Source organism: Fringilla coelebs, assembly GCF_963513975.1.
Source record: "Fringilla coelebs genome assembly, chromosome: 1".
NCBI classification, from domain to species: domain Eukaryota; kingdom Metazoa; phylum Chordata; class Aves; order Passeriformes; family Fringillidae; genus Fringilla; species Fringilla coelebs.
This window is the reverse complement of record NC_140028.1, coordinates 91,962,781-92,023,728: the sequence shown is the minus strand read 5'-3', so window position 1 is coordinate 92,023,728 and position 60,948 is coordinate 91,962,781. Positions and strand designations below refer to the sequence as shown.

At 42.2% G+C, this 60,948-nt stretch overlaps 1 protein-coding gene across 1 annotated transcript; it reads left to right on the top strand.

Annotated features, from left to right (window-relative positions):
* The first annotated feature begins 207 nt into the window (after positions 1-207).
* On the top strand, positions 208-56,646 carry MBOAT1 (membrane bound glycerophospholipid O-acyltransferase 1). The gene is made up of 13 exons (XM_084208035.1): positions 208-330; positions 23,525-23,670; positions 24,184-24,261; positions 27,537-27,632; positions 37,806-37,861; positions 40,051-40,105; positions 42,809-42,992; positions 44,616-44,808; positions 47,522-47,625; positions 50,327-50,391; positions 51,725-51,857; positions 53,012-53,163; positions 54,886-56,646. Exons 1-13 carry the CDS (start codon positions 241-243, stop codon positions 55,016-55,018), a joined length of 1,485 nt encoding a protein of 494 aa, XP_084064161.1. The 5' UTR covers positions 208-240; the 3' UTR covers positions 55,019-56,646.
* The last annotated feature ends 4,302 nt before the right edge of the window (positions 56,647-60,948 follow it).

The following is a 60,948-nucleotide window of genomic DNA, read 5'->3' as shown; positions in this document are numbered from 1 at the left end:
CGCACCGCGCCTGCCGGGACACGGCACCGCGCCCGCGGGCGGCGGCAAGCGGCAGATGCGGCCCCGGGGATGGCGAGGGCTCCCGCTCCCCGCCCCGGAGCCCGCCCCGCCCCGGCCGTCGGCGGCGGCCCCGCCCCGCGGAGGGCCCCGGGGCGGGCGCGGCGCGGAGCGGGAGCGGCGGCGGCGGGAGGTGCGCGCAGGTGGCGGCGGGGCCGTGCGCGGCCGGAGGGGGGATGCGGCATGGCCGAGCCGCCCGGAGCCCCGCACCGCACCACCGGCTCCACCCTGCTGCACCCGCTGAGCGCGCTGCTGGGCATCCCGCTGGACCAGGTGAGAAGGCGAGAATGCCGCGGGCCCGGACGGCATCCTCAGCGCGGATCCCCGGCCGGCAGGGATCGTGCCGTGTCTGCCCGAGGGCCTCGGGAGCGGCGCGGAGAGCCCGCGGTAGGAGCGGGTTTGGGCGGGGGTCGGGCTGCTGTCACCGGGGAAGCGTTTCGTTTTTCCCGGCAATGCCTGGGGCTTCTCCTGCTCTCGCAAGAAGTCGCTGCTGGATGCTGCTGGATGCTGTCAGTCACGGCGCCGGGCTGACTGGAGCAGAGTTTGGAATGCTTCAGGAGCTCGGGTGCTGGTCCAGCCCTGGGAACCGCGTGGGGAGATGCGGGGTGCTCTGTAGGGAATCCTTACTTTCAGGCACTGCTTTCGTGGCTACGGGACTGTAGAAGGGAAGCTCAGAAGCCGCTTCCAGCCTAGTCCAAGTGCCTGATGGAATCGCGAAGTGCATATATGGAGATAGGCAGAACACACGGACGCACAAGTGGTCTTCTGGGCGGGCAAGTTTGCGTTAAATACTTAACAGCATCAAAGATTTTTGGCTGTGGTGGTGCTTTCTAATTGTTTATAGTCTCCTAGTTAACTTTATCCCTAACAGGCAGAAAAACGTTGCTCTCCCCTACCCCCTGCCTTTTATTGTCCCTCAAGCCTGCATGCACCTGCTGCCTTCCTGCATTCTTTCAGCCACAAGGAAGTTAAGTCTGGAAGTTTGTGCTGACCAGAAAAAGACTCCACCAAGCTACTAGGAAGCTGACCTGTGCTCTAAGAAACCAGGGCAGCAGAGGTGTGCATGGTAAAATATCAACAGAAGATTGAGATTTATTTGCTTTCTTCTGTTTGCAGAGTGAGTGGTGCTATGTGTCATTTTTTACTACTGTTTGTTTTTAAAGCTGAGTAAGGAATATGTCATTTTGTAGATTAAACTCCTTCATCTAACCATGCCAGTTTTCCCTTTTTTTTGACAGAAAACAGGTTTTGATGCAAGAAGAGAGATATGTTGCTCAACACTAAAACAGTCAAACAATAAAGGCCTATAATTATCTGTGAGCCATTAGATTAGGAGAAGGCACATGAATAGTGATAGCTTCTTTTTCAAGATATTTCATGCCATGATTGATGAATGCAGGAGCACCAAAGAAGCCAGGAGTAGCAAACATTTACTGTTCCAGCTTGTTTGTGGTGCCACAGTGCACGTACCGAGTTAGGCTGACTCAGTTCCCAAACAATGAAGTCTTGACAGACTGCAGTTTTTCTTTCTAAGCTTTCAAAATCTTGCCCTTCCATTCAGCTGAGGTGATACAAAGATGGTGCTGTCTGTGGAGAAGATTCTTCTCGTGCTCTTCTGGGCCTGAGGATGTTTCACTGCATGTGGTTTATGTGCTGTGTTTGTCCCTGGGCTCTGGTCTCATGGGTGCTGGTGCTGGGCACTTCTGTGTTTGCAGGTTTGTGTCTCAAGCCCGCAGCAGAAAGCAGGGACCTTGTGCTTTGGGCTCAGCAGTGTGGCTGGGCTGTGTCAGTGTGGGTGCAGGCGTGGCTGCTGTCCCTGCCATGACCCTGCTGCCCCAAGTGGCAGTGATGGGCCAGGAGGAACCCCCCTTTTCTGGGGTTCCTCACAGAACTGCAGCATAGCTGCAATGAAATAGACCTTTCCTCACCTGAAAATCCCCCTATGTAATTGTCCCTGTGAGATTATGCCATTGACACTTTTTTAAAATTTCCCCCACTCCTCTTGCCCCGCTGCAGCATGCTGCTCCATGCCAAGCATCAGGGACTTCAGCTGTCCTGGAACAGGATATACATACCCACATTGTGGGTATGCATGGAAGCACTATGCCACCACTGTTCCCTCAAATCACATGAGTCTCAACTCTGACCTGCAGTGCTAAGGACCTCAGAAGCAAAATAAAATCTTTTTTACATGACTCTTCTGCCAGGTGGATTGCTTCCCTTTCTCATAAGAATGAGAGAGTGTACTGCTGAGGCGGGGAGAAGTTCAGTCACTTGCTCCTCTGCACAGAATGGAGCTCTGTATATGAAAGACAACTTTGCCAGACCTGAATCCCACGTGGAGCAGGGACTGGTTTTACAGGAGCCCCTTACTGCAGTGCTGACGGGCTCTCTGTGCCTTCTGCTCAGCGCCCAGGCTGCAGCACGGGAGGTATCTCTGGTTTGTCACTCTGGGTCTGCATCGTTGTGCTCAGCCTGCTGGATGGTGACAGCCCCAGGCTCCCTCTGCTCCATGCAGCTGGCAGTTCCCCATGGCTGGCCCTGGACCTTCAAAAATGCCAGGACATGCCTGGAGAGCAAGAGGTAAAGGTGGAGTTTAGACCCTCCAGGTCACTGTGATATGTGAAAAGCATATGTGTCTGTGCTAAATGAACAGAGGGCTTGTCCAGAGATGGTTTTCCATGAGAACTGTGCCATGAGGGAGATTTCACTCTATGTAAAAGACCATAAAAAATGCTGAGCTGAAGGTCTGAGAAATGAAAGTTGTAATCATTATTCTTTCATGGCTGGGGCAGAAAAACTGTGGTAATGGTACTTGGAAAATGTTTAGTCATCTCAGAAGCAGCTGTTGTGTCACTCAATATGGGAAGCATGTATGACTATGAAAATGTCATTTTCCACATTGGTGGTTTTCTTAAGTAAAAAACTGTGGCTTGGTTTAAAAGCAACCAGGAATTGCAGAGGATGGAGCTCCTCTCTGCACTGTGTACCTGGCAGACTGCTCACATTGTGTTTAGGGGACACACTGCACAAGGACATAAAGGTGTTTTCTGCTTTAGATGCTAAAGCAATCCTGATGTGTCAGCATGTATTTGAATGTCTCTTCAATGGGTGATTGATCTTTGAATTTAGCATTGAAATATTATTTTTTAAGAAGAGCTATATGTGGTAACAAGATTAATGATCTTGAAAGAGGATGAAAAGACTCTCTCTGTTCAATTAATTCTCCTATCTCAGGAAAGCAGACTTTGAAGTTTAGCTGACTTGTGTTCTAAAAATACCTGTCTAGGTCAATGATATACCTTCAGCAGCATTTGCAAAAGAGTTTTGGGGTGGTTTTTTTCCCATATCATGTATTCCCCAAATCATTGATGCTGGAATATCATCCCTCCAGTTTGCTTATACAATGGCTTTTGGAAAATTATACACTTTTTTGTTATACATGCCCAAAATCACCAATTTCAGCATATAGTCCTTTACCATAAATCAGTGAGATATGGGAAGTTAAACATCAAACTTTTAATACTGCAATTTATATAAACAAAGCTCATGCATGTAAAATACTGTGAAGAAATAAATATACTATTTCCAGCCACATTTAAAGTAAATTTAATGGCACTGTTTATTCACATGTAGTTTTACCATGCCTTCCTAAGCTCTAGGCATCTCTAGAAGTAATTCAAGCTTAGAGGGTTCAGATACATGATTAAAAAGTTTCACTTCCCAAGGTTATTTTGTAGTACCCTTCATATGCCAGGTTACCTATTGCTTTAGAAGTAGCAACCCTAGTGCAAATGGTCAACTGCTGTATCACAAACCTTACATTTTAACAGGCCTTGTGACCCTGACCTATGTCAGATAGTGCCAAGGTTGTTAACTTTGAGGGGAGTAAGTTCAGAGAAAATTCCCTCAAAAACTGAGCATCTGCTCATGTTTGTATGAGAGGGCTGGTAATTTTGGTGTTTTCATTGATGAGGCCAGCCATGTTTCCCCAAAGAGGAAAAAAAAAAAGTCCACTTGAACTTAATTTTGGCTTTGTCTGCTGGTGGGAATGAAAAATTTTTAATTTTAATTCTTTCATTGTTGGTCATTTGCATATTTATATTTTGGCAGCAGTTTAAATAAAAAAAACTAACTGTGGAGGGATTCTGGGACATGCTTCTGAATCTTGGGATAGTTGGAGTATGAAAAATGTCTTTTCACCATTCCTTAAGTTTGAAAAACTCTCTGCACAAAGCATGCTGGTGAACTGGTTTTTAAAGGAGAAAGAAGAAAAGAGTATATGTATCTTTTTGGACTTTTTCAAAATCAACATATATTCTGATCCCAAAGTCAGGAATGGTTTTGTTAACTTTTTTTCTTACAATTTTTCTTTTTTTTTTCTTTTTTCTGTCTGACTTTAGTTTTACTTCTCTGCTTTCTGATTTGACTAGTCAGAAGATCTGTTAGTCCCAAGCCTCTTTGCATGACTTTTCTTAGCCAGTTTTTGGGCAGTGAACTAACTTTCTAGAAACTTAACAGACTTTAGTCTGTGAACTTTGAGGATCCTTTAATGGTTGTCAATAGAGACATTATAAAATGTAATGCTGGGAAAGAAAGGTAATTTGTCACAGACCAAAGCGAGATAACTGAAGATGGAAGTTCATTAAAGATTTAAGTGGGGTTAGCATCAGGCTTTTAACTGAAAAAAGTTGCTCTGAAGCTCTGGAAAAAACTGTGATGATTGGTATGAACTATGCTGCATTGCAATTTCCTAGTGTCATCATTTTACAATTGAAAATTCTACATTTCCATTTTGAATTGCAGCAGTATTTGTTACATTAAATCCCTCCCTGCCTAACATACTTGACCGCACAAAAAAAAAAAAAAGCCATGTAAATCTTGGTTATTTGAGAAGCAAAAAGAAAAAATGAATTTTGAATTCAACACATTTATAGAGAAATATTACTTACATTGCCAAAACCAACTTTAATTTTGAGCTTTTCTGACTTTTGAATACTTAGGTTTTATAAAACAATTTTCCTTGAAAGAAGCCATTAGCTTGTTATTATAATGCCATGAAGGAGAAGGCACGATGGAAAGAGCAGAGGAAGAATCTTGCTGACCCTCGTTTGGGTCCCCAGTCAAACAGGTGCTTGTGAGCAGGGCAGTTCCTAGTGCATTTGCAGTAAATCCAGTCTCTTGTTTCAGTCACTTGTGCAAGGTCCAGGAGTCTGTATCCTCCTGGGACAGAGGTGTGATACTTTCTTCCAAAGTTTAAGGCCGTCTCCAAAGCATTTTTCTTTTCTCTTCAGGTCAGCTATCACTAGCAATTGCAATCAATACACCTTCTTCTGTGCTTTGGAAACGTGTGCTGCCTTTTCCAACATGTTCTCACTGTGTTTGGCACTGTAGTCTTGAACCTTATGGCTGATGTCTTGATAGTACGAGTGTAAATATTTCCACATCCCTCATGCCTTGAAAACAAAGCCTGTCCTATTAAGTTTTTTAATTTGGCAAGGGACAGAAGTGCAACTGGAATCAGCTGCTTACGATTTTCCCCCTTTTAAGCACTTTCCTTCTCATCTGTGTTAAACAAGGTCTGGAAAAATAAACCTTGAAGGGCTGCATGAAGCTCCCTGAAACCTTCTCTGCGCATTAATCGCGCCAGCGCTGATTTAGTGCTGCTCTGCAGCTATTTGGAGAAAATCTAAAGTAGTGATGAAGACTCTTGGGCTCCAGCCTAGGGGTCTAGGCACTGAGCACAGAGCTGGCTCTGTGTTTTCGGGGGAGCCCCTGATGCTTAGGGATTTGCTGTGCGTTTGCCAGCCTGGCACGGTGTTTAATCCTCTGGCTGCTCCTTGGCTCCTGTTACAGTTCCCAAGGATGGGCAGTGCTGGAGGCAGGCTTGCCAAACTGCAAAGTGCTGCTGCTAGTCCCTGGGCAGGGCAGGCTGCAGCACTGGGCTTGGCATTGCCGCAGGAATCCAGCCTTCTGTACTTGGCCAAAAGCAAGGAACAGGTAACATGATTTTTAAAATGTGTCAATGGGCCATATTTTACCTTGGAGTGAAAAAAAAAAAATCCTTCTCTATGTTACTTAGTAGTTACAGATAACTTTGAGGGTACCAAACCTCATCTCCTGGATGCTTGGATAGTCTAGTGAGGGTCATTAAGGAGATCTTCCAGAAACTCAGGCCCGCTCTTAAAAGTACAGCCAGATGCAAAAATTTCTACAGTTACTTCACTAATAGTGGTGAGAGTGTTTATGTTAAAATAGAGTTTGGACCAGGAGTGTGCTTTGGGAAGGAATCCCTTGACTGTCCCCACTGGGCACACTTTGGACACAAAGTGGCCCTGGAGCTTCTACACAGGGTTCCTTTCTGAGGATGGAAGCCGGAGGGTGAAGCCAGAGGGTGCTCCCCAGGGACCTGCAGTGCCTCAGCTGTTGAGGGGCACCCAGCGCTTGAGTCCAGCTCCTCTGACCTGAGACCCTGCAGACAATTATGATGAGGCACCTCACCCTCCGCTGCTTTGCTCTTCAGAGCCCTTTTTGCTCCACCTCAGCACGTGCAGAGATGGACAAGGTGGAATTCTCTGACCTTCCTCTGGTGGCTCCTTCAGTGTGCAGCGCTGGTCAGGCTTGTTTGGTCACTGCTGAATAGGTGGAATCCAGCCCGTTCTGCGCAGCGCTCCGCCAGGCTGTCCCTGCCAACAGAGAGAGACACAGCCAAGGGAAAGCCTTTGGGTGGTCCTTTCCCAGAGCAAGATTGCATCAGTCTCCCTTCTGATGACCTTGATTGGGAATGTTTATTTTCATCCATCCTTTTTCCCCCCCCAGCTTAAAGCATTTTAAACAGTTTTGCAAAAACCACAGGTGAGCACAGATGCACAACCAAAAGCACACATTCTGACATAAATGTTTTTTTTAGACTTTTTTGATGGGGTCTACTTACAGTATGTTGCATCCTTAATGGAGTTGAGTGGAAATATTTTTTCTCTTGTGTTTTTTGCTTCCCTCATGATAAGAAAATTCCAGGCTTTAAAAAACCATTCTTAATAGTGTGAGGAGAAAAACCCTTGTAAACATATTTTTGAATAAAATATGTTGAATAATTTACAAATTTCCAAAGAATTTGTTCTCAATCATTCCTCTAACTGTTAGTAAAATACCCAAATAGAAGGCAATTTTAAAAACCAAAATCCAAAGTATTAACAAGACAGCTTATTAACTAGACAGCTTTTCCAGCCAGGAATTATTTTTATTTTTTTCTTCCACGGGAAATGGTGCTCATTGTTCTGAAAACTTTTAATAAAATTCATCAATCGGTCTGTAGCATGAGTGTTTGCCATGCTATCTTGTCTGAGGCAGAACAAATACTAAACTGAAGACCAATTCTTCATTCCCCTCTTTCTGCTTGCTTTCTCCTTGTAAGATTTGGTGTTTACCTGGTGACAGACTGGCTGGATAACGGGAGTTTTGCCAGTGCCCTCATGTCACTCCCTGCAGTGTCGTGGGTGGGAAGCTGTCTCAAAGCATGTGAGCTGCCTACCTGGATGACTTAAGCAGAAAGCAAATAGACCTGAGTGTATCTGGCTGCTAAATCCCAGACAAAGACCTGGCAACCCTATGGAATAGCAAGTTTTAAATTTTTGATCAGTGAGAGATTATATTCTGTGGTCTTCAAGTTCAGTGAGTGTGCCAGGTTGGGGACATCAGGGATGGAAAAGGGAGGCAAGAAAATACTCTTTTAAATAATTTCTTTGGATTACTATAAAATACTATAAATAGTAGCAGAATACTATAAAAACTAAATAACAATTTCAGGCCAAGAAACAGACTTCAGATGCTGACTGTCATGAACTGGGTGAGTGTTTGCTGCTCCCATAGGCCCTGGTCTTGTGACAAAGCTCTAATTGGACTTCAGCAATTTCTTCATTCGTGGTTTCTTGTTCAAGTGCATTTTGGCCCTGGTATGTGGGTAGGGCAGGAATGGGGAAGGCAAAAAGACAAGGCAAAACCTGAAACAGTTGAGGAGCCCCTGCTTTCAATATTTCTTGAATAACTTCTGAGCTTGATTTCAGGCTCATGTATTGGTTGTAAGTAAAACTTTTTATTTTTAAAGGACACTGAGTCGAAAAGTTTTAATTTTTAACTCTTACATCTGGCTTAAATGGCATTATAAACTGGTGAAGGTAGGGTTTTTTTCCTTTTACCAGTGTGAGGTAGTGTTAAGGAGAGTACAGCAGTGACTGTTCGTCTCCCTTGCACACACACAGAGGGCAGGTTCAAATCCCTGACTCCTAGGGTTTGCACTAAGTATTTATACCAGCAAATTCCAGCTCATAGATAACCAATTCATCTGTTTTAGAGAGAGTTTTATAATGACTCTGTTCAGTCACAAGTGGAGTTTAAGTAGTTTGACATTTACACTTCTCATGTGTCAGGGTTTCTCAGGATATTTTGCCAGCTATGCTGTATTGAAGGTGGAAACAAAGTGTAGACAAATGGAGACAGTGACTGAGAAGTTAAAGTTCATTTTTTAAAAATTAAATGCAGTTTTTGATGGCAGCATTAGGCATCTACAGTGAGTTGTAGGCACTGTGAGGACCCACAGTTGTTTTTGCCTCAGTGTGTATGCTTGTGTAATTCTCTTGAGGCAAAAAATTGTGGTCTGTAGTTGCCACAGCAACAATAACAGTGCACTCAGAGTATGGGTGGGTTTCCCCTACTTTGTACAAGAATGCTGAAAGTGTAGGCATATTGCTGTGAGACACTGTGAAATATGATAGACTCCTGAGAGAGAAAACACTTGTTTCTTGTTCAGAGAATATAATTTAAATTTTGTGTTACCTTTATTGCCACTTCTCTGATAGGGTGTTATTTCCCAATTTGCAAACCTAACATCACAGAGAGGAAAATGGGCTCAGCAGTTTGGAAAAAGAAAGTTTCAGAGGTGTTCTGCTGATGCTGATCAGTAAATAAGATGGGGATTAGAACAAAGAATGCTCAGGGCAGAGTGACATAACTATATTTCTGTTCCATTGTGGTCAGTTTTGTCAATGAAAAGATGACCAGAGCTGTTCTTTGCCATGAACCAGGATGAAAACTGGAACTAGATAAAAGAGAAAAAAATACAGGATAAGCTTATTTTCTTAAACCTGCTATAGCAAAGTGAAGGAACAGAGAGGTTTGCTTTAGAGATGTGTTTTTTAAGAGGGATCGTGGTGATAGTGTTTGTGAGCAGCATGAAAGAAATTGATCTAGGCCTTAGAGTATAATGGAATATGTGGAGAGATCATTTGGCTTCAACCCTTATTCCAGGGAACTTCCACAAGGACAGGTTACTCAGAGCCCCAGGTGCCTTGAGCACCTCCAGGGACGGGGAGATCACAGCCTTTCTGGTCAAGGGACGAAGGGACTTATTCCCTTCTGTCTCCCAGCGTTTCTTCACGTTCAGAGGGACATGTGATAGGCTGCAGATTCCACAGTGATTAAAATTAGAGTGTTTTCATGTGGTCCAGACCTGGCTGTGAAACCCTTCCACAGGAGGCTGCAAAGGCCAAGAACTTGGCCAGAGCCAGAGCGGACTTGGACGTTCACATGAAAGACATGAGTTTCTGGGGTAAGCATAGCTTAAAAGAAAAACCTTTTGGAGGAACCTGTTCTTTTGCTGGCTCCTTTCAGGGCTTGTTCCCTCTGCAGGCGCTGGTTTCTGTCAGCCCTGCCTCTGGTGCTGCTGATGCCTTTAGGATCCCGAATCACTGCTGACGGTCCAAAGCATGGCTACTTCCATTATGGGTGGGTGGCTCTGCTAGAGCCATCATCCCCTCCCAGACCTTGACTCATGCTGGATTCATTACTTGAGTTTCTTCACATGGTGATAATACAGCAGGAAGCACCAGATCTCTGCAGGGAAGATTAGCCAACACCCAGGAGAGGTCACTTCTCTCACATCCCACTTTCAGCAGCCCCAGCTGCAGCTGTCCTTCTGTTTATTAGTTTATATAAAAAGTAACTGTCTCCTTATACGATTTGAAATGTATTCCCCTGTTGGGTTATCCTCTATCCTCTTACTTTTCTGTTCTGATTTTTAACTGCTGGGGGATTTTTGCCCGTGTGCTGAGCACTTCCCCTCTGTTCAGTTCATGCTGCACATCTTTAATGCTGCATTTGATAGTTTTGTGATCTGCATATATTCTTCGAGTAGATGATGTCAGCAGGTGTCTGGTGAAGTCTGCCTTCATCCTTTGATAGGGTTCTGACATCCTGATCTGTAGTCTGTTATCTACCTGTTTATCAGTCAGACATTTTTATGTGCACCATTACCACAGTTGACTAAGGGTCTCAGTCTCTCAGTCTTCTGGTTTATTTTTTGTTTTTTTGCCTAGATAGAGTTGAATTAGTGTTTAAATGATTGTCAGGAGAAAATAGATTCTGTATCTGCCTTCTCTCTCTCCTTTTCCTGCAGCACTTCAGTTTTTGAGCATAGTCACTAACAAGGATGACACACCTGCCCAGTTTTAGAAGGCCCTAAATGGCAAGTGTGCCTGTTTGCTGTGTCTAGGATCGTGCTTTTGCTATGGCTTGGAGAATTTCTGTCTACGAGACAGTGGCCTGGTTTATTTACTGACAGGTGGAACTAGTGGCTTGTAGCCTGGAAAAGCTTCAGGTGGGCTTTGGGGACCCAAAGGGGTCGCTGGTCACCTCCAGCTCCTGAATCTCCTCTCCCTCATCCCATATAAACTCCGTGCTGCTCATTGCTCGGGTGCCTCCCAGCATCAGAGGAACTGAAACACTCCCCACATCTGAATCTGCACCTTAGTGCTACAGCAGCAGTGGGAAGAACACCATGTGCTTTTTGAGATAGCAAAGTTTGCTAAAAATCAGACCTGAAATGCTTTCTCCAAGTGCCTCTGAGATATCCAGATGTTAGTGGTATAAAACCTTGCGGTAGGGAGGTGGAAATACATTTTGTAAGCCAGCTGGGCAGACCGTGCAATGCCCTAGTTCTTTCAAAGCATGTTTTTTTAGGCTTTATGTGTAAAGCACTTGCTTGAAAGGGAAATTATAATTGTTTATGCAACTTAAAGGATTGTTGAATTCCTTTTCCCTGGCTATGTTCAAAGTCTTATGGTATTTTGAGAAGAGTTCACTTGGAGTTTTTGGAATTTTGTTGTTGTGCTTTGCTTCTTGGATAATAAGTTGCCTGTCACTGCGCAGTAGGAGCATCACTGCAATAATTTTAAAATGTAAGGACATTCTTCTCTTTTTTCCCTAACTGTTGAAGAGGAAAAAGTGAAACTTATTCCTGTTGCCTAGGAAAAGCAAGTTAAGTTTCTGCTATTGCTGACTCATAAGCATGGCAAGAATACAAAAATATCATGATTAGGCAAAGGTGAGTGAGTTCTTCCCTCCTCATATTGCAGTTGTCTTTGGAAAATATCAGTGTTATAAACCAAAGCTCTGCTGCACTGCATGCAAATAGAACTACAGAGCTCCAGTGGGGGGATATGCAAAGAAGGCTTTAATGAGGCAAGGAAATGAAACCTTTTTTTTCTCAAATATAGTATAGTGTAAATAAAATTAAATTATAGCAAAAGCCAAAGATCTCTTTTTTTGTTTGTTTGTTTGCATTTCTTTATTCACCAACTGACGCTTGATCATGCTGTGTGTTTTCCTGTTAGTTTTTGTTTTGCTTTGGTTGCTAAGTTTGAAAACTAGGAAATGTGGGCTTTTTTGGTTTTCGTTATTTGTTTGTTTAATTTGAGGGGCAACCCCTCAGATTCCTCCAGAGCATGCCTTTTTTGAAAGGTACTGGTGATTTCCAAATATGTTAGTTTAGTGGTGGCTGAGATGTTTGACTTGTGCCAAGTCCTGAGCACTTGTCATCTCCAAGTTACTTGTTTTCAGTAGTGTCTAAAGCTGAGTGCCTAAAATTAGACATGCTCCCAACTTCAGCTTTCAGAGATATTTGCTGTGGATGTAAGATGCTTGTAACAGGCATAACTAGACAGCTGGGGTTATGTTCTTGTCTTTTTGCATGGTTCACAATCCAAAATAAATGACCATGGAGCAAGTATGATGCAAATTCTGAGCAGAAATGAGGAAGGAGAAAAAAAGCCACAACAGGATATTGTCACTGTGCACATTTTGTTGGTGTCTTCTCTTCCTGCCACGGTTCTGAAGGGATTAAAAATAAGCCTGCAGCCCACATAAATGAAGGTTGGATAAACATGTCATATATTGAAAAACACAGGGCAATAATTTTACTTTTAAACTGCAGATCAATAGGAAGGACCACTATTTTGTGGTTGTGAAAGTGAATATCTGGAGCTGGCAGTTAACAGAGGTTTGCAGATTCTACATGGTCACTGTAATAACAAAGGAATTAAGTGAAGGTAATTGTGTTTGAATTAGGAAAAAAAAGGCAGCACATACACAGCTCTTTGGAAATAGGCTAAAAATCAAGAAAATAGTTACCTAGAAAAACTGCTGGCCAGCAGAATCAAGTGCCTTGGGGGAAATGTGTGACTCAGCAAGCTGCTGGAAAATATAAAGTTTTCATTGTTTTGAGAAGCAAAAAGAGTGAGTTTTACTATCTCTTATGTTTGCAAATATAATTGTCTAAATATAAACAGAGTTTCCCAATTAAATGGTTCTGACTAAGGTTTACTGCCAAAAAATGTGGTTGTGCATACATTTCCTGCCCTTGTGCCATGCTTCTTTTTTTCCCCATGTGAGGAACCTCTCTAACATGCATCTGGTTGAGCTGACTGAAAATTAATTCTAAAGAAAAAAAAAATTCTCTGCAGATTCACTGCATATTTTCCCTGGCCCTTAGTGCTGGATTCCCAAAAGTTTTGTGTGTCCTCTTCTGCCCGTGGGAGGTAGCTGGGAATACTTTCTGTACCTCTCTTACAAATTCTGTTGACTGCATTACTGGAGAGGCTATGGTCTCCCTTTATTTGGCTAGGTTGGGGCATAAGACAGCAGCATAGATCTTCACCTTTCCATGTTGATGTACCCCAATATTCTGTTTCTATGCCTGTCTGAAGCATTTGCTTTGTTCCTCACTCCCTCTGCAAGTGCTGTTCCTGTGTATTTCTGGGACAGAAAACTGCCTGGGCAAGGAAGAGGACAAGCAGAAGTGAAGTTTGTAGCACCTGCTTGGGGAAGCAGGAAACTGAATGTGTTTGACTACACCCATTGTGTGGGAGCATTGTTACCCTAAAACTCTTCCACACATATCTAGCAGTAGATATGCTAGCTTGCTTTTCTCCTGACTGGCACAGGGGTTTTTTTTTAGTTCTTTTGGTTTTAGGTTTGTGTTTTGTTTTGTTTTATCCCAGTTCTGTTTCAGGCACTTGAAATTAGTGTAGAATACCAGATCCTGGAATATGAAACCTTTTTATGGTGTCTTTAAGTGTTAAACCAAAAATTGAAGCGTGAGAAACTACTTGTCATTTTTGAAAACTTCATTTCTTACAACTAAATGAAGTCCAGTTTCACAATCCAGGGATTTCTTCTTGCTTCTGGTAAAGTTATTGTGTGTAGTGTAAATGCTGTTTTTAAGTCTGCACTATACATTTCTGCACCTGAACATACTCATCTAGAGTACTTTTACAGTAGAAGTACTGTTCTGGAGTTATGCTTCAGAATTTGATGAATTCCAACCTAGAATTCCCTTTTTTCCTCATTGAAATGAAAAGAAATTTCGATGGACAAGCTCTGCTATCGAGATGAGTGTAAGGACAGATAAAATCTATCTTTCCTCTAGCAAAGTCCATGCATAAACTTTTTAAGCACATCCTAATATGCTAATTTTACAGCGCCCTTGTTTTAATTTCCTATGAACACAACTTGGTATTTAAATACAGGATGTTCCAGATTTTCTGTGTTTAAGAGCCTAATAAAGGTTTACATAATACCATTGCAATGTCTGAAAAGTTTAGTCTTTGATCAAGCCACTAATTCCAAGGATAATGTGCTTAAATTTAGCACAGTGCTGACAGTTTCTACAGTGGGGAAAAGAACCAACTTTCTTTTGGCATAAAATAACCTGTCAAGTTGGCACTTTTTCCCCCTTACTGATATTTGTTTCTTTCTGTTGTGTGCACTTACTGGGACATCACTGGGATAATGAGAACAAAACTGCTCTGTTTGTGTTGATTTGTTTTTTTAAAGACCACTGACATTTTTCTATAGAAAAGGAACTGAAAATAGAATTGCACAGACATTGCAGCAGCAAGAATGGGGCAAGTTATTTTAGATGTGCCAGTTCCCATTCTACTGACGGATTGCACATTAAGCCTACTGTTTTATTTTTAAATTGATGAATATGTGCAGGCTCAAGGCTTTCATCTGGCCTGAAAGTTAAGTGTGTTTCTGAATTGGGACTTTACAAACACTGCTATAAGGATCCTGCCATTCCTGTGTTCAGGCAAGCCCCGTTGGTATTTGGGGAAGATAATTTACATTAAAGTCACAGAAGGGTGGTTGAGTAGAGAAACATTTGTCTGTATTCCTTCTTTGTGTTTTGAATAAATCAGCTGTGTACTTATCAGTTACACAGACAAAATGAAAAGGTGCTTGGCTTACTGTGTTTTGTTCTAAGTATTTAAAAACTAAACATTTAAACGTGGTGGGAGATAAATCAGGTCTGTGTTGATGCTTTTCTTAGTGCTGCTTCTTTATTTACTCAAGAATGCAGATGTAGAAACTGGGTTGAAACCTCAGGATTGGTGCTTGAGGCTGGTGAACTTGAGCTGAATCATGTCTAATGAGACCTGTCTTGGTCCTCCTTCCTTTTTGGTGCTGTGGTGTCCATCCATTGTTCGTGGTGGATGAAGACACGGTGTTGTGGATTGGGAGCTCAGCAGTGCTCTTGAGAGGTGGTGTGGAAATACCTGTTTGGGATTTGGGGCATTCCTCACATCTGAAAAGACCAGCTGGGGTCAGTATCTGTTACCCAAGAATTCCTTTGTGAGAAAAAGGTGGGGAAGTGGTGTATTTAATGATTATGGAAGCCAAGGATCCAAGCTCCAGATGGGTGCTGAGCCCTGCAGGTGGCTTAGAAAGAGAGGGGGGAAGCAGTGCTGTGGTGTTCTCTCCCTGGGAACTTCTTAGCATTCTAGGGACTTTCAGAGAAGGCTTTGCAGGGACTCAGGTGTCTGCTTTGCTGTATCTTACTCTCCTGGAGTAGTTGTCTTCCTTGTTTCTGTTAGTTTTCACTTAAGCATCTCTCTCCTAACTTTACATATGTTTAAATGGAGCCTTCTGAGCATACCTGACAGAAGAGCTGGAGTGATGGAGTAATGTGGTGATAGAGGGTAGATGATACAAGATGCCATCTTTCCTACCAAAAGTACTTGATCCAAGTGACTCTTTTGTGAAGAAGCAAGGCTGGTAGTTCTGATATTGGGGTTTTTTGCTTGCTAATTTCGTTGTGGGTTTTTTTTGGTTTTTTTTTTTTTTTTTGGTGAGCCAAACTTCTTGTTTGGATAACAGCACTTCAGTCCTCTTTTCCTTTTCTTATTAAAATACCCTCTATACTCTGACCTCCTAGCTGTAGTTCTGCTTTTAGACATGTCTGACACATAATACTGTAAAATACTCCACCTGCACAGAAGTATGTAAAATGATTCTTTCAAAGTAGTTTTGGACCTACAGGTACTGTAATTAGTGTGCTGCCTCACTGCCGAGCAGTCTGAAGAAGCAAGACAGATCTTCTAATAACCTGGAGGCATTCTGGTTTAAAAGAACCACCAGAATGACTTAAGGCTCCAGATTGTTTGATTTTCCTGCTGTTCTTATTACAGGTAGGAATTAGTACTGGCTATCTTAGATACCTGGGAATTTCATCATTTGGCATCACTTGCTGAGAGAGCAGTAATTATTGAGGTACAGGTAGTGGCAGAACATTGCTGCACATAAATGATCATTGCTTAAACATCTGTTCAACACAGAGAGTCATTACAGCTCAATGTGAGAGCTGTTGACAGCGAGCTAAAGCTGGTTTTGGATCAGACCCACATATTAAATTTACCAAAGGTAAGTGTTTGGGAGTGTGACTTAGCACTATGATGTAGATTTGACTTCTCAAGCTTATTTTTGACTTAAATGTTTTTCTTTTAAAATTTTTGATGACTCAGGGTTTAATCTATAACTATATTTTGTGTCCTGCTAGTGATTATTCTGCTAGTGGTTTCACAGAGGTAATCCAGAAAGAACATCTGTTTCAAGTTTACAGTCTAAATCATGGAAGGATATTTGACCCTGTAAGTAGGGAAACAGAATTTACCCAGGAAAACAGCACAACAAGCCAAAAGACTGTCAGTTTTGTATATTCTACTTCACCAAGTCCATTTTCTGCATGCAAATGCACAAAAACTGCCAAGGCTTAGTGCTGCTTCTGAAGAGGACAATCTTAAGTTAGTCATGCCTATACACTTTTTTCTCTCTCTCTCCCAAAAATTCTATTTTCAAGCTTTTGCTTCTGCCCCACCCCAAATCTGCTATAGGACTCCTACAACACCAAGCCAGAGAAATAAGTTGTTTCTGTGTAGCACTGGAGATGTGAACCTCAGCAGTGGAATCAGTGTTTCCCCAATGTAAGTTAATTTTTCTCCTCTCTGATCCATGCTGATTGCAGTCTGCAGTGCCTGGCTAGGAACAGAAAATCCAGCATCCTGCAAGTGACAGTTCTGCTTCCTTTACCAATAAATGCCTCTTTGTGCTGGCTCCCAGTGCTCTGATTTCTGTGCAAAGCAATACCACTGTGGGCAGTAAGGGGAACTGCATGGACCATGTTACACAAATCCTTTTCCTTCATGGAAGCCTAGGTCAGAATTCTAGCAGTGGGAAACTTGACATGGTCTCTATGGTATTGCCCTCCTTTTTGGAGGTGCTTGTCCTCTCCCTGTGTAGATCTAAATTGTCTTTGCAGAGGATATTTGTCCTTATGGTTCATAAAAATAGTCTGGAAGATCAAAATATTTTGAGAAATTTAAGCAAGTATCAGATATCTTTGAGATCTGATTAAAGACCATTCCATCTCTCATTCTTAACACACCCCTTCTAAATATCACACTTTTGATGTTATGAAATGCTCTAATAACAGCAGGTCTGTTTTTCAACATCAAAGTAGAAATGTCTCCTGCAAAGTGAACTTAAACATGTTGTTTGCCAGGTGTCTTTGGTTATATGTGCAAAATAATCTTTTAAACGTGGAAAACAAATTACTGCATTTCTGTAGTTCTTGCTTTATTCTTTGGAAGAAAGGCATCACCCTGGAAGATGGGGCTGATCTCTGGTAGACTGGAATGCTTTATTACGGCATTCCCTTTCCAAAATACTACCCAAGCACTGTTGTCCTCCACAGACAGTGGTTTGAATTGAGTTGCTATTGCTGGCAGAAGTTTCTGTTAACAAGGTTCTTTATGCTTTTCCAAATACTGAAAAGAGCGGTTTGGTCGTCTGTGGTAAGTCTGCAAATAGAGGAGAAAGTCCAATTTACCAGATAAAAACCTTGTAGCAATCTCCTAAAGTAGTTCTCAGTGTCTCATTAGTACATGGCAACAGAGTATCTTGACCATGAGATGTAACTTCATGTTTTTACTGAACCACTATGAGAGGCCTCTGCTCCTGAAATTTTGTTCAGCAAATGAAATGCAGATTTAAACCTTTATTCTCTCATTTTGCTGGCAAATCCAAGGCCTGGAATAAATTAGAGGTATCCTCTGCCATATCTATAACCTGACTGCATCATCTGCTACATGTTGAAGTGGATGTGGATCTGGATACTGGCTGGGAATATTCTGACAGCCTGGCTGTGCTCAAACACACTTGTACCTCTCTCTGAGAATGTGTGTGAATGTGCAGCATGCCTGGTTTTTATCCACAGATTGTGCTCTTGAGGACACATCAGCACCCTGTCATCCAGCAAGGGGCAAGTTAGCAGTGTGAGTGCTAGCTTGTAGTGATTGTCAGAGAAACAGCATTAATAGGAGTCTTGCTTACAGAGGATGGTCTGGTTTGGGTAATGGACTTAATTGGCATTTGGAGCCTGGAGAGAGCTGTGTGGCCAATTTGTTATATCCTCCTAGATTTTTGGAAAGTGAGATCAAATTTTCTGCAAGCCTAAGGGAGTAAATGTAGTAGGGGAAAAAGAAAGTATTTTTGTGGTCAAAACAGAATGCAGGATATTTCCTTCTGATACTTAACTCTAAGGAAAAGGTTAGAAGCACTAAAATAAGAGGCTATGTGTTTGTACTGAACTATCTCTTCTTAGAGTGTGATCTAGTAACTCTCAACTGTGTATTGCCACTTTTTTAAACAGGGAGATTTGCAGATGCAAGGCTTATGGGGTGAGCAGAACTGAAATTTCTTGAAGTGGGTTATCAGTAGCCCACCTTCCACTACAAAAAGCAGCGACCAAGACTCTTTCTAATGATTTGGTTTAAAGGTGTATAGTTAGGTTTTGTCTCCTCATATTTTCTGTTTCCCATCTCAAGAATTTCTAACTAGGAAAGACACTTTCTCTTTTCTCTTTTAAGATTTTTGTGGGATTTTTTTTTCAGTAATTTTTCAGTGTACCAAGCAACACTTTACTTCTCTCTTTGGAAATCCTCTATGGCTCCATGGCTTTCCTGTTACAGGGATTTGACAAATTGCTACCTTTTTTGAGTTTTTTTTCCCTCCCCAGCCTTCACTATGGAGCCAGTTTGCTCCCAGCACTAAAAGTGATAATTGCTCCTATTCAGTGTTATTGACATCAGGCTCATGTCCTGCAAAAGGTGAAATTTTTAGATGCACCTATTTAACTCCAGGTATTTGGAACCTTTATTTTGTGATTTGCCAGCTGGCATTTGCCCTTAGAAGTGCCCACTTGCAAATGGTTAATTGGATCAAATAAAATACTGAGCAAAAAATTGTATGGATTTCCTCTGAGAGAGGTTAGGAAGTCGAGGAGATACCTTTGCTCTGTGAAAGGCCCTGCCTGTTGATGGAGATGACTGAAGAGGTAGTTCCAAATCCCTAGGAGTTAGTGCTTCTCCTTCACACAGCACCAGTCCAATGTTTGCCAAGTTTCATCCTGTTAAAAATGGGAGAAGACACAAAGGCTCAAGACAGATGGAACTGACCTTTTATGTACTTTGAGGGATTGGATTACAGCATAATCCAAGAGGGGGATCTTGAAACCACCATGTTTGGCTATTCTTGCATCAACATCATGGGTGCTTGGTGGGTTGGTTTGACCCGATTGCTAACTTTGTGTAAAACTCAGATTTGCTATCTAAACATCACTGCTGAGTTATTGCCACTAGAGAATTTGAAAGAATACAGGAAGGAACTACAGTTCCTTTTTTTCCTTCATTGTTCATACCTGCTCCAGATCCATCAAGCCTTTTAAAGTTGAGACTAATAAAGAATTAAAGGATTAATTAAGCAGACAACAATAAAGATCGACTCGGTTGCGCTGGAGCTGTTCCAGATTTTCTCTCTCTCCAAAAGTGTGGATATCTTGTTTCTGTATTGCAAGGCTGTCTCCAGCTGGCTGTGACTCAGACACAAGTCTTCCAGATGTCATTGCAGAATACTGTGATGAGACTGCCTTTCTGTCTTCCAGCGTTTAATCATGGGAAATGAAAGGAAGATACTGTCTTCTTTTGGCAGCATATCGTGTGCTCTGGTTCCTAATTTTATTACATCTTACTCTCTAGAGCATGGAAGAAAGTGACTGTAAAAAGCAAAGGTGTTTCCTTTCTTCTAGTGGAGTTGAAACCAGATGTGCAAAATTTTGGTGGCAACACCAAAGAGATGTGGCCGGCTAAAAACATGTGTCAAATGGCTTGCAATGCTATAAAAGGTTAATTGGCATATAATTTTTATTTCCGTGTTGTTTTTGCCTGGACACCATTCATCAGTGTTCAGAAGCCCTGACTTTTCTGTTTATAAAGTGTTTTTAGCAACAGTGGAAATAACCAAAAGGGAATAGTAGGAATCCTTTTCTCTTTGGAAAGGGAAAGGAAGGAAAGTGTGACTTAGTTCACTTGTGATGCAGCACAACATTTGTTAAATTCTTAGGGATCTGTTTACTTGGATGCCTTAAGTATGTAGAACGAATAATAAAACTAATGTCAAATGGAATGCAGTAAAGTCACTGTCAGCTGAACTGTCAGCCTTTGTGTGCATGCATGTAAGCGCTGCATGTGTTTAAAATGGCACATAGAAATGAATAAATAGAGGAGGCTATATGAAAAGCTGTTGCATCCCTCTATTCCCTTGTGTAGTATTGGTGAACCGTGACCAGCACACTCTGAAGGTACATTTCTATAAGTAACCTGAAAAAAAAGAGAGATAATAATTGTTTTCATTTTTCCCCTCCAAGTTTCCCAGGCCTGAAGCTTGGGAGAATTCTCTTTGACTGAACTGAGAATCTCCACAGTGTAGAACAGAGCGAGTCTGGTCTATTGCCAGATTATTGCTTGCTGAGTGCATTGGGTCTGTGATGTTTGGCTGCTGTGCAGAAACAGCCCTTAGAAACCAAAAACTCATTGAAACATAAGGATAACATTTTGACCTGATATGAGGCTTTGCACCAACCCTTACAAACTGAGAACAGACTCTTGGTTAATTGTCTTGGTTAATTTGCACAACAAAATGCAGGTGTGACAGTGGCATGGTTGGTAGCACAGATAGCACATACTCAAAGGCCAGGGCAAGCATGTACATGAGGCTGCTGAGCTGTCCTTTGCTGGATGTTAGCTTGTGATGAAGTCTCTGCCACTTTTTTGCTGCTGCCGCTTCCACTGTCATTCCCTGTCTTAGCTGTTTAAATAATGTTACAAGTGTGTCTGCCCTGGGATCTTGCACTTTCCTTATGTTGTGTGTGCGAACCTCTGAGATCCCGGCATCCTTAACATCCCAAACTGGGCTTACAAGAGCTGGGTGAAAGTGAAAAGCAAATGCCTGCTTATCGTGATGGCTTTTCCTGGTGTAAAGTTTCTGTGAGTGACGCTGCACAGAGGGGGGTATTGTCTTTCAAACAATCAACCACATCAATTTCTGTGAGTCTTTGCCCTTTCCTTCCATCTGTTTCTGTGAGTCTTCACCCTTTCCTTCTTTACGCCAGATCAGAGGAGCTCTGCATGCCGCAGAGTTGAGCTGCACTGGATGTGCCAGTGTGACCCTGGGGGGGATTAAGGGTCACTGAATTGTCACTGGTGAGTTGGTATCCATCAGTCTTCTCCCTTTGAGGGAGAATCATGAGAGTGTCTACCCTCTTTGGAATATACTTTGCTGCCTTCTGTAGGGGGATACAGTATGGGTGAATGAAGGTGGTGTAGAAGGTAATCTGATCCCCCAATGAGTTGCAGCTGGACCAATTACTAAAGATTAGAAGCAGGCCTGATCTTAACAGGCCACACCTGTAACCAATAAGGGCAAGTGGTATAAAAAGAGTGGATTGGTGGGATGTGGAGTAAGAGGAGTTAAATGGCTGCTGTAAGGACTAGGAATGGGCAGTGCATCGGGGAGCTGCTTGTGAGAAGCATCCAGGAGGTATGAAGCTCTGGTGATACAAAATCCTTGCACTATAATGGTGTTAGAACTCACGAAATCTAAGACAACAGTCTTCTGCTTTGGGTGGTAGTATTTAGTCACCATTTAGACAAGACTTGGGTAAAACTAATTTTATACTTCCCATCACCTCTTTTGGGTTACATCTTTTTAATCTGAAGGCTCTTCCACTTGCTTGGAAAGGATGCAATCAGAGCAGCCCTGAAGCAGCAGGCTTCTGCACCTCTTTCTTTGGAAGGGTGGGAGCAAGGTGTTAGCATGTTGAATGTAACTCTATGGTAACAGACAAGTTCAGGATTTCTACTACAGCATCTGGGTTTTGTGAGACTAGTGCAATTTTGTACTTTTGTTCTTTTTCTTCTATAGATCTTGCACTAAAAATGAGAATTATTTGCTTTGGTTATAATTCTATGATACTATTTATTATAAATGCTGGTTGCTTGCATGAGCAAGAAATAAACTGATATTGTTTCTGCTCCAAACAACTAGAATTCAGCATACCTAAATACTTAAATTATTGCATTATTCTATTGCATGACTGCCTGCATCACTGAAATAAAGCAACTGCGCCAATGAAGCCAACAAACCTTTAATGGAAGCATTTTCACGAACAGCCAGCACCATGTTGGAAGTAGTCCACCAGAATAACAGCACTTTGGGGCTATAGTATCTTGTTAAACACATTGTAAATGTTTTTGACAAGAAGCCTGGCAGAATCCAACCAGCCCTGGACAGCCATCATGTCAGAGCATTTCCGAGTGAGATGTATTATCCTGCCCTAGACTGATAGCTTTGGATAATCCTGTAATCCGAGTGATTGCTTAAATGTTGCAGCCTGCTTAGTTTTGCTTGGTCTGGGATGACTTGCTGCTGGAGAGCTCAGGGTGAATTAAAAAAAAAAAACCAAAGATTAAAAAGAAAAAACCAAAAAACAGGACTGAGACACTGTGACTGAATAAATGAATTTTCCTCTAGCTGTTCAGGGTCCAGGCTGGACTTAAGGGTGTTGTATCCCAGTGGTGTATTTGCTCTGTTAGAGACAGGTCCTGGCTCTGTTTTGACTCTGACTTTGATCTGTGTTTCCTCTGACTTCTGGGATTTTTGCTGTCAAAGAGAAGGTGACTTGAAGAAGGCAGTGTGATGTCAGTTTTGCTCTGGAGGACACTGAAGCTTTTGCTTGTCCTTGTGTCTGACAAGAGCAGCCTCTATTCCTGCACTGTTTGCCCTCTGCATGTCTTGTGCTCCCACTGCCATCAACACCTCCTTGCAGCAAGGCCAGACTGATTTTCACATGCAGTAGCCAAAGAATTGGAGAGGCATATTCCTTTAGGTGTCTGCTTGATGGTAGAGCAAAGTTGTTTTCTTTGCACTCAAACCACAAAAACTGGGGAGTTGGAAGGTCTGTGTGGAAGAAGCTGTGGAGTGGAGGAATTCAGCTGGGGTGGCTGCCCTGTTCTCACTGCTAGTGTCACATCAGGATTGTTGATTTTGCCCTTGTGTTGGGGTGGGGGAGAGTCGGGTACTGGGGTAGTACTTCAGAGACCCAGACTGCTTCCTGGCCCCTGCCTCTCACCAAGAGGACTGAGAAGGAAAATGATGTGCCCTGCACCTGGGCCAGGCTGGCAGCAGAGCAGAGCCTTCCTCTGGGGAGAGGGAGAGCCGCCAGAGCCCAGCTGGAGCCTGACCTTCCTCATCTGCTCCTGCTTCAGGCTGTGTGCCCTGGTAATCCCTTCTGTCACTGGCCAAGAAAAGTTACCACAGCAGCTCACAAGTGAGAATGCTGAGAAGGGAAAGATTCCTAGCTCGTGATTTCCTCCCCTTTTCTCTTAATTGTTCTGAGAACAGAGAGCATCCTCCTCCTCCTCCAAGAATCAAACCAGTTTTTTGTTTTCCTTGTCTTTTACAGATCAATTTTGTAGCCTGTCAACTGTTTGCACTTTTGGCTGCATTTTGGTTTCGTATTTACTTGAGTCCCAGTCATGCCAGCTCCGCTGTTCGCCATGCATTTGCCACCCTCTTTGGAATATACTTTGCTGTCTTCTGCTTTGGGTGGTGAGTATTTAGTCACCAGTTAGACAAGACTTAGGTAAAAATAATTTTAAACTTCCTCTCAGCTCTTTTGGATTACATTTTTTTTAATCTGAAGGCTCCTAATGCTACCTTATAAAAATATTCTAACCAACATAACCATTCCAAACCCTCACAGTAAAGTGACTCATAAAAGTATTTTTAAAGTGAAATGTTTAATTTAATTAGTGTTGTTTGTTCTGGAAGTTAAGTCTGCTGTGAAATACCTCTTCTAGAAAAGATGTATCCAACTTCAATGTGCACTTTGAGCCAGGCTACTCTTTCAGTTAAACATATGGGTAATACCTTTTTAGTAAGTATGAGTCTGTGTTGGATAGTCAGGCTATAAAGATGTCCTGTGGTAATTCATGTTTACTGGTACCCTGATATGACATCACATTGATGTCATGTGCATGGAAAAATATTCTCTTGCTCCAAACTGCCAGCGCTTCCAGGCAAAATAGAAATGATCTAAATACTCACTTTGTTGTCTTCAAGGTATTCCATTCATCTTTTTGTCCTGGTGATGATGAACTATGGCATTATGAATATGGCGAGTATTCCCAACATCCACAGGTGAGCTGATGTGGCTGCAAGGCAACTGCTGCCCCTCTGATAACTTCCCTGCTTAGAGGGAGAACCATGAGGAGTTTTCAGAACTGCCTTTTCTTCTTTCCTTCCCTTCTTATTTTTCCTAGTTACTTGCAGGAGCTTTGCTCATGGAGTTACAGAAGCAGCTGTAATCTCAATTTGTGGTTTTTTTGGGTTGATGTATTGCATTTTCCTATGAAATTGCTGCCCTCAGAATTTGACTTTTGCAGGCATAATAATTTATGGACAAACCTTTGATTTTTTTTTTTTAACATAATGAAGTCATGTTCTCCTTGGTCTTGTATTCTTCCAGATTACATTTTATAATCCTTTTTAATGTGTTTTCCCCATTGCTGTTTGGCCTTTAGGTATTTTCCACTTATTCTTGAGTTAGGTTGCTCAAATAAGGTCACTGAGGCAGCTTAGCTTAGTGATCCACAAAATGAGGTCTTGCTTTTGGTACTGGGCTTTGTGAAAAAGTAGAAAATACCAGAACTGTTATTGCCTAATGTAGAAGTTTATGGTTTGGGTGTGTGACAGGTGTTTTCTGTCTCAGCATTGTCTGGCTGTCTCTGTAGCTGCTGCTGAAGGCTCAGAATCCACATAAATCTGGGCTGGGGAATGGAAACCCTTTCTTCACTTGCCTTCAAGGCCAGGGCTGTCTGAGAATCTGATGGGCAGATCATCCTCTCACCTTCCTTTTTTTCCTGAAGAGATCCCTCTCTAATATCTAAATAGGAGCCCTAATTATGATTTTTTAAGTATTATTTAGAAGTGTCAACTGTAAAAACTGGTCTGGTCTACAGCATTTTGCACCAGCAAGATAGGGCATTAACCAGGTATTTTTCCTACCCTCTCACATAGTGCAAAGCCCAGAAGTCTAGAGATAATTAAAAATGTCATAAGAAAGAAAGGCAATTGGACAATGTTTGTTAAAGAAATGCCATCCAGAGACCAAAATGAAAAGGTGTTACAAATTTGTATTATGGTTTCCCGGTCATTGTCCCTGCCTGTGGCTTGAGGGAAATGCAGGAGTTACTGGCTGTAGATCAGAAGAACCAAGCCTACAAAGGAGTCATGCACTAGTTACTTACCTCTTCCCAGATAATTTGGGTGGTGATAAGGAAAAGGGCACAGCTTCAACAGGAAACCCCCTGGCTCTTCCTCTTTAGCCAATTAGCCACAGTGGCTAATAACAAAATAGCTTTATACTGAAACACAAATCAAGCCAGCTCATTTCATGTTGCTCACTGCTGCAAGACAGTCATGTGTAGGTTTGAGTCAACGTGAAATGTCCCTCCAACGTGCTGAAAAGCCTCAGGAGTTCGGAGGGAGGATTGCATTAGGGCTCTTCTATTGTATTCTGCTAGCCATAGCAGGGTGACTCAAAGTGCATCCACATTGCTAGTTTTGGCCAAGTAACAATGTATTCAAACCAGTTGGGAGTAAACTTGAACAAGGCCACTTTAAGGTCTCCACCTGTTCATACAGGAAAACAGATCCCTCAGAGTGGGGCTTCAACACTTGGCTCTGTATTTCCCCCCAAAAAACGCAGTGGAGGAGAACAAATTAAATAAACTGCACAATTTAACCTTCATTCTCTTTTCCCTGGTTATTTTTTGCTAGTTTGCTCTCTGGTGAAGCTGCTAGCCTTCAAGGCCTATAAATGGACAAATTAATCCAGCATCAGAAATGCTCCCAGCTGCAGCAGAGCTCAGTGTACCTCTCCCTGCTTGCCCCGTTTCAATCTAAGTGCTGTATACCTCAGCATGGGGGCTTATTTTAGATCCTGTCTCTTGCTGTTACATGTCTGACTTGCCTTTGGATGGCTGCTTGCCATTCTCCCTTGATGAGAGGGGAACCCAAGGACCTTGCTGAGGCAGGACTGGATGCCTGACCCAGATAAAATACGATAAATTCTATTCTGAATCTCCTGAAGAATCTGTCACGTCCCCTCAGTCTGCCTTTCATCCAGCTGTTTGCTGTGGGCCCCGTGACCTGCAGGCTGCCTTGTGATCCATCACTGTCACTCACACTGCAGCTTATTAGCCCCCAGGGAGGAAAAACTCATTTCTTTTAAAACCAGCCATAATTTGACCAAGGCCTGGCTCTTTTTCAGTTGTCTGCTGCCTGATCCCCTTGTGTGATTTCACCTGTAGTTCTCCCCTGTGGTGGGTGCTCTCATGGGTCCATGGAGGACCCTTCTTGGCAATGCGTGCTGACCAGCCCCCGAGGCTCAGCCCCACCAGGCATGCAGGATGTGCCATCTCCTTCTGCAGTCTGTTGGTCTTTGCCTCTTCTGCCCTGCATGGACACCACAGACTAATACCCTCAGCTGTGGAGGACACCAGCAGACCTGGTCCTGCCCTGTCCGTGTGGTGCCAGCCTTTCATTCTGCTGTCCCAGCTCTCCATTGCACAGTGTAATTTTCTTCAAGTGCCAGTCTGTCTCTGAGCATCCATCCACTTCTTTCCTCCCCAGAATCCTCTTCCTTGCTCATGTAAATACAGGCAGGAGTTACTTGTGTGAAAGGCTGCATCAGCCCATGCAGACACTGCAATATTTCCAGCCTGTTCAGCTGTTAAGACAGAACCATGCTAGTGCCCTGCCCAACAGAAGTTTGCTATCTTCTTGAAACACAGAATGAAATTGTCACATCCTACCTAAGCAACGTTCTGAAGTGATCTTCTAGGTCCTTCCCAATCTATCTGGTTCTATGACTGTTCTGGAAGATGGTGTGCTTCAGCATGGAGAGCTGAAAAGTTTGGGCTATGTGCCATCATCTGCCTTTATATAAAATCAAGAGAGAGAGAATACCTTAAGCTTGAACTATTTTAGTCTTTGCTAGATCTGAGGAAGAGTTGTAACTAAAAGAACATTTACAGACAAAAATGTGGTGGATAACTTCAGTGAATGACATAGAGTATCATCTGGCTTCAAATGCTTGAGTTGGATGAGATTTCAAAACAATATGGGAAGATGGGAACTTTGAAAATTCAGTTTTGCAACTTGAACAGATCCTATTTCTTCTTCCATTTTTCCCTACCCCCAGAATGATGAGACACCTCTGTAAGGTTTCAGCTGGGCACACAAAACCATCAGCCCCCTTGAAGAATTTCTTCCAGGTCTTGTAGCATAGCTCCAGACTTTTTAACAATCTGATTTGCAAGAACTGAAACAAGCCCAACCCAGTTTGAGTGATTCTAGTTCTTGTTGCTACTTGTGTTGGTAACTGTGTGTTCTGTGTGTTATGTTTTTAGGTACTCCTTTGTCGTAGCTATGGGATACCTCACACTGTGCCACATCAGCCGAATATACATATTTCATTACGGTATCCTCACTACAGACTTTTCCGGGTGAGTGAGTCTGCAAACTGGTTCCCTTGTCAATCAGTGTTAGTTGATTTCAATAAGAATAATTTTCATGTTATCTGTGGAGCACCTGCAATTTCGTTTCCCTTAAGCTTTTTCTGAGGCTTTTGTTGTGATCTTTGGGGTTTTGTTGGCGTTTGATTTGTTTTGGGTTTGGGTGGGGTTTTTTTGTTTGTTTGTTTGGGTTTTGGTTTTGTTTTTTAAAGAATGAATAAGCACTGTATGATTTTTGCACTGATTCATTGTTTCTACTGTTTTCTTGCTGGAAGCTGGGTAGCTGGGAAGGTAGAGCTTAGTTAGCTAGACAGGTTTCCCTGCAGAGCAGCCTGGGGGGACGAGTTGGGCAGTGTCTCCCTGGATGTGTAGGAGTGACTCAGGTGGCTGGTGCTCTGCTCCCTGGTGGTCTGCCCTGAGAGAGGGGTGGGCTGCTCTCCTTCCAGCTTCCTAGGCACAGCTGTCAGCTCTGTGCCTCCTTTCCCCCATTCTGAGTTACCTGGAAGCCCCAGCTGGGAAGGTGTTTCCCAGCCCAGGCTCTCCAGGCTGTGAGGGCAGGACTTGGGCAGGGAGGAGATGCTGGTGGAGCTGGGTGAGTAACCCGGGCAGAGAGACAAGAGATCAGCTCAGGTTGTCAGCCCTGGTTCTCTCATGGGCCAGCTTGTGGCTGCTGCTCAAATAGCACAACTTTCTGTATGCTGTGGTATGTGTGAAATGGCTTTCATACACACTGTAGTCTCTGATTTCACTCAGAGAAGCAGTGGAGGATGCTTTGCAGAGACACAGCTAACCAGCCCTATGTGCTTTGTTTGTGGGAGGAAGGTTTTGTGCGATTTGAAACCAGCGTGCTAATCTGTATTCCACTTGTTTAATTGAATGTCTGAAAGCACAGTAATTAGCAATATACCATGAAAAATTTCTGTAAACTCGCACAGTAAGATTTACACACCTCTTCCAAGTCTCTTTCATCTTATAGACACTGAGTAGGAGAATGAAGGGTTTTGCTGTCTTTGTGCATGTGCCTCTCTCTTTGAGGTGGTGGGTTTCAGCATTTAATTAAACTTCTGGTGGTGGAGGGGAAGTTTCTCTCAAACTCCTGAGGGTTTTTTTATTAAGGAGGCTACAGTAATGGGAACTTAATATATTTAAAGAAATTTAGTTGTGTAATTTTTTCTGCAGTTCTTTTAATACGTGTCCTCAAAGAACATGACATACCAAGAAGGCTAAAAATGGGATAGGAACACTATAGCTCAATGTCTGTAAAAGACAGAAATGTGAGAGATCATGCTTTTCTGAATACTGTGTGCAGAAATGCACTGTCAGGCGTATTAGCTCTCTACTTCTGAATGCATTTAATAAAGATCCAGCTGTGACTGGGGGTGAAAGAATAGGAATGGTGGTTGTTTGTTATGGATTAGGTAGTGTTCTCTGCTCCCTTGAGGAAAAAGTAACTACTCTTATTTAATGATGAGCTTGAGGATAATAATGGTAGTGAAAAAATAATGCTTGAACTTACTCTGTTATTTGATTTTGACTTGATGCTTCAAGATGCACACCAATTCCTCAACTTCAGTCAAAAAGAAAACTACCAAGTAGTAAACAAGTGGAAAATGTACTATGGATATGAACTGCACCTTCATGGTATATTTTAAAAGCTAAGAATAAATACAAGTACTGTAGTAATAAAAACTTGAAATCCAAAGTGTTGAAACCCACATCACCCTCATAAATCTGTCTTAAAACCTGTTTCCTTCAGCTGTAACTATGTGCCCATTGAAGCTTTTTGCACATACCTGAACAGATGTGATGACCCAGAGAGACAAAATCTACTCCCTGGACACAGTTTTACCATGTATGAGCAGCAACTGAACCTCCTCTTGCTCGTTCTCCCATATTTGATGGTTCCCCATCTGTTGCATGTGGCAATAGGGCATCATTAGGACAGGGTGTGGCTGGGAGGATGGCATTAAAGCTCTCCCTCAGGGTTTCAGAAATGAGTGAGACAGAACCATGGAGCTGTGCCCATCTCCCTTCAGCCTCCCACAGTTTTGGGTGAATGTGGCTGGAGATATATGTTGAGAAGGCAAGACATGGGACTTGGGGGAATCTTTAGGATGCAACAAAAGCCCCATCAGCTGCTGGCTTGCATTTGAGGTTTCGGTACCCCGTGAGTCTGGTGATATCTGGTTGCGAGGAGGAAGTTTTAATCCACATGGAATAGGCACATAACCAGTTCTATTGCCATCAGCTTTCCTATGTCAGTTCTGAAGTGTCCCTGGAGTGACGAGCCAGATGATCACTGAGTGTGTCCCAGTGGCAGTGCTGAAAGCCTGCATTCCTCATTTCCTCTCTTGGCCTGCCTGGTGCACCTAACTTGCATGCATAACCCTTTTGAAGTGCACTTGCAAATATATTTTTGGGGTGTTTTTACTAATAGTTGGTTGTGTTGTTTGTTTGGAGCCCTTCCATTTTGAGAATAGAGCTTGTAAAATGCAGGTATAGATGGAGAGAGCAAGGAAACTTTTGAGTCATATCTCAAGCAAACTGGAAAATGAAAGATCAAGCCTTGGCATATCACTTCCAGGTTACAGAATAAGAAATAAGGGACTCCTCACCTGCTGGTGACTAGTTCATTCTTAACTCCTGCAAAGGGAAGGTCACTGAGTCCCACTGTCAAAACTGTATTCAAGCTGCTTGCAGCGATTTCTTCATTTAAGAATTTTCATGTATTGCATAGTACTTAAGGAAAAACTTGTGGTTTTTTTTTTAAACTACTGTCAGCTTTTAGGAAAACAATTTCCAGTTTGCTGCACTTCATTTTTAATTACTTTTAAAAAAGTGTATATATTTTATCAAATTTCTTTCAGTTATATTATTTCTCAAATAAGTTAACATGTAATTTAGCAGTTTTCTCTTTACTATTTCCTCAAAAATCCTATTTGTTTTTGAATGTTAATTGTACTGTAACTGAATCCTGTGCTTCTTCCTTAATTCAAATCAGTCTTTGGGAGAAACATGCATGTTTTATTTTGCTTGGTTTGCCATGACATTTGTACATTGCACCTGGAAAAACTAAATCCTAACTCTTTCTATCTCTTATTTCTTCTTTATGCTAAGAGGATTATGCTGGTAAGTTGCCTGCCAATACAACTTTATAGTAACCATAATAATGTCATACAGTTTGGTATTTTTCCCTTTGTATTACAGGCTCAGCCTGAGTATAGTAATATGACAGCTTTAGGGAAAATTAATTTAAAATAAGGAATCTTGATTCTGATTTTTGCAAAGTAGTAATAGGTAGAGTTTCAGTCTAGCAAGCTTCATGACCAAATGCACATGACCATCCAGATAAAATTCAGAAGGTATGGAACTGGTGTCTGTTTCAATCCTTTGCTTGATTAGGGCCATAGAGCTTTTTAGTTTCCTCTTTGAATTCTTGCAGTGTCTGAACAAAATTTTCCAATATTGCAGTGAAATGTCAGAGAATGATTGTGCATACGGGAGTTTCTTTCATACATGAGTAGTGGCTGAGAGATCTGGGGTTGTTCAGCCTGGAGAACAGGAGGGACCTTATCACTCTTTACAACTGCTTGAAAGGAGGTTGTAGCAAGGCTGGGGGTAAGTCCCTTCTCCCATATGGCAAGTTACAGGATAAGAGGAAATGGCTAGGTTTTATGGAAAGGTTTTATGCCAGGAGAGATTTGGATTGGATTTTAGGAGGAGTTTCTTCATGGAAAGTATTTCCAAGCATTGGAACAGGCTGCTCAGGGAAGTGGTGGAGTCACCATCCCTGGAAGTGTTCAAAAAAGATGCAGTTATGGCACTTGGGGACACGGTTTAGTGGTGAAGATGGCAGTGCTGGGTTAACAGGTGGACTCAGTGTTCCTAAAGGTAATTTCTAGTCTTTATGATTCTATGATTCTTGCTGCCATTCCTTACAGAAGAGAAACTCAGTTTTTGAAGATCACCACACAGAGTGGCATGGTTTTCAATCTTGTCTTAGAGATTGGTCTTAGAGACACCATAGCTGAAGTATCTGGGAGACTTGAGCAGTTTTCCTCCCCATGTGTCAAATCTGTAGCTCTTACACAAGTGCTTTGGTGGACATCACTCCCCAGACACCACCTTTGAGTTCACCCTATCCCAAATGCAGAGCAGCAGCAGAATCCTCAGCAAACTCCCTAGAAAGGGATGATCGTTGAGAGAGCCCTCTCAAAAAGCCATATATATAAGCAGATGATTCAGTTACAAGTGTCACTTCAGGCAGTGGATTTTTGCTGGGTAGTTAGTGCTTTGTTGCTGGCTTTCACCTCTCTCAGTGGCTTCTAGTTTCAACTACAAAAGGAAGGAATAAAAGTACAGTGACCGTTTTTCACAAAGGAAATACATTTGCTGATGAAAGCAAAGATAGATGTTACCCTGTAAAAACACAGAGCAGAAACGTTGTCTGTGCCTGAAAGCTGGTTATTTTTATTTTGTCTTCTAAGTGTATGACATGCAGTACATTGCTGCAGTGTCTGTTCCTGCAGTGCTGGGTAACCTTGGTGTGCAGCTGGTCCCCAGAGGCAGTGCAGCAGTGCAGGTGCAGGGTGAGTAAGGGGGGCCAGTCTGTTTCCCATGCCTGCTCGCTGCTTTGCTGCCTGGCTGGGTGCTTGTCCATGGGAAACAGCCCTGAAATCAGTCACCATTGGATTCACAGGAGCTCTGCAAGAGCTGCTGTGTGGGAACTAGGCAGAATTCAAGCAGGCAATCACTACTGGAGAGCTCCATGCCTCTAGTACATCCCTGGACATTTCTCCAGAAGTAAACCCTCTTTTAAGTGAAATGCTTCTACCATGAAGGCTTAAGAAACACTGCCTGGGAGCTTTCCCACACAGACACACGCAAAGGCAACACTTCACATGAAGGAAATTGTAAGTTGCTTTGGAGGTGGCAAGTCTGTTTAGTGAAGTGATTTTCCTCTGATGTACTTCAGTGCTTCTTCCTTTTCCTGCTGAAAGCAAAAGTATGAGCTCGCTGCCAGCTTGGCCATCCCCTTGTCAGCAATGGTTACTGTCACAGCAGGGTGTGACTGTGTGAACTTCTTGTCAGGGCTTCAGCGCTGCAGAGGTAACCCTGAAATGCACGTTCACTGTTTTGGAGTCTTGTCTGCTGTGAGCCTTTTGACTCCACCTCCTCTCTTAGTGAAATCAGGTCAGTGGAAACTATTTCTAGCGAGCGTGTGCCAGACTTCTCCACGGGATTACCTAAGGTCAAGCAGACTATGCTTGGAAAACGTCTTTTCTCTCGTAAGCAGCGAAACTTGCTCCGTGCAGAAGCCAGCCTGTGATGCAGTGGGGACCCCCACAGCAGTCTACAAACAAAACATCTGTACTTCCACTGGCCTGTGCTTCTGGCAAATTTATTGCCTTGGGGCAAGCTGGATTTTAAAATTATATTCACTGATATGTTTTCATTTACAGGAGTAAACCCCTCTATTGAGCATTCTCTGTAAATGGTTGCATCTTAGTCTTGTGTTATTTTTTCAAGGTATCTAATGTGAGGTAAACAAAAACCCAAAGCTGTCTTTATCTTATGTTAGATGCCTTGAAAAATAAAATTGTCCCTGCGTCAATTTCTTGATTTTTTTTTTTTTTTTAATTAAAAGTTGGCCGCTATGGTTTGTGTGTAGGAGGTACTGCACAGCTACAACCTAAGATTAAACTCATAGCCAATACATAAAACATGGGAAGGGAGGGGAAATCACACCACACATAAATCAGATTCTGTGTTTCTGTGGTCGTTTGTAACTGTAGTGCTTAATAGGACAGGTGGAGAGGGTGTGGAATGTCCACTCAGCATGTGGCTGTTCAAATGTGATGGATTGCAAACTGTTTAGGCTTCTAAATGTGTTTTATTTCAAATGCTTCCTTCCTTGCAATAAGTCCTTGCGCTTCATCTGTAAGTGCAAGTGTAGTAGGTAGATTTTCTTGTTGAATTCAACCTTATTGCTCCCCTCCAAAAACCTGTGCATCACAAAATTTGGGAGTAAGAAAAGGGATTGGGAGTTTTATAGTTTTGTTAACGTCCCTTCTTATTTTTAGCATTATTGATTTTTTTCCAGTAGAGTCTAAGGGTTAAAATAGTACCATGTTGGAAACAGTTGACTACATGTGATATGGTGCTTTATTTATTAACTTACTCAATGCTTTATTGCTGTTGAAAGTTACAGCTTGCCTGAGAGGCTGAGTAGAAATGGCAATTCAATACTCTGGCATTTCAAAGTTTTAATAATCAAAACTCACATGTTTAGGAATTTATGATTCTTCCCTCTCCCTTCCCTGCCCTTAAGAGAGAGTTCCGATGATGTCATTATTTTGTTGTGCTCTGCCTTTTGCTGCAGCACAGACGTGCTCCCCCTGAGATCAAGTCAGAGGGGAATGGTGGGCAGGAGGAGAGGAAGGAGGAAGATAGTCCCTGTTCACCTGAAACATTGCTTACCCTTTGTGTGAAGCGTTGGCTGACACCTGACACCATCTCGTGAAAGATTTAGTGTGTGTCATCCATTGCCACTCTACAGTAGTTTTCCACCTTCCTGAGTAGGGTAGAAAAGAGACCACAGAATCATTTAGATTGAAAAACCTCTGAGATTGTCAAGTCCAAATTATGACCGATGTCACTGAGTCCCACATCCGGTCGTTCCTTAAACACCTCCAGGGACAGTGACTCCGCCACCTCCCCGGGCAGTGCATTCCAATATCTAATCACTTTTTCTGTAAAAAATTTCCTTGGATGTCCAACCTAAACCTCACCTGGTGCAGCTCAATAGAAGAGACCAACTCCTTCCTGGCTACACCCTCAGGCAGTTGTAAAGAATTATAAGGTCCCTCCTCAGCCCCTTTTCTCCAGACTAAACAATCCCAGCTCCCTCAGTCACTCATCACTGGACTTGTGCTTCCACAGCTCCATTGCCCTTCTCTGGACATGCTGCAGCCCCTCAATGTCCTCTGAATTGGACTGAACACAGGATTGCAGTTGTGGTCTCACTGGTGCCGAGTACAGGGGGACAATCCCTGCCCTGCTCCTGCTGCCCACACTATTGCTGACACAGGATGCCATCGGCCTTTTGGCCACCTGGGCACACTCTGGCTCATGTTCAGCTGGCTGTTGACCAGCACCCCACAGGCCCTTTTCTGCTGGGTCACTTTCCAGCACTCTGGAAAATACATATGACATGGAATATGATGATGTCAGGAGGGAGAACAGGAGGTGTCTAATGATACCTCCTTCCCACTCGCCCTGACAGACATGTTATTCCTTGTCTCCTCTGGAGCTGGGAGATTTCAGTGAGCAAGACTGTCCATCTTTTTTGATGAAAGTGCAGGAAAGGCTGACTTGTTCTGTTGGCTTACAATGTGCCATCAATGAGGCAATGACTTCCTAATATAGATGAGGAGAGCCTCTCTCCTCTGTGTTTATATGTTGTATGACTTCAGTCAGGCTTTACTCTGGCTGCCCTCAGATTGTTTGCATTTTGGTCCTCTCTGGTTTACCATGGGGGCCTTGTCTAAAGCAAGTGTCTAAATTTAGACACTTGAAGTCATACGGTTTTGGCTCAGAGCCTGAGGTTTAAAGTTATCCACTTCAATACTGGCGTGAAGTCCTCGCCATAAGAAACATATGCAACAAATTGAAGCAATTTGAAACAAGTGTTAATGTTCCCTCATAAAGCTAAAAAGGTCAAAGACTTTCAAAATAAAAATTTGTGTTTAATGCTGTAAAACTGCTTGATTCAGTGACAGCCTCTGTCTCTCTTAAGGATTAAAAAAAAATCTGCCTTTTCATATGCTTAAAGGATTAGGATTTATGTGTCTTTGAAAGCAAAGCTAAATTTTGTCTGGGAAAATCTGCTTTGAGAAACAGGATGTTGAAGATAATGGTAAAAACAGCTTATAAATCACTTTTCTTGAAAGCTTAATTGAAATAAAGTTTAGAATGACTATTTGACAATATTACTGAAAGGTGAAAAGTCATTGTTGAATTTGTCCATTCCTTGGCTACTATCAGTGGTCTAGGTGACCCAAGAAAAGATGCTGTACAAACCCCTCTGTTACAATTGTATTCAAGTTCTGTGTATATTTAAGCCTATTCTGAATTTTTTGTGCAAACTTTTTTTTAATTGGCAATTCAAGTAGGTACTTCTGAAATGATAAAAGCAGTTTCTGATTAAGTAATTGGCTGATATTACACATTCTGGTTTAGGGTAGAAAATGCAATTTACCCACACAGAATTACTTGTGGACTCTTGGAAAAGATCAAACATATTAAGTGTTTAAAAAAAAGACCACTTAAAATGAAAGAATGTCTTTTGCCAGTATTTGTGTGCTTATCATGCTCAGCCTATGAATTATCTTGAGAATCTGTTTGATTTATATTAGTGGGATAATCAGGTTGTAAACAGTTTATCTTAGCCATTGGGTTTACATTTGATTGTAACCAGTAGGTTGATTTAGTTAAGGATGGTCCAGAATCTCTTGAAAATCTCTGTAGAACATAAGTATTTGACTGTTATTTTAGAGAGAGATGTCACTGAATGTAAGTTCCACTTTTTTTTCTTTACCTTAAGAAATCTGTGAGACAAACACAGTGCTGGAACTAAAACAAAAAACCACCCTCAACTTTTTTCTTTAATTGTGTTCCAGAAAATATAATACAATAGCTGAAATGAACAGCTGTAATATTTGTCACAATCATCTGTGTCTCTTAAAATAAGTTCCATGTACTGGTCAAACTGTGTGAATAGTGAAATAAATGTGTACAAACTCAAGTTTTCATTTCCAGGTTGAAGACATTATTTGTGTTCAAACAGAAGCCTCCATCTGGTTAATGTTGCTAATTTATTCTCAAATGGAGAAACAACCCATTGTGTTAATCCTCAGTGAGGACAGATCTCTTTTGTGGGACTGGTTTTACATACATTCATCACAACTAATGCTTTTAAAATAGTGGTGTATGCTCATCACCTATTCCCATCTTGTGGCTATTATGGTTGTGAGAGATCTGGGTGCCCTGTGCTGCTGGCTCCTGTGGCAGAGGGATAGGGAGAAGCAGTGTGAGGGAGTGCTCATCCCTTGCTTTGCCTGCTATGGGTCCTCCCAGATTGCAGATGTTCAGTGCCAGGTTGTGTGTTTAGGGTGCCACTGTTGATGGAGGAACTGGTCAGCTGTCCCCATGGTTTTCTTCCCATCTTTCCTCTTACCTTCCTCTAAATGCTCTTGGCTGTGTCCTTTATCCTTGTGGGAACCAGCTCCTGATGCCACCAAGCTGAGTTTAGTCTTTTTCCCCATTCCTTTCCTTAGCTGCAGCAGCTCACATTTGCCTGCAGTGCCAAGAAGCTCTGTAAAGCTGCCTGTGGGAAGTATGAGTGACCCTACTGGGAGTAGTGGCTATTTCCATGTGGCATGTTTAGTTGGCACCAGAGCTGCTGGGTGGCTGCAAGCCTGGCTCAGGTACAACCAGCTCCTTTTTCCAGGGGCTCCAGATCCCACATGCCCATACACTCCCAGTTGGATGGTGTATCTTCTACAGGCTGCTCGCAACGCAGATGCACGGTCAATAACCAAGTGGGAAACTGCTGTGCTGACAGCTATTCTGGTATTTGCACACAGTCCTAATTGATAGAGCTATTCATGTGGGGAAATAAGCATCAGTATCTGCAGAGTCAACATTTTTTTAGGGCACTGAGGAGACAGACAATAGGAGAGTAACAAACAGTAAGAAGAGCCAGAGTTGGGTTACAGCAGCTCTGCTGTGTTCTGGTGTTGCGTTGTATGGGGCTTCAATTTGGTCTTTGCCTGAAAAGAAGCTCAGTGGGCTGCAGAAGCTGGTGTTTCCTGATGGTGTGATTTCTTCTGAACTACAATTTGCACTGCTGCATGATAGGGAGATATAAAATAAGGCTTTGTGTGCACTTAGCAATTAAAAATTCCAGCACAAGTTACTGTGGGGCTGTTTTGAACCCAGGCAATTGTCTTATGCCTGAGTGCCTCCTTCAGCTTTAATTGGATGTTTTTCACTTGTTGCTAATACAGTTATGCCTTTAAAAGGCATAAAGACATTCAGTGAGAAAATTGGGAATAATTTGTATTACAAGACGTGTAACTGTTGTTTCTGTCTTTGTTATAGTCCGCTGATGATAATTACACAGAAGATCACAACACTTGCATGCCAGCTACATGATGGTGAGAAAAGGAATCTCTTCTTCCCATGTCCTGAAGACAGACTTTATATACCAGTGAATTCTATGGTTGATTTATGGAGTGAATGAATGTAGTTCAGTGAGTTGTTCCAAGTGAAGAAGAAAAATGCTTTATGGAGGAAAATGAGAAACTTAAAGTTTTGATCAATTTTTAGCATCAAACTGTCTTGGCAATATCAGAGACAACTGTTTTCCCCTTTGGGTATTGTACTTCCTTGGGGCCCAATTTGGATTTTAGCTAGTACCAGTATCTCCTGTTTAGATGCTAAAGTGAATCTCCATTAAGTTCTCTGAAGCTGTTACCGATTCTCAGAAGTCAAGAGCTGATGATACATGCACTCAGTCATTAATGTTAATTTAGCAAAAAATATGCTAGCACTGATATATGCAGTGGTAATATACTCCATGAGTTGTGAGAGATAGAATTCAGTAGCTTTTCCCCAGTGCAGAGAGAAGCACAGTTGCAAGCAAAATAACATTGTCTTCAGTCTTGTGTTGTGCTGTGACAAAGAGCACTATTATTTCCCAGTAAAACGCCTGTGCCTACTACAGTGCAAAGGCTAAAAATGTCACTTGTCATCAGTAGCATTACTGCTTGTGCCTACTGATGTTGCAGTACGAATTTCTGATGGTCTGAAGCCCACTGCCTAGCAAGCTGTGGGTGACTGAAAAAGTGCCTTGCTATAGAATTGTTGTGAGCAAGGATTTAGGTGATGGCACACGGGGGTCTGACATTGTTTGCAAGCTAGGTTTGCACAAGTGAATCTAATGCTTTTATCTGGGTATAATAGGTACAGCTGGAAGCTTGGCTAATTGACCATGTTGTTGGCATTCGTGTTGCTGAGGCTGATCTGCTGCTGTAAGTTGAGTCAGCTCAGGTATTGCTGCAATTCCACAGCAATGTGCAGCCAAGGTACACAGCTAGGATGTTGAAGGTAAATGAGCAGACAGAAAGGAAAAAGGCAACAACAGAGGCAGCAGTGTTCTAAACAGACCAGAATTCCTACAGATTAATGATGGTGGGAAAGGCTCATTACATTGCAAACATCCATATATGGAGTAGTTGATCAAATGAAGGCAGCTTGCAGTTCAAGCATCAGTGGGAAATTTGTATTTGTAAAAATTTAACACAGCTGTCCGTAAATGGAAACAGACAAACAAAATACCCAGTCCTTTAAGTAATTAAGTGCTAATTGTTTCTCTGAAATTCAGGCCCTCCCAGTATTTACAAATTGAAACAGTGGAGAGAGAATGTAAATGAGCAGTTGATCAGGATGCGGGTCCTGTGTCTGTATTGGTAATTATGGCCGGTATGTTTAGAGCAGTAGTGTCAATTGGTGCCAAGCCCCTGATCTTCCGGGGCTGCGCACATGCTCCACACCAAGTGCTGTGACTCATCCCGTGTAGTTCTGCTGAAGCCAGTGGGATTCCCTGCAGTATGTGCAGCTAAAGCTCTAGGCTGAAGGTCTTGAGGTATGTGCTATAAGTAGTATTTGTTTACCACTGGCTGCGACACAAGATTTTCCCATCGTTTTCCTAGGACATTGAGTCTGTGCGTTACTTCTGGCCCCAAAGGTCTTGTGCGCTCAACAGGAGGTGACCCTTCCAGTCCGGACCTTGGACAATTCCAGATTATTGCTGATGTGGATGTTTAGGCTCCCTCCAGCAGCAGGCAGCTCGGCTGCTCGTTCACACCAGTGGAGCTTCTGTTCCCTGAGTGCCTGTTTGCCTTCCCCTGCCCACTCCTCCCGCTGTGAAATGCTCCATTTCTCACCAAGGAGCCAGCGGGAGGCTTGTGCTTAAATGAGCCAGCAGCTTCTGGCAGCAGAGGTTTTTCCAGCCCAGGACAGTTTGTAGAGGCTGTTGGGGGTCGCAGCCGGTTGGTGGCATTGCCACTTCCATTGTGTGTGTGGGAATGCTGTGGCTGCTCTTCCTGGTAGTGCAGCCAGGGTGAGAAAGGGGGAATGAGGTAAGGAACTGGGTAAAGAGGTACAGTAGAACTTGACATAGAAGTTAGGGATTGAGATGTATTAAACCACCTGTGACAAAAACAAAAAAAAAAAAAATTGAAATTACAGCCTTAGAAATTTATTTCTGAAGTGCAAGCATAAGGCTTTGGGAATAGCTTTTACTGCTTGTCTTTTGGAAAGATCTAATGTGTTTTCTTTCCAGGAATAGGGCGACAAGCTGAGGAACTCACTGCTGAGCAAAATCGGCTTGCTGTAAAGTAAGGATGTAATTATCAGAGTGATTTTTGTCTAATTTCTGCCAAAGAAGTTGATTGTTTAGGTTGTTTGTTATTTGTTCTTTTTTTTTTTTTTTTTTTTTTTTTTTGGTTTTTTTGTTGTTTTTTTTTATTACAATGTCAGGGACAACATAGTGGCCCAGCCATGGAAATGTTTCCTGCTACTTTCCAGTCCATGAGATACCAAAAGTCCTACATGCTTTTTCTATTTGCTTGAGAAGTTTTGTTTTTCTAATGCTGCTGTCATTACCCTCCTTACAACAAACATACCTTCTCCCTTATATTAACTTTTTTTTTCTTTAGTTCAGGACCTCTGCCTTTATTACCTGTGCTGGTCATTAAAGCACTGAAGTAATTGGCAATGTTTCATAAATATTCTTAAATATATACTCCACAAGCAACAAAACAAGTATTTGCTGCATTAACTCTTTTAAATTCAGGCTAAGACTATACTATACTATACTATACAGACTTATTGGCTGTTATCTTCATCTGATCTGTGATGTGCTATTTTTCCAAGTAATTACTCCTCCCCTGTCAACAATCCACTGCATAGTAAAAATCCATTTTATTTTGAGTGTGACAATTCAAGTGCTGTTTTCCTTTGCCATAATTTTTGAATGCTGGATTTTATTTTTTTTGGTCTCCCTCTATAATGTTAATACTCCTTGGTCTCTGTGTTATGTAACTTCTAATTTTTCATATGGAGAGAGCACTTCTTTGAGCACCCTTTTTTCCCTAGTTTTTCTCTCAATACAAACGCAACATGGAGTTGAATTTGTGTTTTGTTGTTGTTGGGCTTTTTTGTGGTTTTTTTTGTTTGTTTGTTTTTATTGAAGAATTAGTATTACAGAATTGCTCTTTGACCCATAACTATTTTTCACCATGATATGTTTGTTATGGTCAAGGAAATTATTTCCTTAATTTCCAAGGTGGACAATTCAGCCATCAGAAAATCTGCCTATGTACTTCAGAAAGTAAGGGAGTAATTTCTTGAAAAGCAAAACTCTTGTAGGTAGCTGCGACCCCATAGTGTATTTTTAAAGCTCACAGCATAATTTTTAACTGCACCTAGCCCTTAATGCTAGTCAAATTCTCAGTAAACAGGCTTGGTTTTTTTTCTTGTACAGTAGATGAGTTCATAATAGAAAAGAAGATGCCAATAGCTTAAGTGTCAGTGGCAGACAAGTCATAACTGAAGAGTTTTAAATCCCCTTTGGTAATACAGCCTTTTGTCTTCCCTCCTGTTCTTGGTCTGTTTTTGTTTCTCACTCATCCTCTGTACATTCCTTTGTGCATTGCTCATGTCTCCCCACCCAACCATGTGCAGAACCCAAGTTGAAACTAATGACTTTATTTTTAATCTTACTGTAGAGTTAGGAAGCCCACATCATGGACCTGTTTTTGCAGGACAGAAAGATGACTCTTACCCCAAATTGTTTGCTCCATCTTTCTGTGAAATGCTTTCACCAGAGAACATACCATTCAGGCACTAACATCTACAATAACCAGTAGGGTGAATGCAGAAAATCCTTGCTAATCTAACTGTTTATTCAAGCTAATTCCACTTCAGAATAGAAGTAGGCAACAGAAAATGTTTAACTGTTGCTTAGTTTTTCCGCTAGAAATTTGTTTTAGTCTTAAAGAATTTTAAGTGTGTTTTGGTTATGCGTGTCCATCTGTGCCTTGGGCAGGAGAGCCCTCAAGCACTGTGCCCAAGTTTGTGCTCTCATCTGAGGCCTCCATGTTTACTTGAATGCTAACAATTAGGACATTTGTGGAGAGCACTCACTCTAATGCAGCGCAGAACACAGTGCACAGTTTGGATGTTGGCATCTTCTGCCGCATAAAAACCCCGAGCCTAACAGTTTACAAATTACACTACTGCTGAGAGGCCTTTGCATCTTTTTTTTCCCCATCGTAATAATCTGTAGCAAAGGCAGTGGATCTTCTTAATTTTACATCAAATGTACAGCCCCAGAAGGAACTGGTGGGGTGTGGACTTCCAAAATGGAAAAAAATTAATATGACTTTCACCTTCAGCCATCTTTCAATTAATATGGTTATTTTCCCCCCCTTAGATCCTTTTCCTGTTCATGATGCAATACAGGCAATTACTTCCTTTATTTGAACAGTAGGAGGGAGTGCTTATTCATTCTCTTCCTGTATGTTTCACGTGACACTTCCCATTTTTCAAAAGGCTGAACTGAAGGGAGAGTGAGAGCTCCTCCCAGGACTGAGAGCCCTGGTTTTAGAGACTCCCTGCCCTGTGGTTTGTGTAACAAGGCAGCACGGTCCCTGACATCCTGGACAGATGTCCAAAACCAATAACCAGCTTCTTACTCCTGGTGCTGCTGACCTGTCCAAAATGGACAGATTTATTACTGTTTTTAGCTAAAAAGTTTCTAAGATTACAACTTTTCAAATCCCTAGCATTAATTCACCTGTAGTTTAAGCACTTTGATGTTACCTTTGCTCTGACTGCCATCTACCAGACATCACCAGAATATGACAGGCTGTGTTTTATCTTCCCCAGAACAGATCTAGAGAGCTTTCAGCTGGGGGGAAATGGGTAGGAGAGAGGTGAGGACTGAGGCAGACATTGGTGAAAGCCTTTGATATGTTTTACCTTGTTTTGGTTTTTTTTTTTAATTTGTTCTGTTGTGTGTGGCTGATTTTCCACAGGTCAAGACCTTCTTTACTGGAGTATTTAAGTTATCTCCTCAATTTTATGAGCATCATAGCAGGGCCTTGCAGCAATTACAAGGACTATATCGCCTTCATTGAAGGGAGGCATGTGCACATGAAACTCTTAGAAGTGAACTGGAAGCAGAAGGGTTATGACAGACTTCCTGATCCTTCTCCAACTGTAAGTTTTAAAATGACAAAGACTGATTGCAGGGGGCAGGAAAGTACAGCTTTGTACATGATTCTCATAATTAAAAGCTAAGAAGAAAAACCAGTTTTGGGTTATCTTGCCAGTAAAGGTTGCAGTGAGTTTTTTCTGTCAGTGGCTGCTGTTTTTATCACAAGGTCAGGGGTGAAGGGGCTAGTGAATTTGCCAAATGGGTTTGGCATGCAAAAAGGGTCAGCTGTTAATGGGTGTCCTTTGTGCAGCAATGGGAATGGGCTGCAGGTTCTGACAATGACAAGTTGCAGTTCAGCTCCAGACAGAAAAGGAAATGTCAAAAAAACCAAATAAAAAGTAAAATCTCCCCCACAGTGCAGGAGACGTTAGAAGTACATGAATCACTGCTAACCAGAAACTGTAGCCTGTCCAGGTGCTTTGCAAGAGTACACTTTACACACTTAGAGATGACTCGAGGTGTTTTTTTTCACATAGTTTTAACACTGATCTGGTTTTATATTTTTTAATATTACTTAAAATATTCTTAGAAAATAGCTTTTTTGTAAAGCAGGATAGCATAGCATGAGAGTCAGCATTTTCTCTCTTAAGGTGGCACAGAAAGTGTAGCTTTGTGACTGTGTGCAGAATGTATCCTCTGAAGTTGAGCATGTACTTTTGTATAATGATTCCTGTTGCACACAGTCGTCCTTCTACTGACCCTAGTGGTGTTACTTCTGATTTACATTAGTCTGACTGAGGTCAGAAGAAGGCCTATGTTGTGGAGGATGCAAATCAGGAGAGAGTATTAAAATCTGCATTAAAAAAAATTTTCACATTACTTTATTCCAGAATTTGGAGAATATATAAAAACAGATCAAAAATCAAAAGGATAAAAAAAAATCATGGTTGTTTTAATAGTATATTTTATTTTTTATTAGCCTTTTGAGAACATGAGTCAATTTTTACATGGTATCCAAGTGCCAGATTACTTTTTAATTACAGCTGGATCAAGAAGGGTTTACCCACAGTGTGTATTTGCAAACAAGCTTTGAAGTACTGCAATGATTGTCAATAAGGGTGTGTAGGAAGCTAGGGAGCTGGAATAGAAAACCTGTGGCAGAGCACATACCCTGTATTGCGGGCACAAGTGTGCTGTAACAACACACACTTGTTCTTTTTGGACGAGTGATTTTTAGCAAGACTTCTGGGTGATAGCTGGGCAGTAAGACCTACTGTTGCACAGAATACCAGTGCTTTTGGCTTCCAGGAGGAACCCAGCCTTTAGTTCCAGGAGGGGACAGTACATTTAGAGGAGACTTTTGCTTTCCACTGGAGGGCTTGGTTTGTTTCCTTTCCCATTTTAGAATCCCCGCACGCTGATGTAGAGTCTGTCATGAAGTTCATCACTGATTTTGACTTGTGATTGTCCTACCTATCTACCAGTAGTTCAGTAAACCAAATTAAACTAGAGCTGTGACTCTGGCCTTCTCTTGGTCACCTCTTCTAAATTAATTAGTATCAACTTTGTCACTGGTAACTTTAATGGTTCTTGAAGCCCATTGTTTCTGTATGTCATGAGCACTGCCTTGTTCTTCCCCTTAAGCAAATGTTTCTAATAAATGTTTCCTTGTTTGTGCTTTTTAGGGAGCAGTGATGTACAAGCTGTGTATCACACTAGTATCTCTCATTTTATTCTTGACACTTACCAAGAACTTTCCTATGGCTTATATTATTGATAACGAATTTCTTGATAAAACTCCCTTCTTGTCAAGACTTGGTTACCTGTATGTTGTAACACAGGCAGCAAAACCAAAGTATTATTTTGCATGGACGTTGGGTAAGTCTGGCTACATTATGTACTTTTGTGTGTAGCAAATAAGTTCCTAAATGGGGGAGGAGGTCTGAAACCTGGGATGGGAGGAAATAAAATTGTCCCTAGACCTGCAGTTCATATGGGAGATGTGTTCCTTTAGGCAGTGGACCTGTGCTTGTTGGGGGGCTGATGCTAGGCCTCTAAAGCACTGGGGTCCTGTACACACCCTGGCTTTGAGCAGCCCAGAGAAAAGCTTGGAGAACTGTGGGGAGCAAAGTTTGTGTTGGGAAGGACCAAAATGTCTACAAGGAAAAGAGAGAGGAGAAGTAAGAGGGCTCACTGGAGAGAGAAACAAATTTTTTTAGGAGCCAGTTAGACTGGTGGTCAAAATAATCTTTTTGCATTTTACCTTCATCTTTTGCAAGTCATGTTTCACCATCTATGTGTGAGGAGTCAAATCTTTTAGGCCAGGCTGATAATCTCCTGGATTTTTTTGCTGGTATTACAAGACATTGTGTGTAGGAGAGATCCTGGAAGTCCAGCAAGGAATACACATGCCTTGAGGCTGAGCAAGGTGTCACTGAGATGGGATGGAAATAGCCAGGGAGATTCATTGCAAGGCTGTGATTAAACTGCTGGGAATAAAACTGTCAGATTCAGGGAAGGCAGCCAGGACTGGCTTGTGTGGGATGGGAAAGGCTTTGAGATAAAGAATGGCTTGCTCACAAACTTACTTTTGTGGGATCCAGTGTTAAATTGTTGCCTCCATTTTTTCTGGCATTATAGTTGACTGGAAGGCCATTATTAAAGAGATAAACTGAACTTGCATTTGTGACAAGAGCAGGCTGCAGAGGCTGTAGAAATGTCTTACAAATGAGGCAGTTAGCAGAAAAGCATGCATTGCATAGTGGAGGGTGAGGCCTCATCTATTCACATCCCAAATCCAGGCAGCAGAACAGCAGGCACTTTGTCCTTTTTTTTTTACCCTTTCCCAGTTTTGCTCCTGGTGGCATGGCCCAGGAGCAAAAGTGGGAAAGGATAAAAGCATTTCAAAAGCCCTGCTGAAAGGGGCAAATAAATGCTTCCCTCCTCAGGACAGGCACGCTATTGTGGGGGAGCTGCACCGCCCAGGTCCGTGGAAAGGAAATTCAGCTTCTCGCTGGGATAGTTCTGGGAACACGGCTGCAAACCCAACTTCCAGCTGTCAGTGAAACCACTTTGGGTCCGAGTGCCTCCAAGCAAGGAGCTGTGAAAGCCATGCACAGCCCAAGCTGTTCCAGTCCGCAGGGAAGCTCTGCGGAGCTCGTGGGGATTCCTGTTCCTGAGCAGCCTGAGGGTGCACAGTTGTGACTTTTCTGTGCTTCACACCATGCTCTGCAGACAACAGCCTGGGAAGCAAAAGGCCAAGGGGGATGCTATGTAATTATTGCTCATCCCATGATTCCTGGTTTCTTGGTTTTGGCCAAGAAACACTCATTATTTGGTCCCTGCTACCCTTGGAGTAAGGGGGAGCAAATCCAGGAGTCCACTGCTCTGGGGGGATGGTCATGTGCAGCTCCAGCCTCTGAGATGGGGCAGGATCCTCTGGGCCAGCTTCAGGCACAGTTGTTGTTTATTGTTTGAGGAGTTTTTAAGCAGGGAGAAGATGAAAAACATGGGGAGCTTTCTTTCCATCAGTAAAATCTATCTCATTTAGAATAGTGGAAAACAAAACAGAAAATTTCAGGTTGGAGAAGGTTGCTTGTTTATTTATTTATTTATTTATTTATTGTTAGTCTTGTTGCTTATAATTAGGTTCCCTCCCTAGTTTTGTGCATTAGGGCTTCTCCATGAGCTTGTGGCTCTACTGACAGCATTTACAAAGTAAAATCCTGGGGAAGAAATGCTGACCTTTTTAAAGAATAACCAGGCTTGTATTTTGTAAATGACCTGGAAGGAAAAGCGTAACCTGTATTTGCGCTTCCCTTTTTCTTCCAATGATCTTCAGTGTTGGCTGCAACTAGCGCTCTGGAGACAATAATGAATCCTCCCCTCTGTTTTCTTAGTACTCCAAGTAGCTATTTCTAGCAGGGGCACATTGAAATCAGAATCTTGAGACCCACTGATGAGGTGACTCCCAGGCACTCTGAGAGGGGAGGTGGTTGACGAGGGTGCATCAGTGTGTAATGCCTACTGTTATCCAAGCTTTTACTTGCTTTAAGGTGGCTACATGTGTAACTGAAGTTACTCAATATTTGGTTCATAGAGATGTTGAGGCACTTTAGTGAGGCACTCAGCAGCAGGATTAGCGAAAGGCTTTGTCTGCAGAATTCTGAATGACAATCTTAATTAACATAGCCATGTTGGAATTCTTAAAAGAAATAATAAGCATGTCTTTAAGATATTAAGTTTTTTTTGAATTCTGGAAAATGCTGTGACATCCAGGTGCCCTTTTGAGAAAATTGCTCATTCATTTTATGGTAATATCTGTCTCAGATGAATAATAAAGGCCAAATAATAGGAAAAGTGATTTATATTCGTTGTTATTTTATTATTTCTTCTGCAGAAGGAGTAGCTAGTCTTTCCTCTTGTGTAGTCTTATAGTAATGCCCTTTTGCAAAGAAGAAGCTTCTCCTAGAAACAGAGGTTTCTAAATCCTACAAAGCTGTCTTGAATGTTTGTTTAGTGCCATACTGACTTGTAAGGAAACGTCTCTTCCAGCAGTCTGATTTTGACCTGTTTTGCTTTGACATTGCAGCAGATGCAGTCAACAATGCAGCTGGTTATGGATTCAGTGGAGTTGATGAGAGAGGCGCTTTCCGTTGGGACCTGTTGTCCAATTTGAATATCTGGAACATTGAGGTGAGATAAAGGAGTGGCTGCATTGTCATAATTATACAGAAATGAGCGTGGTAATGGCTAAGGGCTTTACTGAAAGGAAATCTATGCTACCAGGCTACTCCTCTCTAGCACAAAGAGGTCTCACAGGCTTCCTCATGCTCTGTATTCAGGTTGTATTTCTAAATAGTTTTGTGAGGGCTAGAAATAGTGATATCAGATATTTAATAGATGAGCAGTCAATTACTGTAGATTGAGGCTGAGCTCAGTGGGTCAGTAAATTGTTCGCAGCTATGATTCTTCACCATCTGTGGTGTGTTCTGTTTATTTACTTCTAACAATCTTTCACTTTTGTAGCCCAGTTCAGATGAGTGGTGGCAGTGAAAGAGGCTGCCACAAGTGGCACAGACACGTGCAAGGGCTGAACTGCCTCTGGTATGTGGAGAAAAGCAAGGGTGGGAGACATAACAGGTACAAACCAAGCAACCTGAGTGGGAGCTGAGAGGGGCACACGGAGCTTAGGTGGGTGCTAGTGTAGAACACCATGCTGGGAGCCACGCTGTTTCTCAAAACATCTCTCACTCCTTCCTTGTGACTGCTACATACTTTTAAGATCCATTAGCCTTTTGAAAACTATTCCTGTTTGTGTCTCTAATGCAAAAGATGGCCCATATAATTTGTTTGCCCTGAAGAATACTTTGTGAATGCCAGTGAGATCTGGAAATATTTGTCTGCGACTGCTTACTAAAGGCTTCTTTTTTAGAAATAGGAGAAACCTCCCTCTGTAATTGTCTAGTTGTGATTTTAAAAGTAATCACAGATAAAAATAAGTTGATTGTTTTATTGCTGAACAATCTGTGACTAAGTGAATGTGCTGTAATAGCTCTTCTCAAAAATGAAATAACCCCTGTAATTCTTCCTTGAAGATGCCAAAATTGGAAGTCTCATTATACATTCCCTGTTTTTCAACATTCTTTCTCTTTTTCTTTTTTTAACCATGATTAATCCTCACTGTAGTTCTTGATGAGTACAAGATACACAGCCCAGAAATGCTTTACACTTCTTGATGACAGCAACACCCTAGATACCACTCTGAGATCTTGAACCTATATCTGATTCATTTTTGGGGCAGGAGATGATTCTTTGATGGGCTGAGGCAGCTTCTGTTTGAAGGAGGAAAGTAAAATGCAGTCAGTACTCTTCAGTCAAGCCAAATGAAGGAGCCTTTGCTCTTCTCTACCCACTGAACTGCTGGCCTCTCAAAACTTACTTCTTTTACAGGTCACATGGGAAACAGAGATCAGAAATTGTTTCCAAGAGCATAAAATAGGGTGTAGCCTGATTTTTTTCATGTTTGCAATGAGAAAAAGAGAGGCTATGGAGATCATGGCTTTGGCTAAGCCTTGAACCATCACTTTATGCACCAAGAGCAGTGCTGGCAGTTGAAGTATGATTGTACAGTGTATACAGATACAGTCTATATATTCAGCAGGTATAGCCATCTGCCTGTGTAAAACTACCTCAGAGCTGGGGACTTGAGTGCTAAATGGGACTATCTGATCTGTAGGAAAGATAAGCACATGGAAGGGGTTGTGTGGGCCTTAAAACATGACAGGGGCTAAGCCCACGTGGGGGACTTGAAGGCCTTGGCAGCGTGCTTGTTTTGACAGCCAGCAACTACTTCCTCTCTTGGTAATGTAACAGGGGAACTTAAAGGAGGCCAAAAGAGAGTGACAATATTAGTTGGAAGAGAAACTGTATTTTTCTTGGCTTCTCGTGGTGCAGTAATGCAATTAAAATGTGGCAGTGCTGCACTGGGAATTGTTAATAATTTTAACTCTTTAAATGCAGAGGATGAAATGCTAGCTTTAAGGATTCTGCATGGAAGTGGAAAGATATTTGCACATTCCCCTTGGAAACCCTTGCCCTTAGTCCATTTTTGCAGTCATTTTTTCCATCCCTTGCCTTCAGCTGATATGGCATAATATTGTGGTGTCACTGAATCATGTCCTCACTTGGCCAGGGTGTCCTTGGAGGTTTGTGCCAGCAGGTGAGGGACCAAGGTGGAGTTGGGAGGTGAAGTTGATCAGCAGAAGGGGAACTGATGCTGAACAACAGAGTCCAGCAGTCCCCTAAAGCTGGGGGAGCTCAGAAGAGGAGGTATGGGTGGTTCTCTAAGGATACTGGAGTCCACTCTGGTTTCTCAAGCTTAGTGGTGGGCTTCTAAATTTGGTCTGAATTTTTTTGCCCATGTTTTTCAGTTTCCCCCCTTCCTTCTGTAAATAGTAATAATAATAATAAATTTGGTTTGTTTTTTTTTAAATAACACTTTGTTTTAGTACCGCTGTAGGGTAGTCCAGATTGCATAAGGGGTGGCAAGATATCTCTTCCAGAAATAAAGCTGTTTATGAACTGAAAGGAAGGCCAAGCATATAAAACAAAAAAGCTTCTCAGATTGCCCATTATTTAAAAAGTAACCAAACACTGTATTTAATTACATGAGACAAAGTGAGATTTTAGAGCAAGTGCCAAATGTTAGCAGTGAGCCATCAGCCTAGTTAATGTCCCTCCCAAGTCATATTAGTATAATGATGGATTGTGGCACAGTCATCACAAAAGTTAGATGCTAGAATTAATATTTTCCATGTACCTCCTAACTAATTTAATTTGCAAGTAGTATTTTACAGGCTTCATTGCTAACATTTCATATGAACTTCTTCCTTAGACTGCAACAAGTTTTAAAATGTACATTGAAAACTGGAATATTCAGACAGCTGCCTGGCTGAAACGGTAAGAGTAATGAAACAGTTACATGCTTGTGAGATCCAAAAGCTCTCCATGGTCTGGAAAAACGCTGCTTGGTAGCTCTCATAAATGTAAAGCCTCTTGTTCTTCCTTTGTTTCCTGTGTCTGTAATAGCTGGTGCAATACAAGGGTATTTGGTGCTGTAAAGTTTTATTGCTGCAAGTGTAAAATGTTCCTATTTTATATATGAGCAGCAAAGTCATAAACAAACTGTTCAAAACTTCCATAATAGAAAGCAATAGCATTTTGTAGTTTCCCTCCATTAACTTTCCTGCACTGTTTTGCTTTGCTATGTTGTGTTTCCCATGCTGAGGTCAGTCTAGCTGTGTACTGGGATCCAGAAATTCAGTGAGAAATAAGGTCAAAATCTTCAGAGCCCCAGTGTAGTCTGATTTGGAGTTACCCTAAGATGCTTGCCAGGCAGTTCTTGTTTAGGATATGTGGAAGACACTTGTAGCACTGAGATGATTTGATTTTAACCTGTGACTGTTAAGGCATATATTATAAATACTAGCATAAGTCCAAATTTTTTAGATTGGACTGTGTCTCCTTACTCATTTCACCTTCTGGTGTGATTAAAGCTCAGCATACAGTCTACATAGTGTCTGAAATGCAGGCACAGATTTATTGTAGTTATTGTAACTAAATTTATACATCTTAAAAGTCACTATCCACTATTTTTCATTATTCAAATAGTTCCTGGTAAGAAATGCATTATCTTGACTTGTGTCAGTGGAGCACAGCATTTGATTTAAACTTCAGATAGCCAAATAGACTGGGTGTTGTTCTCTTGAACTGTTATCCTTGCATCTTGGGAGTAAGATTTTTGCTGCTAAAGTTAGCTGGAATCCCCTGTTTTGCAATAGTTTACGGCACTCCCTGTTGTTCCCAGCATCTGCCAGATAACTGTGCCTAAAAATACCTCTCTTCACTAGAGTGAAGGGTGGGGTCACATCTCTTTGTCTTTTAACTTGCTCTTGATCTGTCACCAGAGTTTGGAAGGGTAATGTATGATTCCAGATAGACATATAAAGGTGAACAAAGTCTTGCCTGCCCTTTATTCCATTATTGACTTAAGTGCTGTGAGCACCAGAAATATTTGTACCGGCACTCTCTGGGAACTCATTTGCATATAAGCACGCTTCCTCATTCCATCTAAACCTCCATTTAAATGAAGGGAAGAGTGTCTCATGCCCTAGCCTGTGACTAAACAAAGATAAGACAGCTAAGAAAACACAGAGTAAGACCTTAGAAACAAAAACATTTCAAGCACAGTGGCCACTGTTCAACCACTTCTGTTTTGTTTTCATTTTTGCAGTGTCTGCTATGACAGAGCTCCCTGGTACCCTACAGCTTTAACATTTATCCTGTCGGCCCTGTGGCATGGTATCTATCCTGGATATTATTTCACGTTTCTCACTGGAATCCTTATCACACTCGCAGCCAGAGCAGTATGTACCTTTCATTGTTCTCTTCTAAGGCGAGACACTATCCAGCTGTCAGCTGCACCCTCACATGGTCAAGCAGCTTGTCCCTGCTGTGAGCCCTCTTTCATGCCTTTGCAGGCTTGATGTTCACTGAAACTCTGTTCTGCATTGATGCTAATTGCAAAGTACCCAGCAGTTATAACCAGCACCAGTTCTGGATGTGATGCACTGCTGTCCCTGGCTGTCAGAGGAAATGTTGCTTGAGGATGCATAGTTAGGGGTGCCACCAGCTATGTCTGTTAGCTGGTGGACCAGTCAAATTAGCTTGGGATTCAAGGTCATGTGGGATTCCAGACTTCTGCTGGGTCATGTTGGCTATATGCTGGCTTGTTATTAACTCTGGGCCCAGTCTTGCACAAGAAGCTGCTGGGGATTGAGCATTAGGCCAAACTTAAACAACTTGTGTGGATGCAACTGATGCAGTAAAATGGTCTCTGTGTTTATGGGCCTTACTTTGTGTAGAGTCACCAAAGACAGAACAGGATTCATGTCTCACTGCTGTTAAATTTATCACTGCTGATCTCTCAGGCTGAAGCAGCCACTTGTGCAGGGCTGGGAAGCACCACTGTTGTCTTTTGGAGATGACTGAGGCTAAATAACCAGGTTAATCTGAAAGGAGAATTAAACCAGTGACCAGTATTAACCCCTATCTCTAGAGCAGGTTGCTTTGGCTCTCATTTTATGAGGATTTCACAGATGTGAAACTAACTTAAAATCTATAGGGAATGGCACACACTTGTAGGTATAAGCACTTATTCATTTAAAGTAACTTTGATTTACTGTTGATAACCAGTAAGAAATGAAAGTCAAGAGGGAGGAACAGCTTCCTTCCCAAAAAATATTGTATCAGACATCCAGAATGAGAGAGTCTGCACCTGTGGGTATGACAGAGCAAACTGGGGGCCACTTCTCTGTTAGCCACTGGTTGACTGTGAGATCTTCAAAGTGCCAGTCTGTACACATCTGTATTCCTGCTCCCAGTGCTTTGTAACTGGTGAATAAACCTTCCTGTGATACTAATGCTGATGGTAAACAGAGTCATGCGCTGCTGTGTGTCTGTGTGGCTTTGCCTAAGAAATGTTTATATAATTTTCTGCTTACTTTTCCCTGACCTGCAGATAAGGAACAACTGCAGACATTACTTCCTCTCGTCAGTGCCTCTTAAGATAGCCTACGATGTAGTTACCTGGGCGGTCACTCAGCTGGCTGTATGCTACACTGTTGTACCATTCGTCATGCTGGCTGTGGAGCCCACCATAAAGTTTTACAAGTAAGTCCTCTTCCCTTGACTTTACTCTCCAGGGTGCCATAGACTTTTGTTAAATAACCCAAACCACGCTGAAAGGAAGTTAGCATTTCATCAAATTTGAAAGGAGCCCAGACAGGATGCTTGCTCAAGTATAAGAGGTGACTTTTGCACTCCTGTAACGTAATGAGATTATAACAAGGCCAAGGCAGAGCGCTTTGGTTGTTCTTCTCATTCTGTGTCCTTATGTGACATTTCATTTACTGGGTTTCCCTTTCCAAAACAGTTGGGCCTCAACCATTAGCAGTAGCCAAGGCTGAAGAGGTTAAGAATAATGTGAGCTGGCAGTAGGAAGGAGGTGCTGAGCAAAGACCAGGCTTCCAGCTGCTGAATGCGTATAAGGGGAGGTGTGATGGATCAGCAGGAGATCTGGAGGGCTCCTGGCAGAGCATTGCTCCTTGAAATCAGTGTGCTTTTCATTATGAAAGTGTGCTTCTCTTCTTACAAAGGGAGTACTTGAAATAAGGTTCCTTAGAAAGAAATAAGGTTCCTAACACTGGTGTTGCAGAGCACTTTGAATGTGCTCTACAAAAACCAAGTTGAAATAGAAAAATTGAGAAAAGAATTAGAAAAGGGAAACAGGACTACATGGCTTTACTCTTCTTTCATTTTACTGTCAATACAGAGTAACAGCTTTTGGTTAAGAAGAAAGTCAATTCCCTCCACCAACATAAAAGATACAAAACTGGTAGTCAAGATAGCTGCTGTTTGCAGGAGGCTGAATTTCAACATTTTCTATTCCTGTTTCTTGAAACATTTGATTTCAACAGAGAAAACTTACGATGGAGTAAAAATTTTCCAGATCTTTCTTAGCTTAATTTCTTAATAATTTTACCCTGGTGACTTTTGCCCTGGTTAACTTTGAACATAGTTAACAGTTGAATTTAGAGACTTGTAAGCAAGGAAATGTTCTGCTTTTGGACTAGGGCATGAATTTTTGGAGCACTTCACACCACAGGCAGTGGTCTTAAGCACCTTACAAGGATATTAAGAACTATGGTAAGAAGCATAGATGAGACCACAGAAATGTGCGTTGCTATGTTTAACAGCTGGACCATACTGGTCCCAATCATCATCTTCCCCAAGCTGCCAGAACCTCATCTGTTTGGTTTAAGTATTTTTTATTTCTCTTTGAACTTGTGTATACTGAGTTATTTGAAATAAAAATATTTGATGTTTAGAAACATACCAAATACAGATATCTCTGAGCAGTTACCTTCAAAAATGCAAGCCTTTTGTAAACATCGTTACCTGACCTTCTCCAGTTAAAAGCTGATTGTTTGGATTTCTTTCAGATCTCAGCATTTTGATTGAATTTATTTTTCTGTCACTTTTTAAAATTCTTTTTGAACCATGAATGATATTTCTCCATAACTTGGCCTTGTAAATTCTAATATTAGAAGAGAAATGGGCTGAATAAGTCTGGGGTTGAAATAGATGGGTTTATCTGAGCTGTCAGACTTTGGATTCTAGGGTTTGCTGATGTTACCTTGCCCCATTATCATCCACAGCAGCAAGACACCATATTCCGAGACTGTGTGAAATTCAGGGGTATATTTTTGTGCTTTCTAAGTCAGGTTCATACATTCTGCATTCATCCCTTAGCACTAAATTCTGCATATTGGGGTTGCAGAATTCATGTTATTCCCAACAAAAATATAATATTCTTTCTGCTTTTGTTCCCAGGTCTGTGTATTTTCACATGCACATTCTAAGCATCCTGGTGTTGCTCCTGTTACCAGCCAGACCTCAAACCCACTCTGTAAGAAGGGCTCAGAATCAGGCCATGCTGAACTCTATTAAAAACAAAGACATATGATGCCTTCAAAGAAAACTGCCAGCATTGGGAAATCAAACTGTTGTATTGTAAACAAAAAAAAAAAAAAAAAAAAAGAAAAAACGGGTTGCAGGAGGATTGAAGTACAAGACAAGTGGCATTTCTCTCGGCTATCTTAAAAATCTTACTGGAGAGGGCAGAGAAGAGCCTGAATGACTGTAATTCAAATTATTCCAGTTAATGGAGGTTTTACAGGCAACGTTTACAGGCTCATGGGGCATTTCATTTTTATAATAAATATTTTTATGAAGTGTTTTTATATATTTAAACTTTTTCACAGAGAGGCATTTTTTCTCTTTTACAGAAATACACAACTATTAATCAACAAATAACCTTGTGATTAGAGGAGGGACAGAAAGCTAGTAAAAGACCAGCTGCCTGATAGCCTGGTGCTGTGGGCAGCTGTCAGGGGCAATTTTTCATCTCTTTTGGTTATGGAGAGAGATGGTGCAAGTAGAAGACTACAGGCATGGGGTTGCTCAAGGTGCTGGCACTGACTTGTGCCCCAGCAGGGGGAAGTGGGAGCAGGGCTTTCCCCGGCAAACCCCAGAGCAGGGACTGCAGCCTGAGCTGGGCAGCAAAGGTACCTCACATCCTTCAATGTGACACCTGCTGGTGATGAGGGCAAGACAAGTCCCTTGGGATTTGGTGTCTGGGAGCAGTGATAACTGGCTAAGCCAAAATTTAAAGCCAAGTAAAAGAAAAACAAAAGGCAGAAGGGGGAACTCAAATCTAGAGTAAAAGAAGGGATATACAGCCTGTGGTCTGTAGAGTTGTGCTTTTCAAATGACACAGCTGGTGCTCATTGCTACATCAGCCTTACTTTGTAGTCTTAGTGATGCAGCACTTCCTTTTTGGTATCAAAATGTGTGAGGAGCCATACAGGGTTAGTGTTTTAACACCTGCAGTTATGGGTTAAATCTGAAAAAGCTTTGTAGTGGATCAGACTGTTCTACTCAAAAACATCCCATCTTAAGGAGGGGTTGCATTCCACCAGATAACACTAATAGGAAACCTGAACAGTAATTATCACTGTCATAATAAATTATTCTCTACAAAATATTGTGATCACCACAAGAGTCGAGACTGAGTCCTTGTGTGATCTTGACATCTGACTTAACTGTTGATGTAAGTTTCCCTGCTTGTGAAGTCCTTGACTTACAGGGATGTTTTGAGGCTTGATTCCTAAGTGCTTGTTGTGCATTGAGATAACCTCCTGCAAAATGCTGTGTCAGGGTTTTTTTACTTTTTTTTCTTAAATCCACTTAACCCAGTCAAATAGACCAGTACCACACATCAAAACCAACTGAAGCATTTTTTAAAATGTTTTCCAGGAATGTTTTTATCAGGATTTTGTAGAAGTAGTTCCCTTGTTAAAGTATTGGTATTACTTTATCAACATTTAACTAATGCGTGATTGAGGAAAGAATCTGTTTAATGCATTCCGATTTTTGTGTCAGATTAAACTTTTGCAGAATCCTCATGTTTTGAGAAGAAACAAATCAGTGAAACCAACAAAGTTCTAAAACAAGTGATTTTTTTTTTCATTGATGAGAATTTTTTGTCCCATGACCACATGATGATTTAGAGCATAGTTCATGGAAGAGTTTATTTGCTAATTTATTTTAAAGGGCAAGATGGGATTGAAAGATTGATCTGAATAAACAATTTGCTTTGTGTCACTGCCTGGCATTATTGATCACCAACGTCTAATGTGAAAAATGGGTGAGTGGGTGGGTGAAATCACACTTGTGAGGGAAGATGTTCAGGTCTGCTGGATTTTACAGCAGCTGAGCTTTCCATCCTGCTCCTGCTGAAACAGAGACAAGGTGACCCCTGTGTGTTTTCATGGCAGCCTTGCCATTAACTTGGCTGGTCTTTTTTGTCATGGTGTGTGTGTTCTCCTTGTGGCACCAGCCTCAGTTACATCTTGGGCATCTAATGTTTCCCTTGAGGTCTGATTGTGCCATTCCTGTATCCTGTGGGAGGGAACCAGGGCACATCCCCAGAAGGGATGGGGAGTTGGGTGCTGCTGGCCCTTGAATCCTGTGGGCTGAAGCCAGTCTGCAATTGTCTCCCAGAAACAAAAGAAGCAGTGTGAGCTCTGCTAGAGCCAGCAAAATTCACATCAACTCTGGGCTTTGGCAAAAGTGAGGAAAGCAAGTGTTCCCAGCAGGTTGGCCTTAGCACCTGCTTTGGAAAAAGAGTGCTCTCAAAGGGGTTTGGGGGTCTGTACCTGCTGCTCTGTGCCCCGAGATCTGTTGGCACGGCTTGTGCCCTGTTCTGCAGTTCTTCCTGAGCTGTGCACATTCAAGAGAGGCCAGCTATGATCAGTGGGGTTTCTCTTCTAGTGTTTCCCCAAGTGAAACTTGCTTATATGTAATGCCATTGACTTATGTTGTAGTTTCAGCTCCTGTGTTGTGATGAATTAGTCTGGGCTAGTGAGAAAACTGTTACTCCCTGTCATGTTGCCTTCTCAGCCTGAAACTCTCCCTAAAAACAGGTGCCCTGGGAATCGAAGAGAACCAGTCATACAAATTTAATGTCACATGTGTCATGAGCCAAAACTGAAACTGGCTTTTTGAAACATGGCATTTGCAGGGCAATTTGGTGGTTGAATTAGTCTTAAAGCTGGGTGGAAAAGAAGAAAATTACCTAAAATCTTTGCTGTACTATGGACTAGGCAGCATACCTAGCCAAATGTGGCAGTCCTGCAAATCTAACACAGAGTGGATATAAATGGCTGTAAAAATTCCTTTGAAAAAAAAAGGCTGTTAGCTTTGAGGTTACCTTGATCAATCTGTTGTGTTGAGCCTTCCTCTCCTTTTCTTCTTCTCAGGGGGATAATATTTTGTTTTATAGAAAGACTGCAAACAGATGCTACTCTTTAGAGGAGACTCGTGCTAGTAATGCGCATCTACTTTGCACAGGAGTATGTAATTCAAAGAGCCAAAGTAGAGATTTAGGTTAGAAAAAGATGATGTCAGGAGCTTGAATTCTGGTAATTCTAATTCTAGTGTAATTTGAGAGTGCGTTTCAGTGATCAAAATACATGGCGGTGATTAGCAACATGTTATTAGTTTCTAATCCCTCTCTGGGTTTTAGTGCTGCAAAAAACTCTAGAGCATCTAGAGAGATTCTGAAGAGAGCAATAATCTTGATGGCTTGTAAGAAAGAAATACAGGACTATCACACAGAAATGAGAAAGATAGATTGTACTGGATGGAAAAAGTTGATTTAAATATGACAATACCAAAAAGACACCACCACCATTACCCTTGGATTGAAGGCATATTCTAGCTGTTGTTTTTCACCATATTTTGATTTTTCTAAACCAGAAGTTGAGATGCATTTGGAAGAGAAAACTGAATAAAGAGTAAAACTTCATTTCAACTTAACTATGGGTCTGGTATTTAAAGAAGCAAGTGCTCAGCAATTTCTTCAGTGAACTGAATGCACAGTGTACATTTTTACTGTCCTGTAAGCTGTCCCTCATCCTAAGTACATTACTGCATGTCCACTTGGATCTTGCCAAGCAATAGAGGCAGCACAGAAGTGGGATACAAGGTGGGCAGATATTTTTTTCTCCCTGTTTGGCTGCTCTGTTTTGTATGCATACATTGCACATAGCTGGGATTTTTGTATCACTTAAAATGAAGTAGGTGGGTGAGAAAGCTGTAGATTTTTACTCTGTTGGTAGGTGTTTGCATAAAGCTGCAAACTTACCTCTCAACACATGTAAAAGCAGACCCAACAATCCTGATCTAGATTTTGTGGAAATAAAAGTTAAAATCCCAACAGCCAAGGAAGTTTAGGGGCAAAATTCTTATCAGTGAGGTTAGTGACTCATGTTTAAACCCTTTGTCTTCTTATCTCTGGACTGAGGACTTCAGAAAAATTATCTACTGGCTGCAGAATAAATAAAAACTTGTCTTTAATGTATAAGGGTAGAATCCCCGTAGTCCATCTGCTGTGGAGAGAGGAAGAGCATGTGTGTCTCCTCATCCTTGCCCAAGACTAAGTGACATGCATGGCTGCATATGGAAATATCAGCTATCCTTTGAGGTACCGTTCTCTTTCCTGATGCCACTGAGCTGATGCAGTTCACTCTCAGGGGCTGGAGGCATTCCGCAGCGATACAGAATGGGAAGCCTTGCCTGACATCTCAGCATGAGAGCGAATGCTCAGTGTGCGCTTTAAAATCGCCTCCTTTTGTGCGCCATCAGCCTGCTGCTCCCTTTCTTCCCGGAGATGACAGTAATGATATGCATGAAGGGTTTGGGTTTGTGCTGCTGAGACGTGAAGTGGCAGCGCGTTTACTCAGATACATTTACGAGTGGTGCCCTCTGTGGGCGAGCACTCGAGAGAAGATTCTCCTCCTGTGCTGAGCTGAGGACACTGCAAAGGCAAAAGGTTTGGCAGCAGCCCAGACACCCAAAGTGCCAGGCAGCTGGTGGGTTTCAAATCTGTGGTAACACAGGTGTGCTGCACAGGAGAATGGGAGAAATGGAAGACCTTAGATAAACTGGGGATAATCTCTATTATTACAGGAGGAAATGTTGCTCTGGTCATAGAAGAAATGATGTTTGTATGCCTTAAGAATTTGTGGCACGCTTGCATTCTCCTAACTCAAATATGGTCTTTAGAAGGGGTGCACGGGATGAGGAAATATCAGTTCTGAGAAGTGCCCTGACAGTGCCCTTGGGACCCAATTTACTGTTCATCCATAGAACAGCTCCGAAAGTGAGACCCCAGGCTTGCCTGGAGCTGTTCTGCTGCAGCGTGGCTCCCTGTACACCTGGATGAGGGGCTGTACAGCTGGCCTCTGAAGCCCTGGCATCACTGGCAGGCAGCTGATCCAGGAGCATGCCATGCTCACAGTCAGTTTTCCTGATCCTTCTGTCAGATGCTGTACAGGTAAATACTGTGTCTACCAATACTTGGAAAAGACTGTGAAACACATCGAGGCCAAACCAGTCAAGGTGGGACAGGATGAAGAGAAATGCTGGCACAGCCCAGACATGCAATGCAACCCTTGCCTTGTCCAGGGATGGAAACCCCTCTTCATCAGAAACGTCTTCAGACAGTGACATTGCCACTGCTCTGAGACAAAAGGGTTTCCCATTTGTTCATACTTATTCTTGCCTTGATGGCTTCTGTATTAGCGCACTTTAGTTCTTCTGCTTTAATTTTTAATTTGTGTTTGAGAAAGATGGTTTTTTGTGGTCACTTTAGATCTGATCAGGCCAATACACTACTAAGAACAACCTTAAAAGTGAGTAACATGAGTATTGAAAGAGATAATGTGAACACATTCCAATTGATTTATCTGTCTGTTACTCTGATGTGTTTTGGGTTTTTTTCCCCCAAGTACCCTCAAATGACACCTTCCAGAGTGGAGCAGATGGTGCGTTTTCCCTCGGAGATGTCTCGGGAACCAGCTTAGACAAAAAACATCCACTTCTGACACCCAGAGGCCCCCCTGGCTGGCCTGGTGAGTGGCTGCCCAGGACACTTTGCGATAGGGGGGGGTGCCATGTGCTTCCTCCTTGTCTCCACTCTGGGAACACGTGTGTGATCCATAGCATGTGTGAGAGAGAATTCTTGCAACTGCAGCCATCAGCATGTAAATCAGGGTGCAGGGGCCCTTGGGTGTGTGAAATAAGGAGCAATCCTCTAACAAATAATTGCATAGGTGGGGACTGAAGGCACAGAGAGTTGTAACAATTGATTGTGAGCAGGCAGCTCATGCCATAAGAAAGAGCAAAAGGCAAGTTTTCACAGTGCCAGCCTATGGCTTCATGTGTCTGCTGCCAGGAATGGTGGCAAGGTTTGTCTGCTGTTTTGGAGGGCGCTATATTGGACCTGGGACCCACAGGGCAGGACACAGCCCCCATGGGAATGACTGTCTG

Coding starts and splice junctions, on each gene's coding strand:
- MBOAT1 (XM_084208035.1), top strand. CDS start 241: ATGGCCGAGCCGCCCGGAGCCCCGCACCGCACCACCGGCTCCACCCTG. Junction 331..23,524: donor TGGGCATCCCGCTGGACCAG/GTGAGAAGGCGA, acceptor TGTCTTTTACAG/ATCAATTTTGTAGCCTGTCA. Junction 53,164..54,885: donor CCCACCATAAAGTTTTACAA/GTAAGTCCTCTT, acceptor TTTTGTTCCCAG/GTCTGTGTATTTTCACATGC.